The sequence below is a fragment of the Nicotiana tabacum genome, chromosome 19 (genome assembly GCF_000715075.1).
Source record: "Nicotiana tabacum cultivar K326 chromosome 19, ASM71507v2, whole genome shotgun sequence".
NCBI classification, from domain to species: Eukaryota; Viridiplantae; Streptophyta; class Magnoliopsida; order Solanales; family Solanaceae; genus Nicotiana; species Nicotiana tabacum.
This window is the reverse complement of record NC_134098.1, coordinates 111,415,045-111,477,014: the sequence shown is the minus strand read 5'-3', so window position 1 is coordinate 111,477,014 and position 61,970 is coordinate 111,415,045. Positions and strand designations below refer to the sequence as shown.

Genomic DNA, 61,970 nt, shown 5'->3' with positions numbered 1-61,970 from the left:
CCTCCAGGATTCAAGAGTCAGGGGGAGTCACAGCTAATGTGTAGGCTCATTAAATACTTATATGGCCTTAAGCAGGCTCCCATGCAGTGGAATGAGAATCTCACTAAAGCTTTATGCACATTTGGCTTCATTCAAAGTCAGTATAACTATTCTTTGTTTGTGAAGAGAACTGTAGAAGGTACAACAATGGTATTGGTATATGTAGATGAAATGTTAATTACTGGTTCTCATCTGAAGCTGATTAAAGATACTAAGACAACATTGCAAAGAGCTTTCAAAAATGAAGGACCTAGGGGAATTGAAGTATTTCTTGGGCATAGAGTTTGTAAGGTCTGAGAAAGACATCCTTATGCATCAGAGAAAATATACACTGGAACTTTATCTCTGAGCTTGGACTTGGTGCAGCCAAACCAGCTACCATGCCTTTGGATATAAACACTAAGCTGACTACCAAGGAATATGATGGTTACCTTGGAACTACAAGTAGTGGACTAGATGACCTGCTACCAGACTCAGGGGCTTATGAGAGGTTGATAGGGAAGTTACTCTATCTAACCATGACAAGACCTGACCTAGCATTTAGTGTACAAATACTGAGTCAATTCTTGCAACAGCCTAAGAACTCTCATATGGAAGCTGCTATAAGTATTGTTAGATATGTCAAGAATCATCCTGGACAAGGACTTCTATTGTCCAGCAACAACAAAGGAACTTTAAAAGCTTATTGTGATGCAGACTAGGCTTCATGCCAACATTCTAGGAAATCTGTGACAGGATATCTGATCAAGCTAGGTGACTCACTGGTATCATGGAAGTCAAAGAAGCAAACAACTGTCTCCAGAAGCTCTGCAGAAGCTGAATATAGAAGCTTAACAACTATTGTTGCTGAGCTTGTATGGCTAGTTGGCTAAATAGGTGTACATAGACCGGGTTGGTTCGGTTTTTATCAAAACCAAACCAACTATATCGGTTTGGTTTGGTTCGGTTTTGGCAGGTTTTTCGGGTTTTTTGTTACTTAAATATTATTTCAATATTACTTTGTTAAATTTTTTATAAGTAAATATATGTTTAGTAAAAATTTAAAAAATTGACAAACATATTATCTATTAAATATTCTTATGGGTGAATTTACTTAGTAACACATAATAGTTAGTTTTTTAGTCGTCTAACAATAATTTTTGTTGATATACACTTTCAAGGTTAACCGAATTTAGTAATTAAACATAAAAATCAATATGATACCTAAATAATAATAACCACTTCAAATTCAAAAAAGATATAAGAATTTAAAAGATCTTGACATATGAATATGGAAAAACAAAGAGATTGACGTCTTTCATAACACTTGATAAGAAAGTGATCATACTAGTCATTATTTAAGGTTAATAAATATGGAGCACTTCATATTTTATTAAATATTATATCCCCTAAGAGAATCCCAAATATTTCTAGACACTTTTTAAAGAAAATTCTATATAAAATCTTAAAAGTATATATAAAAATTATATATTTATATGTCGGTTTGGTTCAGGTTTTTTACTCAATGTCAAACCAAATCAAACCAAACCTAGTTGAATTTTTTAATCGGTTTGGTTTGACTTTTCGGTTTGGTACGATTTTTCGATTCGATTTGTATACGCTGATAAATACATACAGATTGAATACGGAAAAATTTCTCTCCATTGTTGCCTTCTTCTCTCTCCATGTTCTCTCTTCTCATTTCCCTTTCTCCTATCCACAAGTCTAGCAGCAAACTATAAATTTTGTTTTAACATGTAAATATAAGAACGCACCTTTGGCAGGGCAAAGTTTTGTGTTTTTACTTTTTAGTGGTATATCATCGAAAAACCCTTCAAAATCAAAGTTTATTTCATTTTGTGAGATGTCAATTGGAGTCCAGCAAATTTTTGCATTGTTACAAGCGTCATTGCTCAATTTGTCCAATATTATACTGGAATCACTCTAACTTGCTCAACCCCAATTGATAATACAATTTATAGAAGTCAACCTAATTATTTCTCTTTCAGGGAAGAACTTTACTTTCTAGCTTTGACTTCTTGTTTTAGAAACAAAATACCTATTGACAATAGATATTATGATATAAGATTTAAAGTCACTAGAAATTATCAAGAAAGAACTGCTGATAACATAAATGGATTATTCATATTCACTGGCTTATTTGTTGCCACTACAAGAAAAAGGCCCATTTTCAAACAGTTATCCCCTTCTTAATCCTTATATTTCATTGAAGTTAACTCCTGATAACTCAAAAGCTAACAATGCAGGATAAATCAAAATAGTTTTATTTCTAAAGGGCCGAATTCTCCATTTATTCTAAACTCGACTTTGTTATTTTAATTGATAAATCATCTAGTTTGTTGAGCTACTACTTTGAAGAGTATACTAATCACATTAAATATTTTGAATGTATCACAAATTGCAAGTTAGGCCTCAATGTTTCGCTATTCTTGTGACTGGCCATACGTGTTTCCTTATATATCAATTTTTGTCCTATATATTATCGACTACTACAAAAACGTAAAAATAGGCATATATGCTACACATGAAATCCTTTTAACTTCTAAGGTTAGAGTTGGAAATTACTGAAAGTAAGAAGAGAGAAGCAAAATGCAGTAATCATCCTGAATATCATCAAATCAAGTTTAATATTTTTTTTTTTAATTCATCTCCAAAAGAGTACATTGAGTTGAGGGAGTAGCAACATCTCCTCCCTAGTTCATCTTGAAAGATAGACACACCTATCTTTTTATATTTTGAGATGAGGTAAATGCATTTGAGTTGGGAAGGCAATAACATTGTGAAGTATGTATATATACTCCATTTTATACAAAAGTTACCTCTAGTACTAACTACCTTACTATTATATAAAAACATGATGATCATGGTAGTTGAAATAAAATGTTGCCTTTCTTCAATCTGATCCATTGAAAGGGAGGGAAAGACCATCTATCCATGTTCATCAGGCCTCTAACTTGAGGAGGGAGTTCAGCAAATTCATGAAATTTTTTAGAATGAGCGAGAGTATGGCTATAATTGGCAAGTTTATCAGCAACTTGATTGCTCTCTCTATAACAATGCTTAAGACTATAGCTTGACTGAATCTTGAGTCCTTTAAGCTCCTCAGCTTCTTTAGATATCCTCCAGGGAACTGTACATTGTCCATTCACACAAGCAATTTGGAATCACTCTCAGCATTGATGTTCTGCACTCCATTCAACATGCACCATTTTATGCCATAATGAAGAGCAGAAGCTTCTGCCCAATTGCTAGTACCCGTGCCTAGAGATAAGGAGTAGGCAAAAATTAGGCACCCATTTTTGTCCCTAATCATACCTCCACCACCACAATTCCCTTCTTTGCAACTACCATCAGAGTTCAATTTGAGAAAGGGAATGGTAGGCCTGATCCATTTAACCACCATGGATTTTTCAAAGAGAATTGAGCTCCTCGTTAGTTGACTGATATCATCCCAATGTGGACACAATTGAACATGTTGGAATTGACCGTTCACCAGTTGTGCAACAAAGAAAGCAATCAAAGTAAGAGATCTTCTCACATTAGCTCTAATAAAATATCATATTTGGCATTGCACCTAGCTCTCCAGATTTTCCAAGAAACAATGGTAGGTACACATTTAATAAAGAATGTTTGAACTGGATTATTTACCTTGCACCTCCACCAATTCACCACAAGTTGTATATATATTATTGTATGTAATTCCAGTTGGACCACATAATAATTTTCATATGTTCTTTGTGAATGAGCCAGTGCAGAAGAAATGATCAACATTTTCTACTCCTGGGGAATCAAAGCAACAACATATAGAGGATATAGAATTACCCAACTTAGAAACTCTCGTATCAGTTGGTATCTTATCCCTCAAAGCCCTCCATACAATGAAGTTCATCTTGAAGGGAATACCTTTTTGCCAATTCATAGCACTAACCCAAGCCCTTTGTTGTTTTTTTCTAAACAAATGCCAGGCTGAGGCCACTGAAAATATCCCACTGTTATTCGCACTCCATATTTCTTTATCAAGAGTAGATGATTTCAGTTGGATCCGGAGACTATTGACTTTAAGCACAATATACTGAGGAAGAAGTTGATCATAACCTTCCCAATTAATTTGATTGTTCAATAACATATCCAAGAGCTTCAAATTATTAGGTTTATAACCCGGAGGAAGGTAGTCATAAAGAGGACCAAGCTTAGACCAATTGTCAAGCCAGAAGGATACTTCTCCTCTTGCGACCTTCCACAGTATTTGTTTATCCACCACCTCTTTGATCTTGCACATGGCATTCCAAGATTGTGATTGACCCGAATACCATCGCTTCATAATAGGATGGACTCTCTGACAATATTTGGCCATAAGAAAATTCTTCCATAGGGACTGACCAGTCCTAAAGTTCCACCATTATTTTGCTGTGAAGGCATTGCAAATGTCTTGAAGTTTAACTACAACATAATTTATTTATAGCTGCAAAATATAACGTAGCTAATTATGAAAATTTCCGTGGCTAAACACTTTAGCTATAATATTTTTTTCCGTAGCATTCGTAGCAAAATGCAGCGTAGCTAAAAGTTAGTTACAAACTTTATATGGTCCGTGGCTAAGGATTAATACTTATTGCTACGAAATTTTTGTATTGTAATTGTATGTATTATACTTTTGCTACGACAAATACATTTATAGCAAATGATTTTATACTCTTGCCACGACAAATTAATCTATAGCTACCTTTATCTGGTAGCCACAATGTGTTATAGCATGGCAAAAGATTTAAATTTATTTGCCACGGAAATTTAGATATGTAATTGCTTTCATATAGTAGCCCATGGCAAAAATATTTTTGTTTAGCTACGGACTAAAAGTTCCATGGCTACAAATCATACAAAAAAGTCGTGGTTAGATTAATTTATTATATTTTAATTTTTTGACAAAATGGTTAATTTATTATATTGACAAAAGTTTCTCTCACGAATCCCTTGTTTCTTAGCTATTTGATTTTTTTCTAAATTTTTCCAATTATTTTGTGGTCGTGCATAATATATTAAAACTGATAACATATTAAACGTTATCCAGGGGTATAGTGGTGAGCTGCCTTTCTGAGTCGTTATGCAACTACTAGTGTATCTCCTTGTATTTTTCATTCTGTCTATTTTTATTTCAGACAGTATTTGAGGTTTTGTATAATCTACTAGTGTCATGACCTAAAATCTCACCCGTCGTGATGGCGCCTATCTCAATACTAGGCAAGCCAAAAATCTCAATAAACCATAATTTCTCTCAAGTTTGAAAATAAAATAATTAAATTCAGCGGAAGAAATCTTAAAATTTCAAATATATCACTCCCAAAATCCGGTGTCACTAAGTACATGAGCATCTAATGTGAATATAATATCTGGCTGATAAAAGCCACTGCATGAAAGTATAGAACAGTACAATAAATGAAGAAAAGAGAGACAAGGTCAGCGGACGCCAAGCAGCTACCTTGATAGTCTCCAACTGACAGTACTCTGAAATCTAACAATCTTTATGTCCGAAAGCACCTAGATCTGCACACAAGGTGAAGAGTATAGTATGAGTACAACTAACTCAAAAGTAACAAGACTAACCTCTGGGCTGAAAGAAATTATGAGCTCCGTAGGTACAGTCCAGTAAAAATAATGGTACAGAAATGTAGACATGCTTTCAAGTTCAATAGATAAACTCAGTACAAGTGAAATAGATCAATACTACATGATATAAGGAATATGACATCTCAGTAGCAAGACCTCATGTAGATACTGGTCACCAATTATTCGGTCACTCGGTACCGTTTATGGCCAGTCCAGCCCCGGGGTGTTCCAACCCGTATATATATACACATCGACAGACAGTCAGCTATTTAGTACCGTATAAGGCCAATCCAACCCTGGGGTAATTTATCTCAAATATAAATAATACGGACAAGATCCATATCCAGGTATATTCATTACAATATAAATAAGTAAGGCAAGTCCATGCCTTGGGAAAATCCATCCCAAACATATATATAAGCAGTAAGTAAGGCAAGTTCGTGCCCTGGGAAATCCATCCCGAATATATATAATCATCTACGCTCGCAAGGGGTGTACAGACTCTGGAGGGGCTCCTTCAGCCCAAGCGCTATAAGTCGACCGCGCTCACTAGGGGTGTGTGCAGACTCTCGGAGGGGCTCCTTCAGCCTAAGCGTGATATAAAGCCAATATGGCCTACTGCAGGCGGGCAGTCCCTATCCGTATAATAATAAAGCCAATGAGGCCAGCTGTAGGCGGGCATCCCCGATCCATAAAATAGTAAAGCCAATAAGGCTTGTTGTAGGCGGGCAGCCCCGATCCATAAAATAGTAAAGCCAATAAGGCCTCGTAAACAACGTGTACCCAGTAAGTATCAAGTCTAATCTCGAAGTGGTAGGGACGAGATGACCGACTTTGACACTCACTATGGGTCAATAATAATAACTGAAATACAACTAGAATATCTAAATCAACATGATTCATAGAATTTACAATATTTTATTTAACCAGCGGGAATAATCAAATTCCTTCAAATGCAACAATTCTCAATATATTAATTAAATTCCTTTAATTCAAATAATTTCCAATTTATCAATTAAATCTCATTTACAGGAATAACAATTAATTCTTTAACAAGCAGGAATAATAATTCATTAAATTCCAAGGATTTTCCAATTTATCAATTAGCTTTGCAAGCTGAAATACACTATTAAAAAATCGTGTAATTATTATTATTAAGCACGATTTCTGCCGAGGATGTACGGCCCGATCCAGAGTGTCGTGTACACTGCCGAGGGACGTGCGGGCACGATCCATAGATGCATTTATCCTGCCGAGGCGTTCGGCCCGCTCCACAAGAAAGGGGAACATTTTCTTGTGTACCTCCGGAAGGAGAGTATATTTATTATAAGATAAATTTGGGAGGAAGAATAATTTCTTTTAACAATTAATTAATTTAAACAGAAAATCAAGCATATGAGATTCTCATCCTTTAATATATTTATCTGACAATTCACAATATATTCATATATATCAATTAATATTAATTAAACAAAGAATACAATGTACACATGTAATTCATGCTTTGAGTCCTAAACTACCTGGACTTTAGCATTAATAGTAGCTACGCACGGACTCTCGTCACCTCGTGCGTACGTAGCCCCCACAATTAGCAATAATTATTCTATTTAATCCCTATGGGGTAATTTTCCCCTCACAAGATTAGACAAGAGACTTACCTCGTCTCAAAATCCACTTTTTGATTATCACGTCGCGTTGAATTCTTGATTCGACGCCGAAGATCCGAAACTATCCAAATATTATACACAATAATTAATATATGCTAAATGATTCAAAATTTATCTATTAAATAAATTATCTTATCCAAAATGGTAAAATTTCTAAAATTTATCCCGAACCCACGTGCTCGAATTCTGAAAATTTTTGGATGAAAACGTTACCCATAATCTCAAGAACTTAAATATATAATTTCTACCCAATTCCATAACTATTTTCGTGGTTAAAATCTCATTTTTATAAAAATCTAGATTTTTCATCTAAATATTTGATTTCTAAGATTTACTAGTTATAATCCACCTATAATCTATGTATTTAACTCAAGGGGTGTGGAATTAACTTACCTTTCAATTGCTAGTTGAAAACTCCTCACAAAGAGCTCTGAAATCGCCCAACAATAGATGAAAAATAGAAAGAAATGGACTGAGTTTTCATCCGTTTTAAGGTTCTGCCCAGACAGGTTTTTCTCACCTGTTGAAGGAGTAGCGCACATGCGGCTTTCGCACCTGCGGCAATTCCTCGCAGGTGCACATTTTTCTTCTTTTCCTGGTTCCGCACCTGCGGATGAAGTGCTCGCTTCTGCGCAAGCGCAGGTGCGCCCATCCCTTTGCACCTGCGTATTTTTCCGCTTCTGCGCACAAGGCCATCGCACCTACGCGTTCGCAGGTGCGCAAAATTATTCGCATCTACGATGGTTGGGCAGGCTTCTCTCATTCGCACCTGCGATTGGTGGCTCGCACCTGCGGCTGTCCAAGCGCAGGTGCGATTATGACAGTAGCTGGGAGCTTCAGTCCTTGTTCATTTTTCCAAAATTGGTTCGAACCTCGTCCGGTTAACACTCAAGACTCTCGGGGCCCCGCCCGAACATACCAACAGGTTTGAAATCATAAAACGGACTCGCTCGAACTCTCGGAACGCGTAAAACAATATCAAATCTAAGAATCATACCCTAAACCAAATTGATTCAAACTTAAAAATTTCAAGTTCTTCAATTTACTTCCAATGCGTCGAAATATACTTAAACTATTCGGAATGACACGAAAATTTGCGTGCAAGTCTTAAATCACTATACGGAACTATTCCCAAACTAGAAATTCCAAACGGACTTCAATTACTCAAAATCCTACTCCAAACCAAATTTAAAGAATTCTAAACCTTCAAATATTTGATTTTTACTATTAAGCGCAAAAACACTCTCGGGTTATCCAAAACCCGATTCGGACATACGCCCAAGTCCAAATTCATCATACGAACCTATTGGAACCGTCAAATCCCGATTCCGGGGTCGTTTTCTCAAAATGTTGACCGAAGTCAAACTTGTCAATTTAAAGCTAACTTAAGGAACCAAGTGTTCCGATTTCAACCCACACACTTTCAAATCCTGAACCAACCATCCCCGCGAGTCATAAATTAATAAAAGCATGTTAGCGGAGTTTTATTTTAGGGAACGGCTTTCTAAAAGTTAAAATGACCGGTTGGGTCATTACAAAGACCAATGATATCTTCTCTTTTTCGTAGACCCTCCCCAAAAGAATATGTTAAGCATTCTTTCTATTTGATTAAGTACACGTTTGGGTGGGTGTATAGTTGCCAAAAGATGTGTTGATAATACTAGAAGAACATGTCTAATCAGCACTACTCTGCCGCCAGAGGATAGAAATTTAGTGTGCCATCCTGAAATTTTGTTGATGACCTTGGTTATCATTTTTGAGAAAATAACTATATTTTTCCTCCCAACATATAGTGGACATCCCAGATATTTGATAGGTAAAACTTTGTGCTCCATCCCAGTGATGCTTTCCACCCTTGAAATTTCATCTGGTTGAGCATTTAGAGTTAGAATAATACAAGATTTTTGCTTGTTGACCTGAAACTCTTTCATAATCAGTAAGAGACTCCATTAGTAGTCCTAATGATTTCCTGCAACCACTAGAAAAGAGAATAATATCATCATCAAAGGCAAGATGATTAATATAATAGGGTCTTTCTTATTCATATGAAAGACTTTAAAAGCATCAACAGAAGCAATGTGATTTATAGCCTGTTTGGTCAAGCTTTTCAAGAAGGAAAAAGTACTTTTTTTCTCTAACTTGAGGTATTTGGCCAAACTTTTTTGGGAGAAAAAGTGCTTTTGGGAAGAAGCAGAAGCAGTTTCTGAGAAACAGAAAAAGTAGCTTCTTCTCAAAAGCAGAAGCAGAAGCAGTTTTGAGTTTTCTTCTTACCAAAAATACCCTTAACAAAATATAGTATATACCAAAATAACCGTTAAACCTAATACTTAGGATATTAATGTATAAATATTTCTTATTATTTATAAGATAGCTTTCTACTATATATTGACTTTAGGGGTGAATGTTTTTATATTTATTGAATGATTTTTAATATATTTAACTTATATTAAAAGAATTAAGTACTTTTATATTTTATTTTCATATTTTACTTAAATAAAATGAAAAGATTTAATTATTGCTTGTAATAACAAAATTTTAAGATTATTTATTTACTTATAATATTAACTATTAAGCAAATCTATTCACGTCCTTATTCGTAATTTGATACTTAAAAGTACTTTCTGAAAAAGCTTGGCCAAACACAAATTATTGCTCAAAAGTATTTTTCAGAGTGATTAGCCAAACACAAACTGCTTCTCTGCAAAAGTACTTTTTTCAAAAGCACTTTTGAAAAAAATACTTCTCAAAATAAGCTGATTTCTCCACCTTTGCCAAACAGGCTATTAATTTTCTAGAAAGAAATTCAACACAAATAACAAACAGAGGAGAGATAGGATTTTCTTGTCTTAGACATCTTTCAGATTTGAAAAAAGCTTGCCATTAACAACTAGAGAATAACAGTTAACATAAATATGTCGTAACATCATATATTGTGACGACACAGTTTTTCGTGTTGGATTTTGAAAACTAAACTAAAAAGATGTAACCTGGGATTTAAGAGGTACAAATTTGAAACAAAATTAAGTATACTCATCTTAATTAAAAAGAAAATTGACTTTTTTTTTGGAATTAACGTGTATAAGTACAATAGTCTAGAAAAAATGAATTTGATTCTTTTTATTTTCTTTTGCCATTGATAATCAACGACCTTAATTTGTCACGAAACTGAAGGAGCTCAACATATTGAAGGATGGGTTTAAAGCAGTGTTTTAAAAGGCGTGCACGTAAGGCGAGGCGTTTAACATACGCTTCAGCGAGGCGTAAGCCCCATATATATTTAATTTTTAATATTTTATAAAATAATATAATTACAATAAATATTTATAAACATATAAAATTGCATTAAAATAATATATACATATATATATATATATATATATATATATATATATATATATATATATATATATACACGCTACTTAGAAGCTCAAGTAACTTAGATGTGCTTCATTCCCACAAAAAACTAGTCAAAACAATTATTATACGCTACTTAGAAGTTCAAGTAACTTGAGTCGAAAATAATAAAGTTTTCTACATGGAAGAACAAAAAGGATGACTAACCTGTAATTTGGGCTTTGAACGTGTTGCTATGAAGGAGAATGGAGTTCTCTTTGTATTTGTAATTTTTTTTTTGAATATTTGTTACTTTTGGAAGATATTAGTAGACTAGCGGACAAGATAAAGAATTGAAAAAGACCATGAATTGGGGCTTCAATTAATAAAAAATGTCTTGAATTTTAAATTTAATACATTTCAGTTCCTTTTTAAAACTTTTGAGTAATTACCATGCTAAATTTTGAAAATTTGGATATTATATTAAGGACTTATTCAAATATTTTTGTTTTAACTTGAAAAAATCTCTAGGGCTTACGCCTCTCTAAAAAACGCGCTTCAAACGCCCGAGGCGTATGCCCCGAATTGCTGGGCGTACGCTTCTTGAGACTTTCGCCCCACATCATCGTCTCGGGGCGTTTTTGGTGTGCCTTGCCCCGGGGCTCGCCCCAAAAATACCTTTTAAAATATTGGTTTGAAGCAAATAGAGCACACCCAATTACGCAACGCAAAATTAGTTTGAAGCAGAGAGTGGACTACTAAATTGGCTAAGATGAAAGCCTTAAACACACTCACTAAAGTGAGCTCATTTTTAAGGAGAAAAACACAATATAATTGTTTACCCGAAAAATTGGATAGAGTTAAATTTATATATGATTCTAAGGATATGTGATATAACTTGGTACAAATAGCTGAGTGAAATAGAAATATATATATTCTTTGACAGATGGAATGAAATATAAGGCAGAGAAAAAGGAAATGTCGATGAACAAGGCAAAGTAAATGAGCCCAAAAGTGTTAATCTCTCTGAAGTTGTCTTTTTTACCATATGTCCTTTATGCTTACAAGGATTCTCCCCTTTTATAGTAGAGGGATCCTACTTTATCTATATAAAATATATATAGTGAAAAACCCATGATGAATTGTCTTTTTCTCGATTCCTGCCAAGATTCGCTCCCCTAGTGCGGTTGCAACGGCTTTTGTCTGTGAGCTCGATACCGGCTCGAGCTCGGTATTGGATCGAGCCCTCGGCCTTGGTTCGAGCTCGACTCTGACTTGGAGTCTCGATATTCGGGGTGAGTGTTGGTCGGTCTATGCATCTTCAATAATCTCCGCTTTGCCTCGTAGTTCAATTTGAATATGAGCTCAATAATGATACCGAGCTTGTCGTTGATCGGTCTTATAGCTCGAAGCTCGACGTCCTTACTTCGGACCTTGATCTGTTGTCACGTAGATACCCTTTGATCGAAGTATTATCACCTCGACCAGTCCGTATGACTGACTTAATCGGTTTTGACCGTACACAGATAGTCCCTCGTTTCTCGAAAAAGGATGTGGTGAGAAACGATATGATTTCCCAACAGCTCGATCAGATATATGCTGACGTCTGTATCGATCCCGACCATGACGTACGTGATAGCTGTCCCATCGATTTAAGTTTACCAAGGCATTTAATGTGTGTCAGACGGTGGTCGACCGCCGCTGATATTGAATCATCATTGCTTCAATCTATAAATAACCCTTCCCTTTACCATTCATCACTTTTGCGTCTTCAATCTTCCAAATTTTCTAAGTTCTCTTTCATTTTTTCTGAGTTTTCTATCTGCAAATCTGTGAGTTTTACTGCAAATTCTTTCTTAAAACATCAAATACTCCCGTTTTTTGTTCACGGAATTTTAAATGGCAAAAACGTCTAAAACTGTTCCGCAAAAAGAGACCGCTTCTTCATCTCGACCTACTGGTGGCGAGGATGTGGAAGAGCCCCGCCCTGAGGAATTCGTTCCGGTTAGGTGTTCGACTGTAGGCGATTTTAAAACTGAAAAGCCTTCTCCGATACCGGGTCGGTGTGAGCCGATGTCGAGGTATCAATGGTCAATCACCGAGAAAGTTCTCGATAAAGTCATACAAGAATGCAACTGGGATAATAAACTCGTAGTAATCCCATCGCATGATGAATCAATTACTACCCATATCGAAGGGTTCTTAAGTGTTTACACTTATCCTTTCACGTTGGGCTCTCTAGACCCTGTCATCGTTGCCTTCTGTAAGAGGTACGATGTGACCCTCGGCCAGATCCACCCTTCCTTTTAGAGGATAGTGATTCTTCTTCGATTTTTCTCGAGCAAGGTCGAGGGGCGTATCTTCACCCTCGATCATCTTATGTGCCTCTACAGTCCCCGACTTTATCGATGAGGTTGATCAAGCTTGCTCGTCGAGCAACCAAAGCGCCGTTCTCGAGCATAGACGAGACTCAGGATCAGGGTTGGATGAGCCATTTTGTTCGAATCAAAACCTCGGACCTGATCCATGCCGATGACTTACCATTTCCCGAGAAATGGAGTATGAGCCGTGATTTTTGCCCGTTTTGATTTTGTGATTGCCTTTCATTTTTTTGATCTATTTTTCTTTTCTTATCACAGCCATAGCTCGGATGCCGGAACCGATCCCGGATCTTAAATAATGGGTCGAAGGTCTGGTGTTGCAGGGACCGTACTTTGAGCGTGCTTGAGTCGAATTATCAAAGGGTTGATGGGAGGCTCGCAGTCTTGGTAAATCTTTTTATCGATTTGTCTCTTTATCGATTTGTATGGTAAATCTCCCTTTTCCCCTTTGTAGGACTCGAGAAAGATGTAGTCATGAGGCCTCCATCTGGTGGTGAAGAAGTTCCTGCCCTGAAGCAGGTAAAAGAAAGGAAAAGAAAAGACGTATCGGGCTCCCCGAGCTCAAAAAAAAAAGAAATCGGCTAAGAGATCTCGAAAGCCGAAGGGGGCTTTGGTGTTATGTCTTCGGAAGTGGCCCGCCATTTAAGGGACGAACCCGAAGAATGATCGGAGAATTTAGCCTGCGTACGGGCTAATGTTGTGATTCAATAGTCTTCCAATTTGGTAGAAGCAAATCATGGAACCCTGGCCGTAATCCCAGAACAAGAAGAAGCCGAGATTATCCTTTCTCGAGCTAAGATGATTGAAAGGGATACCGAGGGTGGGTCTTCTCGGGCAGTAGAAGATATTTCAAGGGATGAGTTTGGGGTAGTTGACATTAGCGGATCCCTTCAGATTTCGGGTGCCATGATTTGAGAAGCCAGCATGTTGGAGGATCGGTCCTATGAGGGTATTCAGGAGTCGGCCGATATCCACGGTTTTCTGGAGGGGCTTGAGTCAGGTGCCTCGGAGGAGGTTACCGATTTTGGTGGAATGCCGGTACCCAAAAAAGCATCGTGATCGGGTTCTACCGAGCCTTCATCGATTCACAAACTGGTGGACCGATTCCCAGCCCCGAGTATCGATCCCGACCAAAGGCGGAAGATAGTGCTCTCCGTACCTGATGATACCCGAATTTTTTCTCCCCCTGTGGGGATTTCCAGTTACCTTCGGTCCTTGGTGATCGAAGAATATCAATCAGTAATGAATGCAGTGGGGCCCGCTTGTCTCTTCAACGAGGCCCAACATGCTTTGAATCGGGTAACTCTGATGATATTTTTGCCACTTCTTTTATACTTAGAATTGTAGGTAATTCTAATGTTTCTCCTTCTGTTTATAGGCTTCAGTGTTGCATCACGAGGCCTTTCTTCGAATCTGGGAGGAGCATGATGCCGAGGTTCGGAGCCTCACTGAGAAGAGTGACTCGTACAAGCTCCTTAGTGAAAAACTTCGAGCAGATTTGACAGCGGCTCGAGAAGAGCATGAAAAGATGGTTGAAAAGGTATTCCGAATGTTCCATGATAGTGAAGATGAAAAAGATATAACCACTAATGATCTGATTCTGCAGGTTCGACAGAGGATCGAGCAGATTGGACGGCTTAACTCACAGGTAGATGTGCTACTGGCCGAGGCAGAAGAATTAAAAAAGTGTATGGAGATCCTTGCCTCGATAAAGGTATCCGTTCAAGCTCAGTTGGAGCTGTCTGATGCCCAACTTTGATCTGCAAAATAAAATGCTTTGGGGCTGATCGAAAAGATGAAAGAGCTTCAGCATCGGTTGGATTTGGCAACTTCAGAAAAAGCAGATTTGGCTAAAGAACTTGAAGTGGCCAGATCTGAGGTGATCGGGGCCAATAAAAGAGCTGATGCAAAATTGGCTTAGTTTAGGATCGATGTTGAGGTCAACCAAGACAAAGCTAAGAGCATGGTCGAACATGCAAAATGGCAAGCTCGGAAAGAAGGTCTCGAGGAGGTCAGAGCTCAAGGCTTCGATATTGGGGCCGAGATTGAAGTCGCCAGGGCGGAGGAGAACAAAGCTCGAAGGTTGGCCTTTCTTGAGGAGGACTTCGATGACTCAGGGGAGTCTGAAGATGAGGAAGATGCCGAGAACACGGCCTCTGATGAATATTGAATCATTTAGGGCCTTAGGTTGTTTGCTGCGTTCTTTTGATACCGCTTTTGGTTTTTGTATAAAGAGCTTCCTTTTGGCTGAGTTGCCGCCTTTGTACAAAAATTTGTAAATATAAATCTTTCTTCCTTTTGAAGCAAAATAGCCTTTTAAGCGAAATAAATAGTTTGAATTTTAATCTCTGCTGCCTTCGGGCCTTGTGGGTAGTCCCCTTTGTTTTATCGGGCTCGAACAACCTTCAGCCTTTAAATAGTCAAGTGTTCGTTTGAACTCGAAGTAATGAGTAATGTTACTCGAAGTAATATAGCCCGTAGGAATAATGGTCGAGTGAGTGCTTGCTCGAACTCGAAATAAAAGTAGCCCGTAAGCTTAGAAGTCGAGTGAATGATTCGAACTCGAAGTAATGTAGCCCGTAGGCGTAATGGTCGAGTGAGTGCTTGCTCGAACTCGAAATAAAAGTAGCCCGTAGGCTTAGTAGTCGAGTGAATGATTCGAACTCGAAGTAATATAGCCCGTAGGCGTAATGGTCGAGTGAGTGCTTGCTCGAGCTCGAAATAAAAGTAGCTCGTAGGCTTAGTAGTCGAGTGAATGATTCGAACTCGAAGTAATGTAGCCCGTAGGCATAATGGTCGAGTGAGTGCTTGCTCGAACTCGAAATAAAAGTAGCCCGTAAGCTTAGAAGTCGAGTGAATGATTCGAACTCGAAGTAATGTAGCCCGTAGGCGTAATGGTCGAGTGAGTGCTTGCTCGAACTCGAAATAAAAGTAGCCCGTAGGCTTAGTAGTCGAGTGAATGATTCGAACTTGAAGTAATGTAGCTCGTAGGCGTAGTGGTCGAGTGAGTGCTTGCTCGAACTCGAAATAAAAGTAGCCCGTAGGCTTAGTAGTCGAGTGAATGATTCGAACTCGAAGTAATGTATCCCATAGGCATAATGGTCGAGTGAGTGCTTGCTCGAGCTCGAAATAAAAGTATCCTGTAGGCTTAGTAGTCGAGTGAATGATTCGAACTTGAAGTAATATAGCCCGTAGGCGTAATGGTCGAGTGAGTGCTTACTCGAACTCGAAATAAAAGTAGACCGTAAGCTTAGTAGTCAAGTGAATGATTCGAACTCAAAGTAATATAGCCCGTAGGCATAATGGTCGAGTGAGTGCTTGCTCGAACTCGAAATAAAAGTAGCCCGTAGGCTTAGTAGTCAAGTGAATGATTCGAACTCGAAGTAATGTAGCCCGTAGGCATAATGGTCGAGTGAGTGCTTGCTCGAACTCGAAATAAAAGTAGCCCGTAGGCTTAGTAGTCGAGTGAATGATTCGAACTCGAAGTAATGTAGCCCGTAGGCATAATGGTCGAGTGAGTGCTTGCTTGAACTCGATCCTGTTTGCATAATAAATCTTGGATATAAGATATCGGTAAAGAAGAGAGTTTTCTTTGCAAGTCATTATACATGTGTTCATGTTTTGCGTCAGGGCTCAGGCCAATTACATGAGCATGGTTCGTTTTGACCATTTGGCTCTTACAATGTTTCCTGTCGAGACACTGTTTGTCATCAAATAATGAAGTAACTTCCTTTGCATCGTACTTGATAATTGTCGTTGATATGTTTGATGACGATGGTATGCTCCCAAGTATTCGAGGTTGATTGTAAGGAGGCCTCGAATACTGTTGAATTGTTCCGAGTTAGCACGATTAATGGTTGCCTCATTAAAAAACCTTACCGAAAAACCCATTTAGGACAAAACCGGTCTAAGGAAAAAAAGAGTGCAACGCGTGCTTTCAGACCTAAGGTTTCGTGTTGAATAATCCATCTTTGTTCCTGATCGAGTTCATTAATCCTCGTCCTTGGTCGAACACCTGCATTGGTTAGTTTTGAAATATAATTGAACGGGGAGGGGGGTCGTACCTTAGCAGTAGTATCATTTTAGCCGTTTATCACACCGAGCTCGTAGGATTTCCATTATAGGGTCGGTATCGATTTTTGATCGGTCTCTGTTCTCGGTTGGCAACCCTTTTAATAATGGACCCAAAACCCAACTGATTGTTTTTGATTCTTATTTTGGATTGATACCGATTATGCGTATCGGCCCAAGTAATAGCTGGGTATTCAATCAGGTTATGCTTCAGCCGTCGTGAAGCCGTCGAGCTTCGTTCGTTTAGTCCTTGAGTGAAAACTTGAACAACCCAATCGTCCGTGACTGGAGGTAGATCCATTTGTTCCATTTAGAAAAAAGATACGAATTCTCTTAGCATCTCGTTATCCTTTTGTCTTACCTTGAATAGGTCCGACTTTCTGGTCTCGACCTTTATGGCCCCAGCATGTACTTTTACGAAAGAATCTGCAAGCAAAGCAAAAAAAACTATAGAGTTAGACGGTAAATTATGATACCATATCATTGCTCCCTTTGCCAGGGTTTCACCGAATTTTTTCAATAATACAGATTCGATCTCATCGTTCTCTAGATCATTCCCTTTGATGGCACATGTGTAAGAGGTGACATATTCGTTGGGATCGGTTGTTCTATTATATTTAGGAATATCATTGATTGTTCCCTTTCACGAATTTGTTTGAATCCAATCCTTTTATCATTGGTGGAGATCCCGGGATCTGATCGACCCTGGAGTTATATATTTCTACTTTTTTATCGTTGACTTCGACTCGTTTTGTGAGTTCCTCGAGCAATTTAGCAATTTCGGGAGCAGTCCCCGATTCTTGCTCATTTGACTTCACTATGGCTGGCTCCGTTCTATGGGTGATTTCTAGAGATGGATTGGGCTCCGGCCTGCTTTGTAGTTAGGTTTGGCTCTACAACTGAGCTATTGCTGTCTGTTGAGCTTGCAACATTTCGAAAATCATACGCAAGCTGACGCTGTTTTCCTCGACGTTATGGGTATCTCGAGCTGCAGATCGAGTGCCTCCATGAATGCTATTTTCGGGTTCAGAATGTAGGTTCGCCTCAATGGCCACATGCGAATTGATATCTATTGGTGCTTCGATTCGGGCTCCAAGGGCGTCGACAAATGGTCTTTCGGTGCCGGGTGTCAAGTTATTGTTCTCATCTTGAAGATCAGTTTCTTGTCGATCGGCGTGGCCATTTGACTGGTAGTTAGTCGTTGCTATTCCGAAATCCAAGATATTTTTGGAAACAAGCGCAAAACACAACGGTGTATTTTTGCAGATTCGTATCAAATAACCACTGTTATCCTTAGCCCCACGGTGGGCGCCAAACTGTTTATCCGAAAAATTGGATAGAGTTAAATTTGTATATGGTTCTAAGGATACGTGATATAACTTGGTACAAATTATAGAGTGAAATAGAAATATATATATATTCTTTGACAGGTGGAATGAAATATAAGGCAGAGAAAAAGGAAATATCGATGAACAAGGCAAAGTAAATGAGCCCAAAAGTGTTAATCTTTCTGAAGTTATCTTTTTTACCATCTGTCCTTTATGCTTACAAGGATTCCCCTTTATAGTAGATAGATCCTACTTTATCGATATAAAAAATATATAGTGGAGAACCCATGATGAATTATCTTTTCCTCGATTCCTGCCAAGATTCTTTCCCCTAGTGCGGTTGCAACGGCTTTTGTCTGTGAGCTCGATACCGGCTCGAGCTCGGTATTGGATCGAGCCCTCGACCTTGGATCGAGCTCGACTCTGACTTGGAGTCTCGATATTCGGGGTGAGTGTTGGTCGGTCTATGCATCTTCGATAATCTCCGCTTTGCCTCGTAGTTCGATTTGGATATGAGCTCAATAATGATACCGAGCTTGTCGTTGATTGGTCTTAGAGCTCGAAGCTCGACGCCCTTACTTCGGACCTCGACCAGTTGTCACGCAGATACCCTTTGATCGAAGTATTATCACCTCGACCAGTCTGTACGACCGACTTAATCGATTTTGACCGTACACAATAATATTTTGAGAATATATATAATTAGACCACCTATGAGAAGGGAATATGTAGAAAAATAGATTAGTAATAATGAGTCAGAAAACAAACTAAAATTTGATATAATTTTAATAAGTTTTTACACATAAATTTATATTCCGCGACGAAAGTATTGAGTTTAGATGAACCGACGAGCATACTCTACATCTGCCTATGTGAGTAAGAGTTTAATAATTGGGATAATGAGTTCTGAATATATCAAATGTTAAAAAAAGAACTTGAAAGAAAGGGCAGAAGAGAAAACTACAATATTTGTAAGTTGCCATTGTTTCAATTTGTACACGCATTGATGTACGTACGGGTAGAAATGAAAAGACAATGGGGAAGGGAAGGTCCAGATATTAGCAAATTTCTAGCGGTTTGTCCAGACAGATAAGGCCGCAAAATAGGTGGACAATTTGGGGGTTGATAGAGAATCCGACCAAACTATCACATCATTTCTTACCAATTGACTAACATTTCTCGCTCCCAATCATCAAATGCCAAAACAAGCAACCAAGCCACCGTTCTTGACACTAAAAATCTCTACTGAACTACTAGTAAAAACAATCTTCCATTGAATTGGTTCTACCACAAGTCTTACAATTCAAATTTCTATAACTCCTCGGTATTTCAAGCAAGAATGATGCGATGCGGAAAGTTTTACTTTTTTTCCATCTATGCTGGTGTAATCGAGACACCTTCATTCCTGATTTCGATGCAAAACCTTTGATTTGGGCACTATGTATACCTTCTAGTTCTTTTATATAGTAACCATTTAGTCCATACTTCATTGAATAATCATGCAAAGGCTAAAAATTGAAACATATTAAACCCGCATTTTCAGAACTTTTCCTCTATGTGATAACGATGTAAAGGCGACAATAGAATAGGTGCAATGTATGAACTAGATATTTCGGGTGCAAGAAGTACTACTATTATTTTGGTATTTGGATCTACCAACGTCAAATTAGGGATGAAGACCAGCAGTTAACAAACGTTTATTATAATTTCATTTAAAAAATAATTCACATGAGATGTAAATAATGTTGCTTTACATTCAATTGGGATTCAAGAAATTGTTCTACAATAGTTGCAATTTTTTTTCCCTTTTCTGCATTTTAGATGCAGAATTCGTCACACCAATTAGTATTTAAAAAAAAATAAAAAAATTGTGTTGATTGGTGGACTGACAAGACTTAATAAGAAATAGAGAGGGGGGAAGTTTGAAAAGGACAAAATGAAAGAAAGTAAAATGTGGGCGGAAGATGGAGAATGGAGAAAGAAATAAGAGAGAGAGAGAATCAAGGGGGTTGTCTGTGTGGGCTTTTGATACAATCCCAGGTTAGGCGGATCTCCTGAGTCCTGCCCTTCCCATTCAGATTCTCATTCACTTCCCTTCCCTTCCCTTCCTTTCTTTCTTCTTTACACATAATAATAATAATAATTTCTGTTTGATTTCCTCTTCCGCTCTTTCATCCTCTGTGTAATCTGTTTCCGTTTCTCTACAAAATCTTCCTCAATCTGTATATAACTCAGCAATAGCACGCGCACACTCTATTTGTAAGACTTGGTACTCTCTCTCTCTCTCTCTTTCTGACTCTTGACTCTGACTACCCCTCTCATTTTCATTCTCTTTTTTTATCGTTTTCTCGCCGCAGATCCCTTCATCTTCTCTTTCTTTTGTCTTCTTTGTTCTTTTTCCCCTCTCTTCTCCCTCTGTAACGTCGACTTCCCTTTTCGATCTGGACCGTCCGATGCTTCGACCTTTCTCCCTTTGACTGACTTCAACTCTTCTAATTTTTGCTGGTGGGGACTTGGTGGCACTGAGCTTCTACCATGGGCCAGTGTTACGGCAAGACCATCCCCACCGTTCGGGACTCTGATGGAACAACCATCACCTCCGTCGCCGGCGACGCCGATCACCCGTTACCGGCCACTCCGGTCAACAACGTTCCCTCAGTCAAAAACACACCTGCTCGATCTTCTGCTAACAGTCCTTGGCCAAGCCCTTACCCTCACGGTGTAGTAGCAGGTGTGACTCCTTCTCCCGCCAGGTCCACGCCTAGAAGGTTCTTCAAACGACCTTTTCCTCCGCCGTCTCCGGCCAAGCACATTAAGGCATCGCTCGCCAGGCGATTTGGCCATGCGAAGCCCCCGACGGAGGGGCCAATTCCCGAGGATGGTACAGCTGAGCCTGATCAGTCGCTTGATAAGAATTTTGGATACAACAAGAACTTCGGCGCTAAGTATGAATTGGGGAAAGAAATCGGCCGGGGGCATTTTGGTCATACCTGTCACGCCAAGGGCAAGAAAGGAGACCTTAAGGACCTCCCTCTTGCTGTCAAAATCATCTCCAAAGCTAAGGTAGCTTCTCCTTTTTTTGTTTGTTTTTGTTTTTGTCTTTTTTTTCCTCTTGAAAGCATTGGACTTGTCAGTTATGTCCAAGGAGACTGCTCCATTGTTTTTCTAATCATTTAGCTGCGCTCGGCTATTTTGAGCATACAAGATAACAAATTTGCAATAGGCAAACTCTTAGCAGCAAATTATCTAATTGTTACCTTTTCCTTTTGGATTTCTGTGTTTAGAGGGTAAAGTTCGAATTTTTTAAAGATGGATGAAACATGTAAAGGCCTAAAAGATCCATCAAACCTGTTGAAATCTGCAAATGGCAAATCTTCCAAATGTCGTTCTATATTTGGTTTCTAGTTTCAGATATTCTAAAAGCATTTATACTCTTCCTTGTGGACTACTCCTAAATGTATGAGGTTACGTGTTATGAAGGAAGGTGTTACAGAGAAACAGATGTGGAAATGATGAAGAAGATGGAGCATGTTCAATACTGATTTCATGTGGGGTTTTCGTTTTCACTGAAAACAATTGCCATCATCCGTTTGAGGAAATGCACCCTTGTAAATTCTGTGATCCACTGCTAAGCTCATTCTTCGGCTAAAGACCAAAGAATTATACTGTGTATGATCTGTTTAATCCAACCAAATCAGAACTGAGATCACTCTTTGGTTAAAGAATTTTTCATTTTCACTGAAAATTGAAGAATCTTACTGTGTATGTTTTGTTAATCAAACCAAAACAAAATTATATGGTTGGTTGGAGTTTCCTCCGAATGGCATATACTTTGTATACTCAGGACAGGCGTAAACTGATTTTAGTATCCAGAATCAGCAAGGTTTTGTGGTACAACCTGGAAATTGGAAAACAAAAATAAACGTTTTTCGAGAAATTGAAACTGAAAAAAGGTTTTGCAGTATTCATTTGGCCCTGGGATTCATATTAACTTTAGCTTGCTTGTGAATAAGGTCTTGTTTTGGGGTTGATCAAAGGTTAACCTGTAATAGTTTTCATTTGAAATGGTATTTCAAGTGAATCTAAAGATTAGTTGTTCTTTTTCCATTTTGGAAGCTCATATATTGCTGCTTTTCTTCATATTCGGTAGCCTAACATGAACTTTCCATTTTGGGCATATAATACATGCGCAGGCTATACTGATTTGAGCTGAAATATGCTCATAGGTTTTCACATCCTTGAATTTGGTATGGATTATTGGAGTATTTCTGTATCATCTAACACATGGAATGCGCATTGCTTTGGTTTGTAAAGAAGAGCAGTGCATATGACAAGCTTCATTGAATCTTCTCTAAAATGAAATACTATCTCTGGGAGCTTAAGACCTGAAGGATATGCTTAAAATGTGTGAATTTCTCGCTAAAAGTCATCCCATCTTTCTAAGATTGTGTGCATCATGTTGAATTTCAAAGAAGGCAACTCCTTGTTAATGCTACTTCAAGTCGCGAGACCAGGGTCGCCCAAATGACATTATGCGTGTGAAGTTTGTGACATGTTTATGTCCTAAGAATATGTTGGTGGAAACAATGATGTCGGGGTGGTCAAAACTATACTTACACATACCTTAATCTTGCAATCAAAAATATGGTTGAATGATTAGATTATCATATAGGTTCGAAGGAGCTTCCCAATTTCAGCTGTCAAAAGACTTAACAATTATGGAATTTATACCTTAAATTTTTGATGAATGAACAAAAATCGTTATTCTCTTTGGAGCGGTGAGGAGGGTAAATGTTGACTTATCGTAGAGATTTATATTAGCTCAATGTCTCTTTGGTGATGGTGGTGTTCGGGCAAGCTTTGCACCTCAACTATTCCACCGGTACTTACTGCCTCCCACCAGCACAAGTACCGGGTAACTTTTCCTACTAAGTTTAGGCAGATGGAAAGAAATCATCTAGTGTTATTTGTCTTTACGCGGATTTGACCCCTGGTCTCCAAGGTTTTCACCCCCTTCATTAACCACTAGGCCACATTTATCTTAGCTCAATATTGGTCAACACATCTTACGATTATTGTGCTGATGGTATGCTAGTGATTTTGAATGCCAAGTGGTCTTTTTAATACTCCCTTCATTTCAAAAACTACGAATGGTCTTGGAGTACAAGGATCGAACCTTCTAATTTGTATTTCAATTCAGAATTCAGACTCCCTCACATAAAATTTAGATATTTGTAATGCCATTAAAAAGATACTGTAATTAGATCTTTTTGCAATTGAAACTTTTTTGAGATATATATGAAAAGTTGTAGTCAAAGAAAAAGTCATTTGACTTCCCAAATAGTAAGTGTCATAGAAAGTGGATCAGAAGGAGCAAGTGCTTTAGAACACTTGAAGCGATTGCTCAAATATTATGCTCTATGTTTTGCCAGCTATATGCTAGGGAAAGAATGCTGACAAGGCATCTAGATAGAACTCATTCGTTTCTTTTTGTATTTCAAGTAACTCAACTCTATTAGATATAACATGTCTAGCAACTTGTTTTCAAACTTATTATGACTTGCAATAACCATTTTAGTTGAAACGGGTTTGTTGTTGTCGATGTTGCTTGAGGGAATAACTATCAGTATTTCAAGAACCTTTTTATGCATAGATAAATTTAATCCAGTCTGCAGCTTTACATTTTGGCAATCCTATCGTTGATTCATGGTGAAGTAAACATCATGTTTAATTTTTTCTATTTTCTCCCTTTAAATGCTAGACTAGGTGCAGAGTTTTATTCGCTTCCTTAAATATTCGTCGCATTTATGAATAAGAAGGTTTAGATTGGGAAATTTTTACAGATGGAATGCATCTAACCGTTGTGTTGAAGACTATTATCACGGGTTAAATCATAAAGATCGCAAATTATAGGTCGTGGATTACTGTAATTTATTAATCTAGTGAGGATGTAAATTAATGTGTATGTACACAATTTATGATGTTAAATTCGTGTATTACATGCATGTACTATTTACCTTTTTGCTGCATTTTCTACCTAGATCTACTCCTGTATTCACTGAATTATGTATCAAGTTTTCTTATCTATCATTTTAACGCGGCTGGCCTTTTTTTTTTTCTTGAAAAAGTTTAACGCAGCTGGTCTTGTTCTCTTTTTTGTTGGTATGTACACTATAATGGAATATAAAGTAAAGTTCGAAGTGGAGCATTCAATTTTGTTTTTTTGAATGGGTATGATGTCATTATTTGGTAAAAGACCTTGACTGTATTATCTTACGTGAATCATAAATGAACAAGATTTTAAAAATCTGTAGCTTGACTGTATTAACTTACGTGAAACATAAATTAACAAGATTTTAAAAATCTGTATGTTTCTTTTATGGTCTGAGTCTATCAGTTCTGATTCTCTTACTTCAGGATTTTGAGGGAAAGAACTCTTTTGCTTAGTTTCATTAGAACTCTAGTGGTTGATACCCAGTCATCATCACAGAATGCTGCTTGTTACCCAATGTTTATTGATTTGCTGAATGATGTTCAAATTTTATGTCCAGATGACAACAGCAATATCCATCGAAGATGTGCGCAGAGAAGTGAAGATTTTAAAGGCTCTTTCATGCCATAAACATCTTGTCAAATTTCACGATGCTTGTGAGGACGCAAATAATGTGTACATAGTAATGGAGTATGTACTTCATCTTCCATTAATGTATTGTTTTTCTTTTAACTTCTCATACACAGATTTCAGTAACCAATGCCAAGTCTGGAATTTTTCAAGATCGTCAGTATTTTGATTTAGTAATGAGCAGATAGTATTCTCCTCCCACTAGGAGAGCTTTGTGCCTTATGGTCGTTTTAACTTTTGAGTATGCAGATTGTGTGAAGGAGGGGAATTACTTGACAGAATATTGTCAAGGTAAATGAAATGCTTTACGTAAACTAAGTAATCTTATTTGGGTGCTTGTAGTTTGTATTTCAATGTTCTATATTTCTATTGCAGAGGTGGTAAATATTCAGAGGATGATGCCAAACTTATTGTTGTCCAAATTCTAAGTGTAGTTGCATTTTGTCATCTCCAAGGTGTGGTCCATCGTGACTTGAAGCCTGAGGTTTGTAGGCATTCTATCTGTGCAGACTAGTTGCTTTCTGTTTCCTTGTGGTATTGTGGTTAACCATGCCTTTTCTATTGCTGGCATCACAGAATTTCCTTTTCACCTCCAGAAATGAAGATGCTGACATGAAGCTTATCGATTTTGGGCTTTCTGACTTTATTAGACCAGGTAACTTTCTTAGAATCTGTATAAGTTACTGTACCGCCAGTCCGGAGCAGTCAGCTAGTTTAACACACAGTCTGTCCGTTAGAAGAATTCTGTTCCGTGTGTCACTTTAGCAATGGATTGCTGTTAGATGTGACTTATGCATGAAATTTCAACGTGCTAGCAGGAGTGAGACTGGACCCATAGTTGCCTCCATGCCCTCTGTATCAATTAGGTTTCTGTATTCTGTGTGTCTGGTGATTTAAACTAGTCTACTAGTAAAGTATACCATTGAAGTCAGTAAGAACTTGAGTACTTAACCTTAAGAAGTACTAGACTTGCTCCACGATATGATTGTCAAGTACCCCCGGGCAATGTCTTTTATGCTTGCTTCTGGACCTAATTAGGCTTCTTTAGAGCCATCCCAAACTGTTCTTATGAGCAGGATTCTCTTACTTTTTAAATTAGTTTTTCCTTCTCACATGAATGTGAGCTGGAAGGTGTGACACCATGAAGATTGAAGGTGTTACAAGTGGAGGTACACTTGAATTCATTTGGATAGAAGTAGTTGCGACGGACCAACAATCTCTTGGAATCGGTGTGGATTTGGTGGAGAACTGAACACAATGGAATTAGAGAATCCCCATAGATGATACCAACTAGTTGGAGTTAAGCTTTAGTTGTTACTGATGCAATTAGATTTGGTCTGGGTTTGACAAACGCATTTTTAGTTTCGTTAGAGATTGTATGACAGCATAAGGGTAGTTGTGAGAACTAGAGAATTCGTAGTTTTAGGGGACTCATCATTTTTAGACAAATCGTTAAGTTGTAGATTGGAACAAGCTCCAAATTGCAGATGTATATAGGGGATTCAAACAGCCAACTGCAAGTAGTTTGGTATTGAGGCATATTTGTTGTAGTAGTTCTATACTTCTATCTCACATTAAGTTATTAGTGACGAGCTAGTAGTTCATTCTTTGGTATACATGGAGTAAAGCACCTTTAAGGTTTGTATTTGAATGTTTCATTGGCTTCATGATTCCTCGCAGTCACTTATTTCCATAACGACCGTTTGATTACCCACAAACTCTATGCTCCTACTATTGATATGTGGCCAATCTAGAAGTTTTGTTGGCGTGTATTATTTTCAAAGAACACTTAGATCAACTCAAGAGTTTATTTTTCTTTGACCTATTCCACATTTGCTGTTTCGCAGATGAAAGACTTAATGATATTGTGGGAAGTGCATATTATGTGGCACCAGAAGTCCTCCACAGATCTTACAGCTTGGAAGCAGATATCTGGAGTATTGGGGTGATTACCTACATTTTGTTATGTGGAAGCAGACCATTCTGGGCAAGGACAGAATCTGGAATTTTTCGTGCAGTATTGAGAGCTGACCCTAACTTTGAAGACTTGCCTTGGCCTTCTGTGTCCCCTGAGGCCAAGGACTTTGTAAAGAGGCTTTTAAATAAGGACTATCGTAAGAGGATGACTGCTGCTCAGGCTTTGAGTAAGTAATTAACCCCTTCCATAAATTCATTGGTCGATTCTCAGCCTGTTGTTTTTTCGTATGAGTTTCAAAAAATTAGTGATGGGTTAGCTTGACTGAACTGAATTGTTGGAGCACAGTACAATGTGTTTAGAGGCGACCATTGTCCATATAGGGGATTGGATGAGATATTCTTATTCTCATCACACTATGTTCCCAGTTTATGGGGTACTTTTTAATTTCAATTCATGGGATGGTCATGATATATGGTGAAAAACGTCTCGTCAGGTGTACTTGCTGTGTGCTTTAAGCTTTTTCAAATTGGAGGTGTGGGTGGGAGTGGTGTTATTGTTGCTAAACATTTGTTATTTTTAGCTGAACCATATTCTATATTAACTTTTATTGGGTGTTTGATATGTCCATGCACACAGTTGTTAAAATATATAAAGTAATACATATTTTTCCAATTTCAGCGCATCCATGGTTGCGCAGCGAAAGCCATCCTATTCCTTTGGATATATTGGTCTATAAGTTGGTGAAGTCATATTTGCATGCTACACCTCTCAAACGTGCAGCACTAAAGGTATGGTGTTTTCTTTTTCTTTGTTTTTCCTTTTCCTCAGTTGACAATTATAATAGGGGATGAAAAACATCTATATTGTGCAAGCACATCTTCTAACTGAACTATATTCTCGTACTTAGAATATTTTGGCATTCATCTGAATTACATCCAGAATTATTGTTGAAGACCCTATGGCATGCCAAATAGTTTATAGAAGGTAACTAGGGCAGTTGGGTTTCGGAGACTAATTTACTATAAGTACTAAAACTTTTGGTAGTCCAGAAGAGAGCAAACTGATGGCTGATTGTTCTCGGTATCAAGCAACTAGGAAGAGGTAAAAAGAAAATAATTGAGTTGGAGAAGCAAATGGAAACTGGAAAACAAATACGTATTTAAAAATTTCTTAAAACAAATATTGAGTATGTAAATATGATCAATGCAGTTGGCAGGATATGTCAAATTCTACACAATCAACTTTTGGCTCTCATTCTAACTTTGCTATCTTTCCACCTCCAAGTCTAGATTTGGAATGCTTACTGGCATATATTTCAACACCATTCTGCTTTAAGTATCAAACTTTCCTCCTTGTATAGGCTCCTGCATTGTACGCCTCAGCTGGATAGTGAGTGCAGAGTCCTCCTGTCACCATATAATATATTACTAACGAGCCATTTCCTTGCTTTTGCTTTGGAGCTTTTCTTATTAACAATAATTTAGAAAATGGAAGACTCCATTGTAGCAATGTGGAAAGTCGATTAATAGAGAGTTCTCTTAGCGCCTTGCCCCTGAGAAAATGGTTATCTGGCATTGATTGTTTATTGTTATATATATATCGGATAAAAATGTCATTTACTTCTCACCTTAAATTAGTCTCATGATTTACCCTGTTATATTGGTCATCTTTTTGGTGATTGATACGGAATGTCTTTTATTTCATGAAATTCTTTGTTATTGTGCTGTTTTCATGGATGGGTTGCTCTTCTGATATGCAAATTTAACTTGGATCAAAATATGATCAGAATCTAGTCACGTAACAATATGCAACAACAACAACAACCCAGTATAATTTCACTAGTAGGGTCTGGGGAGGGTAGTTTGTACGCACCTTACCTCTACCCTGGGGTAGAGAGACTGTTTCCGATAGACCTTCGGCTCCCTCCCTCCAAGAACTCCCCACCTTGCTCTTGGGGTGACTCGAACTCACAACCTCTTGGTTGGAAGTGGAGGGTGCTTACCACTAGAGCAACCCACTCTTGTCAAAACGTAACAATATGCTAAGTTTTAAATGTTTTTGTGGCTGTATGTGTTCAGGCTCTTTCTAAAGCTTTAACGGAAGATGAACTGGTTTACCTTAGAGCGCAATTCATGCTTATGGAACCTAGCAAAGATGGACGTGTTTCTCTTGAAAACTTCAAAATGGTTAGTATCTTGACAACTTCTCTCCCTGTCTTTCTTAAAATAAATTAATACTCAATGATTTATGAGACTGAACTGTTCAAACATAATAACAGAGATGTCAGATTTCTCTTTAGCTAACTCTCTGTCAGTTGTGAAATCAGAAGTTACAAGCAGAATGTTTTGAAACTGCAGGCTCTTATAGGAAATGCTACTGATGCTATGAAGGAGTCAAGGGTGCCAGATATTCTGAATGCGGTGAGATGCATTTGATCTTTATAATTAGTTTTTAAACAATTTTTCACTGGTAGATAGCTGGTTAAGTTTCAGTGGAGAAATATGTAGCCTGCTTCCATCTCCGAATAATTTAGCAAGTGTAGCCAGCTATTTTACCACTGAAGGCTAGCTTCCATGCATATATTTTCTTGGACATTTGGGAGATCTGCTTGTGGACGTACATGGAGATCTGTCTTCTGACCTATCCAAAATGATTTTCTTTTGAAAGGCTCAAATATGTAATTAGCATTTATGTCTTCAATCATTTTGATCATTGTGTGAAGCCTATTATCCTTTTACGTTTCAGATGGCAACACTGTCATATAGGAAGCTGGACTTTGAAGAATTTTGTGCTGCTGCAATCAGCACATATCAGTTGGAGGCCCTTGAGGGATGGGAGCAGATTGCATCAGTGGCATTTGAACATTTTGAGCGAGAGGGGAATCGGCCTATTTCAGTGGAGGAATTGGCTAGGGTATCTTTCTATTACTATAGCTGTTAAGTACTCTTCAATATTCAACAAATTCTTGTTTGAGGAAATTCTGAGTTTGTTTTCACAACGATGCAGGAGTTGAATGTAGGCCCAACTGCTCATTCCATTCTCAGAGATTGGATAAGAAGTGATGGAAAACTTAGTTTACTTGGATATACCAAATTTTTGCATGGTGTGACTCTTCGTAGTGCACATATGAGACATCATTAGCATGTGTTTTTCTCCATTTCTTAACCTACTCATTTGGTTAGTGTTTGACAAAATGATAGAGATCAACTATTGATTCCAAAGAAAAAAAAAAGGTGTTGATGATATGAAAGAGATTTTTTCCTTCTTTCTTTCTATTTTCCTTTACAAGTGGGATTTTGGTGGCAGGCGAGATTTATACATATACGAGTTTAATAGAGTAGAGTGGCAAATTACTTGGAAGTTCTTGAGTGGCAGGAATTTGTTCATTGAGTTGTGTGTAGGTCAGGGATTTCTTTTATTTGAATTCAGTTCTTACTTGCACAGAAAATTTTAGAAACTAAGTTTGTCGTTGAGGGTTGTACTTTCATCGAGGCGTAGAGACTTCCAAAGTGCAGTAGCATATTTAATAGTTGTGCAAATGAGAATGGGATTTTACACAAATGCCGACCATATTTATTGTTTACTTTTTCTAGCTATATATAGATGCATTGATTATATATAACCATACACATATAATACATAAATTATACATATATTATATCTCCACTGGTTATTTTTAGTTTAAGTAGTGGTATAGCCGGCTATTAGGGATAATTCTTCAGATGGGGATATTGATGTTGAGTTTCTGACTTCCTGTTTCCTGTAATTTACTCTTCTTTATTCTTTCTAGTGATTAGTACAAAATAGAAATACTGTAGTCTGGTCCAAAATGTGAAAAACCAACTGATGAAGCCCCATAGAGTTATAGTAAGCGTTTGGACATAAAAATTATAATTTTTATAAAAAAGTAATATTTGGAGTTAAATTAAAAAATGGTATTTGGAATTTAAAATTATGTTTTGATATGATTTCACTTGAAAAAATATTCAGTTGGAAAAAGTTTTTCTGAAGTTTTGAAAAAGTATTTTTTTGAAAAATTCATTTTTGATTTTTTTTTTTCAAAAATTTGAAAAATTTCATGGAGAAACTGGATCATAATCTCTCCAACATTTGGATTATATAATATTGTATACCAAGTGATTGTCAAATGCGGAGTCACCACCTAGATCATCTTGTACGTCGTCTGTACAATTAATGAACTTACGCGAGTCCGAATAAGAATTAGTTGGAACGCGAATTCCAAACAAAAAGGATAATTCTTTCTAATACTATCAACTATTGAAATAATATCTTTATATAGTTGTTATTTCTATTCTATAAAATATTTGGAGCTCTCTTTTCTACTATTCTTAGTATATGCCAATTTAGAATATATATGCTATAAGCCTGTAGGTACATATGTTCCGCTTTTACTTCTTCAAGTATGGCAAAAGAATTATTTCGAATCTTTTGTACATATGTTGTACATTTATATACTTCGCACTTTGTTCTTTGTTTTTGTTCATAATATTTGAGCTAAGTTAATTTCTATGTTATTTTTGCATTTTTGTGATTTAAGCTAATTTTAATAATTTATAAAATATAAAAAATTAAAGTTTCAATGTACCATTCTCTACCAATTCCGTCATTCTCATAACAAGTGTTACTTTACAATAAACTGTGGACATATCGTCCACATCTACAGCATAACAATCCCTAATATTCCACCACCCTTAATTAAATTTCAGTCTTGGGAATAGAAAAATCAAAATAAAGACTAAAACAATCAGAGTCGGTGCAAATATACGTTAATCAGAGTCGCACCAGGTTAAAAACTAAAACAATCCCTAAAGAAACCGGTATTATCATGATTATTAAGAATGTATATTCTACAAGCAACATTTAAATGATGATGTGGGCTGCAAATTTAACAGAAAGAGAACAAGAATACAGAAAATAAAACGATAACAAATTCAGTACCATTACTTTAAGCTAACCCAATGACAAAGCATTGGAAACAAACAGAAGCATTTTTAGTCATTATCATTAACCATCTCCTATCCCTATCCATTCCTGGCCTCGATCTCTACCATTCTAAGAATCTAAAAAAAAAACAAAAAAAAAACTGAGAATTATAGATTCTCAAGCCCTAAAGCAGGGAACATAAAGATGGTGATGTTGGTGGTGTTTATCAATTTCTCCCTGAACGCAGCGGAAGTGTTCAACATGGCACGGAATAGTAATATTTCCCTTGTGATCAAAACCATAAACTTCCTCTGCCTCTTTGAGTAACTGAATGAAAAGTGGATGATTGAAGTAGGAAACAGGGACTACAAATCTTTGTTGCTCTTCTTCTGCTTGCCCTACTTTTATAGCCAGATACCCTTTGGGCAGCACATCTTTTTTCCCCTGTTTTTTCCCTTGATGATGATGATGAATAAGGAGGTGAGAAAAGTGCAGATGTTTGTTAAGAAGACTCAGACTCCTCTCTCCACCACCCATTTATTAGTTAATCCTAGAAAAGAAACAAGAAAGAGGCTTTTAATTTTACTATTTAATGGAAGGAAGGAGGGCTAGAGATTAGAAAGGATGGACTGTTTGAAAAGGGTTAAAGAAGAATATCGGAGAGACCTTGGGAAGTTAGTCATGGCTGAATTTGGAACATATAGGAAGATAGAGAAGAACAGAAGAATAATGTGGAATAAAAAGGTTTGATAGAGATTCCTAGACCTATTGCAAAACTCATATACGGTTATACGGGCCCATCTGTTGAGGTGTATGTATTTGATTTGGTATAACACCTTTAATAAAACTAAAAGAAAATATAAAATTTTAAGTAATATTACGTAATATTTGCGTGCGCTTGAATCATAACGGGATCTTTAAGTTTACTTTTTTTTTTAATTATATACATAAATTATACATTGCTCATACATAATTATATACATATAATATATAAATTATGCATATATTATATTTTTGCCGGCTATTTTTAGTTTAAGTAATTGGGTGGGCTGCTATTTCGGTTAATTCTTCTTATTTTTTTTCTTAAACATTAAGGACCTGTTTGGTCATAGATTTTGACAACTTATTTTTTAAAAAAATTAAAAATTGTATATTTCATGGAATATGATCAATTTTTGAAAATAAATTTGAATTTGGTTTTTCAAGTTTCCAAAAACTGCCCTAAATCAGTTTTTGGGTGAAAATTTTCTTTCAGCTAACAAAATTTTAACTTTTTTTTCAAATAAAATGCATGTTCAAACACAACTTCAACTTTCAATAATTATTTTTCAACGCATCTTCAAAAACTTATCTTTTAAATTTCAAGTAAATCTATGTCCAAATGCCTAATTAAATATGTAACTCTATTGTCATTTTAGTTTTATTTAACCTTATTCTATACATAAAAAGACTTTTAATTTTTAATTTTCTAACTCTTAATGCTATATTTTCACAGCCGCATAGTATCACTATCACATATGTAGAATTCTAAATTTTAGTAGTCTATATTTCTCTTCTTAAAACTCTACACCGAATCAAGCATCACTACATAAGTCGAAAATGGAGTATATAAACTATAACTAAATATTCCCCAGATATTGATATTCTTCATTTGTTCCGTTAGAGCTACAATGCCGTCTGAGACTCGTGGAAGGACAACTTATTAGTGAAGTCAAAAGTCCTAAGAAAGATAGATACGTGGCAGAAGGTGAGACACGTGGGAAAACAAAGGTCTTCCCCCTCTCCTGAGATGAGATACTACCTATAATTTAGGTATCAAATTTCCACCATATATTGAGAATCTTATCAATTCTCTGGAATTTTATTGCTACCAATCAGAGGATTACACTTCCTAAATTGGAGCCCATGAATTTGAAAAAGACCTGACCATATTTGATTAGAAAATCTTGGTAATGAATGGTTATCACAATATATGAAGCAAGAAATTAAATAAGATCCCATGGTATATATAAATCGGACCTTATTTGGAAAAATCGCTTTTCTAATTAGGGATGCAATTCAGACTCATATTACCGGATGATACGCTGTATAGAGTGTTTACTGTATTTAGGGCCTGATTAATTGAACTTAAAAAAAATTCCTTATTTTAAGATGACTTTTTTTCATATGAAGTTTCAAAAGAAATGCTACTTCTTGAGTGTGTTTGTGTTATCGGAAAAATCGGATAACGTTATATTTGTGTATGGTTCTAAGGATATGCGATACAATTCGATATAAATCGCGTAGAGAAATGGAAATATGTGTATTGTTGACTGTAAGAATGAAAATAATAAGCAAAAAGAATGAATAAGTAAAACAAGTACACATGGGATAACTATAAATATAAGAAGTGATCTTTTTTTCCGGCCTCCCCTAACTTACAAGGATTCCCCCTTTTATAAAAGAGGGTCATTACAAAAAATAATAAAATAAAACATATAGTGGAAGGCCCATGATGACTAGTCTCTTTCTTGATTCCCGTCAAGATTCTCTCTCTTGGTGTGGTTGCAATGACTCTTGTCTGTGAGCTCGATACTAGCCCGAACTCGTTACTGGGTCGGGCCCTTCGGTCTTGGATCGAGTTCGACCTTCGAGATGGGCATCGCGCATTTCCGACCTCGAAGCAGTGCCTTGCGGATCGATTCGGTCACGGGCTCGATAGGATTATCGAGCCGCCTCCTCGAGCGACCTTCGGGCTCGAGGTTCGTTAGTACCGACCTCAGAGCTCACTCCCAAAATCTCATTCCGACTTCTTAACACTCGAACTCGATCGAACGTAGGCCGAAATCTATTTCGACAGTATACAGATAGTCCCCTCATTTCTCGGAAAAGGATGTGGCGAGAAACGATATGATTTCCCAGCAGCTCGATCAGATATACACTGGTGTTTTTATCGATCCCGACCATGACGTATGTAGTGCTCGATCATCTTATGCGTCTTTATAGTCCCCGACTTTATCGAGGATACACGAATTTTTTCTTCCCCTGTGGGAATTGCTAGTTACTTTCAGTCTTTGTTGACCGGAGAAGATCATCAGTGATGAATGCAGAGGGGTTTCCTGTCTTTTCAACGAGGCACAACATGCTTTGAATCGGGTAACTTCTGATGGCGTTTTCACCGCTTCTTTTACACAGAGTTGTAGGTAATTCTAATGTTTCACCTTTTGTTTGCAGGCTTCGATGTTGCATCACGAGGCTTTTCTCTGAATCAGGGAGGAACATGATGCCGAGGTTCGGAGCCTCACTGAGAAGAGTGACTCGTACAAGCTTCTTAGTGAAAAAAAATCTTCAAGTAGATTTGACAGCGGCTCGGGAAGAGCATGAGGAGATGGTTGAGCAGGTATTCCGAATGTTCCATGATAGTGAAGATGAAAAAGAGATAACCACTAACGATCCGATTCTACAGGTTCGGCAGAGGATCGAGCAGATTGGACGGCTTAATTCACAGGTAGATGCGCTGCTGGCCGAGGCAGAAGAATTTAAAAGGTGTATGGATAACCTTGCTTCGAAAAAAGGAAGCCGTCGAAGCTCAGTTGGAGCTCTCCGATGCCTAACTTCGATCTGCGAAAGAAAATGCTTTGGGTCTGATCGAAAAGATGAAAAAGCTTCAGCATTGGTTAGATTTGGCCACTTTAGATAAAGCAGATTTTGCCAAAGAACTCGAAGTGGCCAGATCTGAAGTGGTCGAGGCCAACAAAAGAGCCGATGCCAAAGTGGCTCAGTTCAGGATCGATGTCGAAGTTAATCAAGCCAAAGCAGCGGGCATGGTCGAACATACAAAGTGGCAGGCTCGGAGAGAGGCTCTCGAAGGGGTCAAAGCTCAGGGATTCGATATTAGGGCCGAGATTGAAGTTGCTAGGGCAGAGGAGAACAGAGCTCGGAGGTAGGCCTTTCCTGAGGAGGACTCCGATGACTCGGGGGAGTCTGAAGATGAGGACGATGCCGAGAATACAGCCTCCGATGAAGATTGAGTCATTTAGGGCCTTAGGTCGATCACTGTATTCTTGTGATACCGCTTTCGGTTTTTGTATAAAGAACTTCCTTTTGGAAGAGTAGCCGCCTCTGTACAAAAATTTTGTAAATACAAATCTTTCTTCTTTTTTGAAGAGAAATGGCCTTTCAAACTAAATAGACAGTTTGAATTTAAATCTCTGTTGCCTTCGGGCCTCGTGGGTAGTCCCCTTTGCTTTATCAGGCTCGAGCGTCCTTCAGCTTAAATAGTCAAGTGTTTGTTTTAATTCGAAGAAATGAGTAGTTTTGCTCGAAATAATGTAGCCCGTAGGCGTAATAGTCGAGCGAGTGATTGCTCGAACTCGAAATAAAGGTAGCCCGTAGGCTTAATGGTCGAGTGAATGATTCGAACTTGATGCAATATAGCCCGCAAGCGTAATAGTCAAAGTAGCCCGTAGGCTTATTAGTCGAGTGAGTGATTGCTCGAACTCGAAATAAAGGTAGCCCGTAGGCTTGGCAGTCGAGTGAATGATTCGAACTCGATGCAATGTAGCCCGTAGGCTTAATGGTCGAGTGAGTGATTGCTCGAACTCGAAATAAAGGTAGCCCGTAGGCTTGGTAGTCGAGCGAATGAGTAACAGTCAAAGTAGCCCGTAGGCTTAATGGTCGAGTGAGTGATTGCTCGAACTCGAAATAAAGGTAGCCTGTAGGCTTGGCAGTCGAGCGAATGATTCGAACTCGATGCAATGTAGCATGTAGGAGTAATAGTCAAAGTAGCCCGTAGGCTTAATGGTTGAGTGAGTGATTGCTCGAACTCGAAAATAAAGGTAGCCCGTAGGCTTGGCAGTCGAGCGAATGATTCGAACTCGATGCAATATAGCCCGTAGGCTTAATGGTCGAGTGAGTGATTGCTCGAACTCGAAATAAAGGTAGCCCGTAGGTTTGGCAGTCGAGAGAATGATTCGAACTCGATGCAATGTAGCCCGTAGGTTTAATGGTCAAGTGAGTGATTGCTCGAACTCGAAATAAAGGTAGCCCGTAGGCTTGGCAGTCGAGCGAATGATTCGAACTCGATGCAATGTAGCCCGTAGGCGTAATAGTCAAAGTAGCCCGTAGGCTTAATGGTCGAGTGAGTGATTGCTCGAACTTGAAATAAAGGTAGCCCGTAGGCTTGGCAGTCAAGCGAATGATTCGAACTCGATGTAATGTAGCCCGTAGGCTTAATGGTCGAGTGAGTGATTGCTCGAACTCGAAATAAAGGCAGCCCGTAGGCTTGGCAGTCGAGCGAATGATTCGAACTCGATGCAATGTAGCCCGTAGGCATAATGGTCGAGTGAGTGATTGCTCGAACTCGAAATAAAAGTATCCCGTAGGCTTGGCAGTCGAGCGAATGATTCGAACTCGATCTTGTTTGCATAATAAATCTTGAGCATAGAATATCGGTAAAGAAGAGAGCTTTCTTTGCATGTCATTATACATGGGTTCATGTTTTGCGTGAGGGCTCGGGCCAACTATATAAGCATGGTTCGTTTTGAGCGTTTGGCCCTTACAACGTTTCCCGTTGAGACACTGTTTGTCATGAAATAACGAAGTAACTTCCTTTGCACCGAACTTGATAATCATCACAGATGTGTTCAATGATAAAGCCCCCCTATGTACGAGGTTGATTTTAAAGAGGCCTCGGATACTCAGCAGTAGTATCGTTTCCGCTATATGGCTGGTATCGATCTCTGGTCGACTTTTGCTTTTTCGTAATGGACCTAGAAGTCAACTGGTCATCTTCGACTCTTATTTTGGATTGATATCGATTGTGCACATCGGTCCAAGTAATAGTTGGGTACTCGATCAGATTTTGCTTCAGCCGCCGCGAAGCCCTCGAGCTCCGCTCATTTAGACCTTGAGTGAAAGCTTGAACAACCCAATCGTCTGTGACTGGTGGCAGATCCATTCGTTCCATTTAAAAGCGAGCTACGAACTCCCTTAGCATCTCGTTATCCTTTTGTATTACCTTGAACAGGTCTGACTTTCTGGTTTCGACCTTTATGGCTCCGGCATGAGCTTTTACGAAGCAATCTGTAAGCATAACAAAAGAATCAATGGAGTTAGATGGTAAATTATGATACCAAATCATTGCCCCCTTTGACAGGGTTTCATCGATTTTTTTTTAATAATACAGATTCGATCTCATCATCTTCCAAATCATTTCCCTTGATGGCACACGTGTAAGAAGTGACGTGCTCGTTGGGGTCGGTCGTTCCATTATATTTGGGTATTTCGGGCATACGAAATTTTTTGGGGATTGGTTTTGGGGATGCACTCGAGGGAAAAGGCTTTTGAATGAATTTTTTCGGATCTAGCCCTTTTATCATTGGTGGAGCCCCCGGGATTTGGTCGACCCTGGAATTATATGTTTCTACTTTTTTATCGTTAGTTTTGACTCGTTTTGTGAGTTCCTCGAGCAATTTAGTAATTTCGAGATTAGTCCCTGATTCTTGCTCATTTGGCTTCTCTATGGCTGGTTCTGTTCTGTGGGTAACTTCTCGAAGCGGATTGGGCTCCGGCCTGCTTTGTACCTGAGTTTGGCTATGCAACTGAGCTATCGCTATTTGCTGGGCTTGTAACATCTCGAAGATCATCCGTAAGCTGACTCCGATCTCCTCCACGTTATGGGTGTCTCAAGCTACGGATCGAGTACCGCCCTGAATGCTTCTTTCCGGTTCGGAATGCTGATTCGCCTCTAGAGCTATTTGTGTATTGACATCCAATGATACTTCGGCTCGAATTTCGGGTGCTTCGATTCGAGCCTCAGCGCCTTCATCGAGTGGCCTTCCGGTCCCGAGTGCCAAGTTGTTGGTTTCATCTTGAAGGCCGGCTTCGTGGTCGATAGGTGAAGCCATTGCTGATTTGAAATTGCAAACTGGCATGTACTTTAGGTTTATATCAAACGATCACTGTTACCCTTAGCCCCACGGAGGCGTCAAACTGTTTACCGGAAAAATCGGATAACGTTAGATTTGTATATGGTTCTAAGGATATGCGATACAATTCGATATAAATCGCGTAGAGAAATGAAAATATGTGTATTGTTGACTGTAAGAATGAAAATAATAAGCAAAAAGAATGAATAAGTAAAACAGGCACAAGGGGATAACTATCAATATAAGAAGTGATCTTTTTTTCCGGCCTCCCCTAACTTACAAGGATTACCCCTTTTATAGAAGAGGGTCATTACAAAAAATAATAAAATAAAACATATAGTGGAAGGCCCATGATGACTTGTCTCTTCCTTGATTTCCGCCAAGATTCTCTCTCTTGGTGTGGTTGCAACGGCTCTTGTCTGTGAGCTCGATACTAGCCCGAACTCGTTACTGGGTCGGGCCCTTCGGTCTTGGATCAAGTTCGACCTTCGAGATGGGCGTCGCGCATTTTCGATCTCGAAGCAGTGCCTTGCGGATCGATTCGGTCACGGGCTCGATAGGATTATCGAGCCGTCTCCTCGAGCGACCTTCGGGCTCGAGGTTCGTTAGTACCGACCTCAGAGCTCACTCCCAAAATCTCATTCCGACTTCTTAACACTCGAACTCGATCGAACGTAGGCTGAAATCTATTTCGACCGTATACACATATTTGATTAGAAAATCTTGGTAATGAAGGTTATCACAATATATGAAGCAAGAAATTAAATAAGATCCCATGGTATATATAAATCGGACCTTATTTGGAAAAATCGCTTTTCTAATTAGGGATGCAATTCAGACTCATATTACCGGATGATACGCTGTATAGAGTGTTTACTGTATTTAGGGCCTGATTAATTGAACTTAAAAAAAAAATCCTTATTTTAAGATGACTTTTTTTCATATGAAGTTTCAAAAGAAATGCTACTTCTTGAGTGTGTTTAACCAAATTATTTGAGAATGTCTATTTCAGTATCAAGGGAACAGTTCGTATTTAGTCGATCTCTTTGCAAAGTGATTAATTTTGTGTGTCACATTAAGAAAAAGAACATGTAAAAATGCACTTTACAATTAGTATCATTTAAATTAATAAATAACTTTAAATATTTATTGTGAGAGATTTTAGTTATGTATCTAATTAGAGACGGGGTAAGAATTGAGAGATTTTGAAAGACATGTTTAAATTAAGGAGTAATAGTTTGGTTCAAAATTCTTTTTATAAGGTTGTCCCGAAAGAAATTATTGTCTTGTTTCCCTCAAAACAGCAGGAAAATTGTTTCAGCACACAGTCACTTCGTATTTTTTTTTTCCCCAACAACCTTGACCAAGCAGCTCAGTTTTTCTAAATAAGTACTTTTTCTTTGAAAGTATGAAGTTTTATTTTCTAAGAAAACTGATTAAACCGGCTATTAACGCTCTGGATCTAAGATACAGTCAAACCTCTCTATAACAGTATTATTTGTTTCGAATTTTTTTGGCTGTTATAGTGAAGTATTGTTATAAAGGATATATATTATAATATAATATAATATTCAATTTTGAGAATAACTCGACTTTTATAGTGAATGACTATTATAGAGAAATGCTCTTGTAGAGAGATCTGACTGTATATATGTAAATGCTATATAAACAGCTCTACAATCTTGGCCACTCACTACCCAAAGTATCAAGAATTCACCAATTATGAACATTACTACTATATAGAAGAGCCTTGGAAGCAGCTGGGGTCGTCATGCCAGCTTGCCGATCAAAGGATAATTTAGTCATTTTAGTTAAACTGTTTTATATATTTGCTTGTTCCGTGGGCTTTAATGCTTTATTGTGGACCACAAATGACGAAAGGCCCAAGCCTGGCACATCTGACAGCGCCACTTTTGGGAGATATTTATGCCGCTAAAGTTATCACTCTACTACTTTAAATGCCCTTGGCATTGTTGAAATTTACGTAAAAATTGAGAGGCTTTTAAATGTTCCAAATCAATGTCTGATGAGTTCTACATTGCGACTCTTTTGGCAGTCGTGCTACGCACCTATGTCTATTCAAAATATTGTTTGTTTATTTTGTCTCCATTTAGCTTTTTGCGCACACATCAAATATCTGTGTGCACATTTTTATAGTACTTCTAATTATTTTGCTAAAAAACAATTATTGGACGAACTTGTTGAAATAATTTTATTTTATTGTCGTCCAAAATGTATTACTCACGTAATGCAAAAGAATGTTTTTTGCTCAACAACTCGGGAATAAAAGTAAATTGAATTATGCACACAATAGTAATATAAAAAACTTCTGAAATGATCGACAAGCAAGCAAAGTTCAGTATTAAAAAATTAAGTATTACGAGATAAATGTTGTGCAAATTTACTGTAATATTTTGCAGGTATTAGATTTTTTACAATGATACATTATATTAGTAATATTAACATAATATTTTAAACTTGTAAAACAAAAAATACCTAATAATGTAAGAGAAGGAAATTTACATTATTTTAATAATTTTATAAAAATGGAGAAAAACTTAAAGATTTTTTTAGAGAAAATTAAGAGGAAAAGGGGTTTATTACTACTATATAGAAGAGCCTTGGAAGCAGCTGGGGGTCGTCATGCCAGCTTGCCGACCAAAGGATAATTTAGTCATTTTAGTTAAACTATTTCACATTATTTGCTTGTTCCGTGGGCTTTAATCTTTATTGTGGACCACAAATGTAACGACCCGGCCAGTCGTTACGAGTATTTTAACCCCGATCCCCTAAATTATATTTTCTCTATGTTATATTTGTGGTTATGTAACTTGTGTGGATGTTTGGTTTGGAGCCCCGAGGGCTCGGGTAAGTTTCAGATGGGTTTGGATTGTACCGCGCTCTTATTTGATGTTTCGGTGTCGTTTCTTTTGGCATAAAGGGTACCACATGCAGACATCTAATTTTGACCCTCCCCAAAACCTTATACCTTTTTAGTGCTTGGATATTTCTTTAGTTCTAATTTTGTTATTTAGTGTTAGTTTTATTCTAATTTAGATGTACACAATATAAGAAATTAGCACGTAGTATCTTGCCTTTCTCTGAAATTTAGTTTTTTACTATTTTAATATGTACATATTATTTACTTTTTCCTTTAACAAAATTTGTGACCTCATGTCATTTTCACAAAATAAAAAAAAATCAGAGAGTAGAGAGATAGAGGACGGAGAAAGAGAACACAAACCTTTCGGACATCTCTCTTCTTTCAATTTCACGCCTCATCTTCAATCCATAGTCCATCGTCCTAACTCAAATTCTTTCATCTTAATATCTAAACCCAACACTCAACTTGTAGCAAAACCATTGAAACAACATCACGTGATGACCTTGAGCCTCTATTTGTATCTCAAAATTTCCTCTGGTTCGAGGTTCTATTTGGTCAAGGTTTCGATCCAATCTCTGCTGTAAAGATCTATTTCTGGTCAAGCTATTCTTGGTCTTCTCATTAATTTGATATTGAAGTGTTGCTGTAAAATATTCGAGCCACTAGGAGTTGGATAATCGAGAAAAAGACGTAATAGTGGATTGAATTAACGCAAGTCGAGGTAAGTGACTTGTTTAATCTTGTGTGAGAAAAATTTCCCTTAGGATTGATATTGTTAAGATAATTGTGATGTATTGAAAGTCGTGCACGCGAGGTGACGAGTATGTACAAAGGCTAAATATAAAAATTTCTGACTTTAAATTATGTAGATCTCTGTCACATATTAATTAAATTATTCTATCATGTTATATTCATCATCGTTATTCTATTTTCATATGTCCTCTTGGCTCACCTTTTCCTACTAATTGCTTTACTTGTTTAGTTGAAGTTTTGTTCCCTTTTATTTTGTGCTCATTATTTGAAGGTTGAATTCCTTAATTGAGTTGTTAAATTATGGGAATATCGATTATTGAAATTGGAATAAAAATATAAAAGCCATAAATCATATTGAAATAAAAGTGTTAAATTATTAAATATTATTTTGTTGAGTTGTTCACTCTCGAATATTTTGTTCAGATTTTTGTATACATTGTGATTGAGCTGCGAGCTCCTTATTGTGAAAAATATTGTTATTGTTGATTTATTTGGCAAGTCGAAATATTTGGGCATCTGAGGTGCGAATTGTGATATTGATACGCATGTGGTGGTATAAGGTCTGGGTGTTGAAATGCATGCGGTGAGATAAGGTGGGTTTGATACGCATGGCTAGTAGGGGAACTACTAGAAGCCATGCAGTGTGATAAGGTGGGCTAAAACGAGGGATGCTATTTCAGAAAAAAATAATTTTTAAAACTAAATGTTAAGGCTCCCGCGATGATATAATAAAAGATTGTGAAATTATTTATGATCTGTGACTACGATGCGGTACCTCGGGAGTGACCCTGCTGATATTCCTCATTTGGGGTACTTGTCTTTGTTTGTTTTGTTTCCCTTAATATGTAAATTCATCTTCCACTAACAAAAGATTATATGTCACTCCTGCATCGCCAAATAAAAAAAAAGTGATTCCTTAAAATACAATTAGCAATATTCAAATGTGACCACAACGCCATTATACTATGTTATGGATGCTTTGCTTTACACAACTTTAAAATATTGAGATATGGAGTGATAAAAAGGGGAAAAGACAAGGAATAAGAAAAACAGGCATAAACGAACAACTTTTTCAACATTAGCAGCGCATAATGGGCAGTTTAATAAAAAACCAAATAACTGATCTTCTTAGTGGACATACTTTTAACTAAACATATAATTTTTCCACCTAAAAAAAAACTATCAACCACCACTCCAATAGCATAAGACAATTAGAGAATACAATACTCTTTCCTCTAACAAATACACACAAGCACATATATAGAACATATCAGTATGTGACCGCCAACTTTGGTACGGGCATAAACACACCGCCTCACTACCAAAATACCATTAGATACCTTTTATTATTATTATTATTATTCTCACTACCAAAACACCATTAGATACCTTTAATTATTATTATTATTATTATACATTGTTAAATCTTTTGCCATGTTCCTTATTACTCCCTCTGTTTCAATTTATGTGAACCCATTTGATTGGGCACGAAATTTAAGAAAAGAGAGAAGACTTTTGAACTTGTGGTGTAAAATAAGGCACATTCAGGTACTTCCTACCAGACCAGGTATCAGTGAGTTAGCAGTACGCGGAGACTTCAAGGTATAAATGCCAGCGTCCGCAGACCTCGGAGTCCCTCTCTATCTTTATTATGTTGTTTCCCTTATCTTCATTAGACTCTGATAATAGAGATATTCAGAATAAATTCTTAGAGCTTGTGACTTGTATTTTCGCCGGGTTTTGGGAAAATTCTATATGTACTAAGTTATTGAGTTTTAATAGTATTTATGATTATTATTATTATTTCGCATGTTGATAGGCTGACCTAGTCTTAAAGACTAGGTGCCTTCACGACATCCTACGGAAGAAAAATTTGGGTCGTGACAAGTTGGTATCAGAGCATTAGGTTCATAGGTGTTATGAGTCACAAGCATGTTTAGTAGAGTCTCGCGGATCGGTATGGAGACGTCTGTACTTATCTTCAGGAGGTTATGGAACTGTTAGGAAGCTTCATTTCTTTGGTCCCGTATCGTGCGAATTTATTGAACTCAAAATTCTAAATTTATGTCTTTCTATTCTCTCACAGATGGTGAGGACACTCATAACTGGATCAGATGATCAGACCCCCGCACCTTATGTTAGAGCCGCGAGAGGCCGGGGCCGGGGCAGAGGCCAAGGACGACCACGTGGTGCAGCCAGAACATCTACACGAGCTGCTGCAGAGGAGCCACCAGTAGCTCCAGTTGGAGAGCAGGCACCTGAGACGCCTATTACTACCCCTGCACTTCAGGAGACTCTTGCCCAGTTTTTGATCATGTTTGGCACTCTAACTCATGCAGGGTTGATTCCACTTGCTCCTGCCACATCTCAGGCCGGGGGAGGAGCACAGACTCCCGCCGCCCGTACCCCAGAGCCACGAATCCAGGTTGACCATGTTCCAGGGGTCATACCAGTGCAACCGGTTGTCCCGGTACAACCCGAGATTAGAGGAGTAGTTTCTGAGGGGGAACAGCTCAGGCTCGATAGGTACAAGAGGTACCACCCTCCTACTTTCAGCGGATTGGCATCAGAGGATGCCTAAGGTTTTCTTGAGGAGTGTCACTGTATCCTTCGTACCATGGGTATTGTGGAGTCTGGTAGGGTTTCTTTCACTGCGTTCCAGCTTAGGGGAGCGGCTTATTAGTGGTGGCGTGCATATGAGTTGGGTAGTCCGGATGAGGCAGCGTCACTCACTTGGACTCAGTTCTCGGATATGTTCTTGAGGAGGTATGTTCCCTAGAGTCTCAGAGATGCATGGCGCGCAAAGTTTGAGCAGTTGCGCCAAGGCTCTATCACAATATCAGAGTGTGCAGTCCGGTTCAGTGATTTATTCAGGCATGCACCAGCCTTAGTTGCTACTGTCAAAAAGTGTGTTCGTCGATTTATTGAGGGTCTCAACCCTAGTATCAAATTCAGCATGGCCCGAGATCTGGAGATTGAAATTGTATACCAACAGGTAGTGGAGATCGCTAGGATATTGGAGGGTATGCGGACCCGGGAGAGAGAAGAGAGGGAGGCTAAGAGGCCTCGAGATTCTGGCACATATAACAATTCTTGTGCCCCAACTGCAGCTCATCATGGTAGAGGCTATGTGAGCTGTCCTATTCACTTAGCAATTCCAGCTTCCAGCGGTATTTCGGATACTCCCAAACCTCGGGTTCCCTATTATGCACCGCCATTGTCTACTATACCTCCTGCACGGGGTTCTTTTAGCGGTCAGTCAATCCGATCAGGCCCGAACTAGTCTCAACAGCCACTTCTTCCGAGGGCTTATTTTGAGTGTGGTGACACTCATCATATAGTGAGGGATTTCCCTAGACTTAGGAGGGGTGCACCTCCACAGCTTACTCAGGCCCCACGTATTCCACAGGGCCCTCAGGCTTCTCAGGCCATGGTTACCGCACCAGTTGTCACTCCACTTGCACAGGCAGCTCGAGGTGGAGGTCGGGCAGGTAGAGGTCGCCCTAGAGGGGGAGGCCAGGCCAAATATTATGCTCTTCCAGCTAGGATTGAGGTAGTTGCATCTGATTCAGCTATCACAGGTATTATTTCAGTTTGTCATAGTGAGGCTTCAACTTTGTTTGATCCAGGTTCCACCTATTCCTATGTGTCATCTTGTTTTGCTCCATATTTAGGGGTATTCCGTGATTCTCTGAGTTCTCCCAGACATGTGTCTACACCCATGGGAGATTCCGTTATTGTTGGTCGTGTGTATCGGTCGTGTTTAATTGTTATTAATAGTTTTCAGACTAGAGCCGAACTCTTGCTGATTAGTATGGTAGATTTTGATATTATTTTGGGCATGAACTGGTTGTAGCCCTATCATGCTATTCTCGATTATCACGCTAAAAATGTGACGCTGGCTATGCCAGTATTACTACGGATATAGTGAAGGGGTGCTTTTAAATTATGTTCCTAGTAGGGTTATTTCTTTTTTAAAGGCTCAGCGTATGGTTGAAAAAGGGTGTGATTCTTATCTAGCCTTTGTGAGAGATGTTAGTGTTGATACTCCTACTGTTGACTCTATTCCGGTAGTGCGAGACTTTTCGGATGTATTTCCTGCACATCTGCCGGGTATGCCACCCGACAGGGATATTGACTTTGGCATTGATTTGTTACCGGGCGCTCAGCGCATTTTTATTCCACCATATCGTATGGCTCCAGCAGAATTGAAGGAATTAAAAGAGCAGTTACAGGATTTGCTTGATAAAGGTTTTGTTCGGCCTAGTGTATCGCCTTGAGGTGCTCCAGTCTTGTTTGTAAAGAAGAAATATGGTTCCATGCGCATGTGTATTGATTATCGGTAGTTAAACAAGGTTACAGTGAAAAACAGGTACCCATTGCCTCACATTGATGCCCTATTTGATCAACTACAGGGTGCCAGAGTATTCTCAAAAATTGATTTGCGGTCAGGATATCATCAGAAGATTCGGGAGCCAGATATTCCAAAGACAGCTTTCAGGACTCGGTATGGTCATTACGAGTTCTTTGTAATGTCATTTGGGCTGACCAACGATCCAACAATATTTATGTACTTGATGAACATTGTATTTCAGCCTTATCTTGACTCATTCATCATTGTATTTATTGACGACATTCTGGTGTACTCCCAGAGCTGGAAGGATCATGAGCATCACCTGAGGACTATACTTCATACTTTGAGGGAAAAGAGGTTGTATGCAAAATTTCCAAAGTGCGAATTCTGGCTTGATTCCGTGGGATTTTTGGGTCATGTAGTATCGAGTAAGGGGACCCAGGTAGATTCGAAGAAAATTAAAGTAGTGTAGAATTGGCCCAGACCGTCATTACCTACTGAGATCCGGAGTTTCCTTAGTTTGGCAGGTTACTATCGCCGATTTGATGAGGGTTTCTCGTCTATTGCTGCACCTATGACCAGATTGACTCAGAAGGGTACTCCATTTAGGTGGACCAAGGAATGTGAGAAGAGCTTTTAAAAGCTCAAGACAACTTTGACTACAACCCCAGTTTTGGTGTTGCCTACAGGTTCAGGGTCTTATACTGTGTACTGTGATGTGTCGCGTTTCGGTCGTGGCGCAGTGTTGATGCAAGACGGTAGGGTTATTGCCTATGCGTCTAGACAGTTAAAGGTATATGAGAAGAATTATCTGGTCCACGACCTCGAGTTAGCAGCTATTGTTCATGCCTTGAAGATTTGGCGGCATTATTTGTACGGTGTCCATTGTGAGGTCTTTACCGACCATCAGATCCTACAACATCTGTTCAAACAGAAAGATCTTAATTTGCGACAGCGGAGGTGGTTAGAGTTACTTAAGGATCATGATATCACCATCTTGTATCATCCAGGGAAGACCAATGTGGTGGCCGATGTCTTGAGTCGAAAGGCGGGGAGTTTGGGCAGTTTAGCATATCTACCGGTAGCAGAGAGGCCATTAACAATAGAGGTTCAGGCCTTAGCCAACCAGTTTGTTCGATTGGATGTCTCTGAGCCCAGTCGAGTTCTGGCATGTGTGGTTTTTCAGTCCTCTTTATATGATCGTATCAGAGAACGTCAGTATGACGACCCCCAATTGCTTGTCCTCAAAGACACAGTTCAGAACGGCGATGCCAAAGAGTTCTCTATTGTGGATGACGGTGTGTTGCGAATGTAGGACCGGTTATGTGTGCCCAATGTAGATGGTTTGCGTGAGTTGATTCTCCAAGAAGCCCACAGTTCATGGTATTCCATTCATCCAGGTGTGATGACCCAAAAATGTCATCTTTAATTTAAACATTCATTTCTGTGTTTATGAAGATGTTCGGAGATTACATGCTATGAGTTATGTATCACATGAATAGTTGATGTTAATGTCGTTCATTTTCTAGAAATATATTGCTTATGAGGCCATTGTTAGTATTGTTTTCATGTTATGTTACGTTGATTGAATTATGTATGTGTTGTTAGGATTGGTTTCTGGGATTCTCTGGCAGGTGGATAGGCCCAGTTACAAAGGAAACTCTAGTGAAATTTTTGGAAATTTTGGGAGTTAGTAAAAATTCGAGAAATTGAAATGAGGAAAAGAAGAGATAAGTTATGTTATGTGTTTGGGGGCGGACTCTACTTCTCATTCGAGGACTATTAACATGATGGACACCTACTGGATATAATAATAAGTGTACGAGGTATATTATAAGTGATATGGGGTCTAACGAAAATCCTAAGTCTAAGCCAAGTTGGAAAATTTGTTGGAACATAATAAGGAGTTTTCTAAATGTTAAGAATTTGTGTGGAACAAGTTGGATATATTAAGTGGAAAGGATGTCGCAATTAGCACAAGACCTGATTTCAAACGAATATAAATTCCTCAATATAATGACTTAATTTGTGATATACCTATCCAATTACATCCCTCTTAGTCTAGTTTCTAACTCTTCAAACTGTTCATCATTTGGACATTTCTACAAGAAGATATGACCAAATTACCAAAGGCTGGCAGAGGAGTGAACTGATGCGCGGCCGCGCATATTTGAGACTTTCTGCCTCAGGTGCGCGGCCACTTGCCCAGCTGCGCGGCTGCGCACGTAGGAGCTCATTTAATACTCCCAAGGCCGGGTAGGGAGAGGGGTTAGATCATTTTTGAGCTAAAACCTGATTGTTTTAGAGAGAAATGAGAGTGTTCTAGAGAGATGAAGAAGCTCAAGTGTCTTATTCATCAAATCTTGCTCAAGCCTTGAAATCCAACAAGAAATCTCTCCAGTTCTTCATCTAAGAGGTAAGGTTTCATACCCTAGTTTTTCAATTTCGGATTTGGAGAGAAGATGGTTGATTAGGAGTATAATTCTTGGGTGTAAGAGTATTATTTATATATACTTATACCAATAAGGTTTGTGGGAAGATTTTTGAGTTCAAATGGGTAAAGATTGGGTTGAAAATGGTAGAAATCTTCAAAGACTTTAATTTAAGATTTGAAGGTGCATTTGACATTGGAATTTGATAATTTTTGTATATTTGGACTCGTCTCGGAACGGGTGTTCGGATTTCGTAAGTTTTTCCGAAATTCGAGACGTGGGCCCCACTGATATTTTTTAGATGAATTTTGAATTTTAATCCGGAAAAATTAGTAAATTCATATGGAATTAATTCCTACAATTTGTATTGAGTATATTGAATTGTTTATGATTAGATTTGAGGATTTCGGACACGAATTCGCGAGGCAAGGGTTTATTGGATTCTTGAATTTGGTTGCAAAGCGAGGTAAGTGTCGTGGTTAACCTTGACTTGAGGGAATAGAACCCTTGAATTATTTGCTATGTGAATTTCATGTGTAGCGATGTATAGGCATGGTGACGAGTGCCTATACTTTGTCAAATTAATTATTTGCTTAATTATTTTAACATCTTAAATTGTTTAGGACACAAATTAATTGTTATAATAATTATTTCTCTCATATTCCTTGTCAAATATCAATTCTTGAATTCCTGCAATAATTGCTACATGCTTATTTGATTTATGTGACTTAATTGCTACTTGACATTTAGCATACTGAATATTAAATTGCGTATTTTCTCCCTGATTTTCATAATTAATTATTACTTGTCATCACTTATTTCTAAATAGATTATAATTAATGTATGCCTTGATGCTTAATAGTTTCTCATTGAACGTGGTATTTATTAGAGTATTTTTATTACATTTAAGAGTTGTTAAAATATAGTGGGGGAGCGGGTTGCACGCCGCAACTAATTTATTAAAAGTTAATATTGGGGGATAGGGTTGCACGCCGCAACGGAAATGAAAATAATTATATTGCGGGAGCGGGTTGCACGCCGCAATAGATTCATTAAAATTTTATATTGGGGGATCGAGTTGCACGCCGCAACGGATTTATTCTAAGTTTATATTGTTGGAGCGGGTTGCACGCCGCAATGGAAAAAAGTTGAGGGATTGTGACTGCTGCGTTGACTTCAATTATTGATATTATTTACCGGTCTTACTACTATTCCCGTTATTATTATTATTATTGTGTACAGGTTAATGTAAGCGACTTGCCTTAGCCTCGTCACTACTTCGTCGAGGTTAGGCTCGGCACTTACCAGTACATGGGATCGGTTGTATTGATACTACACTCTGCACTTCTTGTGCAGATTTCAAAGTTGGTCCTAGCGGTGTACCATAGCTTTGCTCGGATTTTAGCTACCTAGAGGAGACTTGAGGTATAACTGCACAGTGTCCGCAGTTCTGAAGTCCCTGTCTACTTTATTTTAGTTGTGTGTTTCCTTTCAGACAACTCTATTTTATTCAGACCCTTATTTGTATTAATCTAGAAGATCGTGCACTTGTGACTCCAGTTCTGGAATGGTATTTAGACACCGCTATTATTATGAATTATTCACTTGATTTCAGATTTTATTTTCGCATTTGTTTCTTTGTTATTAATTTAAAATAGTTTTGAAATGGCTAATATTATTCTAACGTTGGCTTGCCTAGCAAGTGAAATGTTAGGCGCCATCACGGTCCCGAAGGTGAGAATTTCGGGTCGTGACAAGTTGGTATCAGAACACTAGGTTACATAGGTCTCATGAGTCACAAGCAAGCTTAGTAGAGTCTGAAGGATCGGTTCAGAGACGTCTGTACTTATCTTCCAGAGGCTACAGAGTTTAGGAATAATTCTGCTTCTTTCATTAGTTATCATGCGGCATTGATTTAGCTTGAAATATATATCTCATATTCCTTTGTATCCACTCGTGTATGACATTGTGCACTCGGTATCAGTTGTGCGTTGACGGTTCGTGATGCCGCAGATAGACTACGAGGGAGCCAGAGATGCTCGAACATTGCCTCAACGTGTGGTTCCGACTGAAGATGCTGACGTATTGAGAGATCACCCAGTGAATCATGTGGGGGGCACAATGGACCTTGCCATCTGGTTGATTTATACGAGATGTGAAGGTTAATATTGTGGATCATCGGACGTTGTGACCTGTGACTTCGCGCCGAGTGAGGGAGTCCACTATCAGTGGATGGATTGCAGGGTCATGTGTTATATCAGTTTTGTCCTGAAATATATATATGTGGTACTGAAAGGTTCCTCAAAATTTACACATGTTTAAGGCCTGAGATTTTGTAGAGGATAAGGTTGGTACTTACGGTATGTCCGCCTCCTTAATAATCTTATACTTCAGTACCAAAGGAGTTAGAGAAACAACTTTAAATTTACAGAAGGTCTACTCAGCATGGACGTCACAGTTGCGGATTTTGGGGTGCTTCGGATGAAGTACAGTGATTGACGAGATTCTGGACTATGTGGTTTGTGCCAAGATTTGTCTGTATGGAGCTCTACTTTTGTAATCGTCGTGTATAAATAGGGGTAAGGGTTACCCCAAAGAAGCATCAAAGAGTATGTTAAGAAATGGGTCAGCTCAACAGTGTTGAGTCAGCATAACAAAAGAAGAAATTGGCCTTGGGAGAGATAATTCTCCACCGGTGTTCGTGGCAAGCCTATGAAGAGGGCAGACCAGCCAATGCAACACCGCCCACTTGGCTCAGTTCTCAAAAATGCTTTTGAAAGAGTTTGTTTCCCGGACTCTCCATGATACATGGCGCATAAGGTTTGAACGGTTGCGTCAGGTCACCATGACGGTGTCAGAATATGCCATCAGGTTCAATAAGTTAGCCCGACATACTCCTACTTTGCTTCCTACAGCCAGGGAGCGAGTCCACAGACTCATTCAAGGACTCAATTATGATCGTAAAATTTTGTACGACTAGGGAGCTACAGGCTGATACTTCATTTCCACTAGTGGTAGAAATTGCCAAGATATTAGAACGTGTTCGAGGTGAGGAAAAAGAAAACTAAGGAGACCAAGAGGTCTCGAAGTTCTGGAGGATTCAGTGGATTCTACTCTGCAAGTATAAATCATTATGGCGGAGGCTCGAGTAGTCGGCCAGCCCAGTCCGCACATCGGATTACTCGGGGTGCTCCTGTAAGTTCTTTTAATGCACCACTCACATAAGTTTTCTACAATGGTTATTCCAGTTATCTGGCACATACTCAGTATGAGCAGCCAAACTCGCAAAGGGGTTGTTATGAATGTGGTGATACTAGGCACATCATGAGAAAATTGTCCTAGACTTGGGAGAGACATATTTCATCAAAGCACTCAGGCTACGTGCCCATTGTAGTTACTACACTACTCATACGACCAGTTAGGGGTGGAGGACAGGCGGGTAGAAGGCGTCCTAGAGGTGGAGGCCCAGCCATTGATATATTTGTTTTATGATATGGCGGAGGTCGCTACATCAGATGGTGTTGTTACAGGTACGACCTCGATTTAATATAAAGGAATAATTTCCTTAACTTGATTCGGTTTTCAGTATCGAAACGAGTCCTCCTATTGTGCTCCACTTATGAGTGAGCTTCATAATTCTATAATATACTTATGTGTTTACTCCTGTTGGGAGATTCTATGGAGATAACTATGCCTATCATTCCATGTTAGTCACTAATAAGAGCTGTGAGGCTAAATGTGGATTTCTATTACTCATTTCGGTAAGTTTTGATGTAATTTCTGGATAATTAATTACAAATTGTGAATTATATTCCCTACCGGTGTGGGGTTCATTATGTGTTGTGATTTTGTGTAACCAAAATTATTTAAAAGGAGAAAATGAAAATTTTCGATTGGCACGGTGTGCACATTACTTGTGATTCAGAACTGAGGACGAGATCCTCGCATTTTAATATAAATTGATATGTTTAAACCGGGCTACGAGCTGCGGTGGAAGTTATATAAGGACGAGATCCTTGTGATAAAAAATTCTTATGTTTAAATTCTCCCTTGTGAAATTAAATTTGTACTATAGTACTAATAGGGAGTCATGCCTGTTAGGCTTATTTTAAAAAATTTGTATGAAATTCTCTGTGCATACTTGCCAAATTCGTGTTGTAATATTGAGTTTTAACCTACGAGGTAGGTGCCCGCCCGAGTGACGTTAAATGTGACTCACTAATTCGGGTAAATAATTATGAGATCTTCATGCCTCGCATCTCGTTATCAGTATTGTAAAGGTTTGAAACGATATTTTTGTTAACATGAAGTTAATTGACGATTATGTAATTGATTATGAACAACTATTAAGACTAGATTGACCCGGAAGGGTGCTCTGTTAAGGTGGACCGAAAAGTGTGAGGAGAGCTTTCAAAATCTCAGGACCGCTTTGACTACAACTCCAGTGTTGGTATTTCCCACAGGTTTAGGATCTTACACGGTGTATAGTGATGCATCTCGTATTGGACTTGGTGCAGTATTAATTAAGATGGCAGAGTGATTGCTTATGCATCGCGGCAGTTGAAAGTCCATGAGAAGAATTATCCGGTTCATGACTGAGAATTGGCTGCCATTGTTCATGCGCTGAAGATTTTGAGACACAACCTCTACGGCATGTCATGTGAAGTATTCACAGATCATCGTAGTCTATAGTATCTATTCAGACAAAAAGATCTTAATTTGAGGTAGAGAAGATGGTTAGAGCTATTGAAAGACTATGATATCACCATTTTGTATCACCCCGGAAAGGCCAATGTGGTAGCCGATGCTTTGAGTAGAAAGGCTATGAGTATGGGCAGCCTTGCGTATATTCCGGCTGGTGAGAGGCCGTTAGCTGCAGATGTTCAGACTTTGGCCAATCAATTCATGAGGTTAGATATTTCAGAACCCAGTCGGGTTCTAGCCTGCACAGTCGCTCGGTCTTCGTTATATGAGCATATGAGAGAGCGACAATATGATGATCCTCATTTGCTTGTACTCAAGGACATGGTGTGACACGGTGGTGCCAAACATGTTGATGTGGGAGATAATGGAGTTCTGCGGATGCATGGTCGTATTTGTGTTCCTAATGTGGATGGGCTTTGTGAATTAATTCTTGAAGAGGCCCACAGTCCCGGGAATTCTATTCATGTGGGTGTCTCTAAAATGTATCAAGATTTGCGGCAACATTATTGGTGGAGGAGAATGACAGAGGATATAGTTGCATATGTAGCTCGGTGTCTGAATTGTCAGCAAGTTAAGTACGAGCATTAGAGACCTGGTGGTTTGCGTCAGAAGTTAGAAATTTCTGAGTGGAAGTGGGAGTGTATCACTATGGATTTTTTTGTTGGACTCCCACGAACTCAGAGAAATTTTGATGCACTATGGGTCATCGTGGATAGGTTGACCAAGTCAGCACATTTCATTCCAGTAGCAGTTACCTAATCTTCAGAGTGGTTAGTGGAGATTTACATCCGCGAGATTGTCCGCCTTCACAGTGTGCCCGTGTCTATTATTTTAGATTGAGGTACACAGTTCACCTCACACTTTTGTAGGGTTATACAGCGTGAGTTAGGCACGCGGGTTGAATTAAGTATAGCATTTCATCCACAGACAGACAGACAGTCAGAGTGCACTATTCAGATATTTGAATATATGCTTCGCGCTTGTGTTATAAACTTTAGAGGTTCTTGGGATCAGTTCTTGCCACTTGCGGAGTTTGCCTTTAATAACAGCTACCAATCGAGCATTCGGATGGCTCCATATGAAGCATTATATGAGAGGCAATATCGTTCGCCAGTTGGCTGGTTTGAACCGGGAGAGGCTCGGTTGTTGGGTACTAATTTGGTACAGGATGCCTTGGATAAGGTCAAGATTATTCAGGATCGACTTTGCACAGCTCGGTGTAGGCAAAAGAGTTATGCCGACCGTAAAGTTCGTGGCGTTGCATTCATGGCAGGAGAAAGAGCATTGCTCCGGGTTTCACCTATGAAAGGTGTAGTGAGATTCGGAAAGAAGAGCAAGTTGAGCCCTAGATATATCGGACCCTTTGAAATTCTTGAAAGGGTGGGTGAAGTAGCCTACATGCTTGCGCTACCACCTAGTTTATCAGCAGTTCATCCAGCGTTTCATGTATCCATGCTTCGGAAATATCATGATGATCCGTCTCATGTGTTAGACTATAGCTCAGTTCAATTAGACAAAGATTTGACTTATGAGGAGGAGCCGGTAGTTATTCTAGCTCGAAAGGTCCGTCAATTGAGGTCTAAGAGTTATCCTTTAGTTCGTGTATAATGGAGAGGTCAACCGATTGAGGCAGCTACCTGGGAGTCCGAGTCGGACATACGGAGCAAATATCCACATTTTTTCACCAGCTCAGGTACTTCTCTAATTCCGTTCGAGGACGAACGTTGTTTTAGAGGTGGAGAATATGATGACCCAAAAATGTCATCTTTAATAAAAACATTCATTTCTGTGTTTATGAAGATGTTGGGAGCTTACCTGCTATGAGTTATGTATCACATGAATAGTTGATGTTAATGTAGTTCATTTTCTAGAAATATATTGCTTATGAGGCCAATGTTAGTATTGTTTTCATGTTATGTTACGTTGTTTGGATTATGTATGTGTTGTTAGGATTGGTTTCTGGGATTCTCTGGTAGGTGGATAGGCCCAGTTACAACGGAAACTCTAGCGAAATTTTTGGAAATTTTGGAAGTTAGTAAAAATTCGAGAAATTGAAATGGGGGAAAGAGGAGATAAGTTATGTTATGTGTTTGGGGGCGGACTCTATTTCTCATTCGAGGACTATTAACATGATGGATACCTATTGGATATGATAATAAGTGTACGAGGCATATTATAAGTGATATGGGGTCTAAGGAAAATCCTAAGTCTAAGCCAAGTTGGAAAATTTACTAAAGTTCCAAATGAGTACGCACAAGACCAAATTTTGGACGAGTATATCTATATACATATATTGAGTTATGTGATGGACAGCCTATCAAATGAAATATCTTCGAGTCTAGTTTCTAACTCTTCAAACTGTTCGTCATTTGGATATGTATACAGAATGTTATGGCCATTTTACTGGACATGTGTCATATGCGCGCCCAGATGCGCGGCCGCGCATATTTGAGACTTTCTGCCTCAGTTGCGCGGCCGCACACATAGGAGCTCATTTAATACCCCCAAGGCTGGGTAGGGAGATAGGTTAAGTCATTTTTGAGATAAAACTTGATATTTTTAGAGAGAAGTGAGAGTGTTCTAGAGAGAGGAAGAAGCTCAAGTGTCTTGTTCATCAAATCTTGCTCAAGCCTTGAAATCCAACAAGAAATCTCTCAAGTTCTTTATCTAAGAGGTAAGGTTTCATGCCCTAGTTTTTCAATTTCGGATTTGGAGTGAATATAGTTGATTAGGAGTATGATTCTTGAGTATAAGAGTATTATTTATATATGCTTATACCAATAAGGTTTGTGGGAAGATTTTTGAGTTCAAATGGGTAAAGATTGGGTTGAAAATGGTAGAAATCTTCAAAGACTTTAATTTAAGATTTGAAGATTAATTTGACATCGGAATTTGATAATTTTTATATGTTTGGACTCGTCTCGAAACGGGTGTTCGGATTTCGTAAGTTTTTTTTAAGATTCGAGATGTGGGCCCCACTGAAGATTTTTTATATGAATTTTGAATTGTAATCCGAAAAATTAGTAAATTCATATGGAATTAATTCCTACGATTTGTATTGAGTATATTGAATTGTTTATGACTAGATTTGAGGATTCCAGACACGAATTCGCGAGGCAAGGGTTTATTGGATTCTTGAATTTGGTTGCAAAGCGAGGTAAGTATCGTGGTTAATCTTGACTTGAGGGAATATAACCCTTGAATTATTTGCTATGTGAATTTCATGTGTAACGATGTATAGGCAAGGTGACGAGTGCCTATACTTTGTCAAATTAATTGTTTGCTTAATTATTTTAACATCTTAAATTGTTTAGGACACAAATTAATTGTTATAATAATTATTTCTCTCATATTTATCAAATATCAATTCTTGAATTTCTGCAATAATTGCTACATGCTTATTTGATTTATGTGACTTAATTTCTACTTGACATTTAGCATACTGAATATTAAATTGCCTATTTCTCCCTGATTTCCATAATTAATTGTTACTTGTCATCACTTATTTCTAAATATATTATAATTAATATATGCCTTGATGCTTAATAGTTTCTCATTGAACGTCGTATTTATTAGAGTATTTTTATTAAATTTAAGAGTTGTTAAAATATATTGGGGGAGCGGGTTGCACGCCGCAACAGATTTATTAAAAATTTATATTGGGGGATCAGGTTGCACGCCGCAACGAAAATGAAAATAATTATATTGGGGGAGCGGGTTGTACGCCGCAACAGATTTATTAAAAATTTATATTGGGGGACCAGGTTGCACGCCGCAACAGATTTATTCTAAGTTTATATTGTTGGAGCGGGTTGCACATCGCAATGGAAAAAAGTTGAGGGATTGTGACTGTTGAGTTGGCTTCAATTATTGATATTATTTACCGGTCTTACTACTATTCCCGTTATTATTATTATTATTATTATTATTATTATTATTATTATTATTATTATTATTATTATTATTATTATTATTATTATTATTATGATTGTGTACATGTTAATTTAAGCAACATGCCTTAGCCTCGTCACTACTTTGTCGAGATTAGGCTCGGCACTTACCAGTACATGGGGTCAATTGTACTGATATTACACTTTGCACTTCTTGTGCAGATTTCGGAGTTGGTCCCAGCGGCGTACCGTTAATTTGCTCGGATTTCAGCTACCCAGAGAAGACTTGACGTATAACTGCACAGCGTCCGCAGTTCCGAAGTCCCCGTCTACTTTATTTTAGGTGTGTGTTTCCTTTCAGACAACTCCATTTTATTTAGACCCTTATTTGTATTATTCTAGATGCTCATGCACTTGTGGCTCCAGTTTGGGGATGGTATTTAGACACCGCTATTATTATGGATTATTCATTTGATTTCATATTTTATTTCCGTATTTGTTTCTTTATTATTAATTAATTTAAAATAGTTTTAAAATAGCTAATATTATCCTAACATTGGCTTGCCTAGCAAGTGAAATGTTAGGCGCCATCACGGTCCCGAAGGTGGGAATTTTGGGTCGTGACACCAGGCACCGCGAAGATGTATTAGGACTTGAAGCATCAATACTAGTGGAGGAGAATAAAGAAGGACATAGTGGAGTGTGTAGCTCAGTGCCTATATTGTCAACAGGTGAAATATGAGCACCAATGTCTAGGTAGATTGCTTCAGAAGTTAGAGATTTCAGAGTGTAAATGGGAGCAGATTACTATGGATTTTGTTGTTGGGCTTCCCCGGACGCAGAAAAAGTTCGATGCAGTTTGGGTAACTGTTGATAGGTTGACCAAGTCTGCTCATTTCATTCCAGTGATCACTACTTATTCTTTTGAGCAGTTGGCTCGAGTTTATATCCGCGAGATTGTCAGGCTTCATAGCGTGCCGGTATCTATCATCTCTGACCGGGGTACGCAATTTACATCACGGTTTTGGAGGACTATACAACATGAGTTAGGCATACGGGTTGAGATAAGTACAACATTTCACCCTCAGAAGGACGAACAGTCTGAGCGCACTATTCAAATATTGGAGGATATGCTTCGTGCTTGTGTTATGGATTTCAGAGGTTCTTGGGATCAGCTTCTGCTGCTAGCAGAGTTTGCCTATAACAACAACTACCAATCAAGCATTCAGATGACTCCGTATGAGAGTTTGTATGAGAGACAGTGTCGGTCTCCGGTAGGTTAGTTTGAGTCGGGATAGGCTAGGATATTGGGTACTGACTTAGTTCAGGATGCTTTGGAAAAGGTTAAATTGATTCAGGATCGACTTCGTACAGCCCAATCAAGACAGAAGAGTTACGCGAATCGGAAGGTTCGTGATGTGGTATTCATGGTTTGGGAGCGGGTCTTACTCTGGGTTTCGCCCATAAAGGGTGTTATGAGGTTCAGGAAGAAGGGCAAGTTAAGCCCTATGTATATCGAACCTTTTGAGATACTTGAAAGGATTGGTGAGGTAGCTTACAAGCTTGCATTGCCACCTAGCCTAGCTGCAGTTCATCCGGTATTCCATGTTTCTATGCTCCGGAAGTATCACGGTGATCCGTCTCATGTGTTAGATTTTAGATCAGTCCAGTTGGACAAGGATTTATCTTAGGTTGAGGAGCCGGTAGCAATTTTGGACAGGCAGGTTCGAAAGCTGAGATCAAAGAAGAATGCTTCAGTAAAGGTCTGATGGAGGGGTCAACCGGTCGAGGAGGCGACTTGGGAGACCAAGCATGATATGCACAGTCATTATTCACATCTTTTCACCACTTCAGATATGTCTCTATGCTCGTTCGAGGACGAACGTTTGTTTAAGAGGGGGAGAATGTAACGACCCGGCCAGTCGTTATGAGTATTTTAACCCTGATCCCCTAAATTATGTTTTCTCTATGCTATATTGTGGTTATGTAACTTGTGTGGATGTTTGGTTTGGAGCCCCGAGGGCTCGAGTAAGTTTTGGATGGGTTTTGATTGTACCAAGCTCATATTTGATGTTTCAGCATCGTTTTTTTTGGCATAAAGGGTACCACATGTAGACATCTAATTTTGACTATCCCCGAAACCTTATACCTTTGTGGTGCTTGGATATTTCTTTAGTTCTAATATTGTTATTTAGTGTTAGTTTTATTCTAATTTAGATGTACACAGTATAAGCAATTAGCACGTAGTATCTTGCTTTTCTCTGAAATTTAGTCTTTTACTATTTTAATATGTACATATTATTTACTTTTTCCTTTAACAAAATTTGTGACCTCACGTCATTTTCACAAAATAAAAAAAATCATAGACTAGAGAGATAGAGGACGGAGGAAGAGAACGCAAACCTTTCGGTCTCTTCTTTCAATTTCACGCCTCATCTTCAATCCACAATCCATCGTCTTAACTCAAATTTTGTCAACTTAATATCTAAACCCAACACTCATCCTGTAGCAAAACCACCGAAACAACATCACGTGATAACCTTGAGCCTCTATTTGTATCTTAAAATTTCCTCTGGTTCGAGGTTCTATTTGGTCAAGGTTTCGATCCAATCTCTGCTGTAAAGATCTATTTCTGGTCAAGCTGTTCTTGGTCTTCTCATTGATCTGATATTGAAGTGTTGCTGCAAAATATTCGAGCCACTAGGAGTTGGATAATCGAGTAAAAGGCGTAATAGTGGATTGAATTAACACAAGTCGAGGTAAGTGACTTATCTAACCTTGTGTGGGAGAAATTCCCCTTAGGATTGGTATTGTTATGATAATTGTGATGTATTGAAAGCCGTGTACGTGAGGTGACGAGTGTGTACAAGGGCTAAATGTGAAAAATTCTGACTTTAAATTGTGTAGATCTCTGTCACATATTAATTAAATTATTCTATCATGTTATATTCATCATTTTTATTCTATTTTCATATGTCCTACTAGGCTCACCTTTTCCTGCTAATTGCTTTACTTGTTTAGTTGAAGTTTTGTTCCCTTTTATTTTGTGCTCATTATTTGAATGTTGAATTCCTTGATTGAGTTGTTAAATTATGGGAATATCGATTATTGAAATTGGTATTAAAATATAAAATTCGTAAATCATATTGAAATAAAAGTGTTAATTTATTAAATATTATTCTGTTGAGTTGTTCACTCTCGAATATTTTGTTGAGATTTTCGTATACATTGTGATTGAGCTGTGAGCTCCTTATTGCGAAAAATATTGTTATTGTTGATTTATTTGGCAAGTCGAAATATTTGGGCAATTGAAATGCGAATTGTGATATTGATACGCATGCAGTGGTATAAGGCCTGGGTGTTGAAACGCATGCGGTAAGATAAGGTGGGTTTGATATGCGTGTCTAGTAGGGTAACTATTAGAAGCCATGCGGTGTGATAAGGTGAGCTAAAACGTGGGATGCTATTTCGGAAAAAAATTGTCACTACCCAAAATCCATTAAAGGTCGTGATGGCGCCGGACACCGCTGTCAGGCAAGCTAAAAATAAATACTTAATTTGGTTCTCATTTTAATATTTTTGAAATCATATTTCCTTCAATTAAATAGTAAAAGATGGAATTTACAGAGTAAATAATAATATTTTTAATAATTTCAATACAGGACAACCCATAATCACCCCAAAACCCGATGTCACAAGTACATGAGCCTCAACTAGGAATGTAAAATAAAATACAACATTTGTCCGGAATACAAATTTGGACAGGAGAAATATAAATACTCTGAAGGAGACTCTGTTAGTTGTGGATGGTAGTATAGAATGCAGCTCACCTAAATCCTAGCCATAACCGCGCCTTTGCGCCCACAAGGTCACTAGACATATATGCACCTGCACAAAAATGTGCAGAAAGTATAGTATGAGTACGTAAATCAACGCGTACCCAGTAAGTATCCCGCCTAACCTCGAAAAAGTAGTGACGATGGGTCGACTCTGACACTTACTAAGGGCTAACAATAAAATACTGATATTATAATTAAGCGTGGATTGTATAGAACGACCTTAAACTCAATAACATGAAGTAAGTAAACAATTCTTTTGTTAATAGGAACTTTCCAAATTTATTTTCGTCATTTAAAAT

At 38.3% G+C, this 61,970-nt stretch overlaps 3 protein-coding genes across 3 annotated transcripts; 1 reads left to right on the top strand and 2 right to left on the bottom strand.

Moving 5' to 3' along the window:
* Nucleotides 1–3,763: 3,763 nt before the first annotated feature.
* Nucleotides 3,764–4,360, bottom strand: LOC142173658 (uncharacterized). Its single transcript, XM_075239274.1, has one exon. The coding sequence runs from the start codon at nt 4,358–4,360 to the stop codon at nt 3,764–3,766; it is 597 nt and encodes a 198-aa protein (XP_075095375.1).
* Nucleotides 4,361–20,347: 15,987 nt separating this feature from the next.
* LOC107775516 (CDPK-related kinase 3) lies at nt 20,348–30,411 on the top strand. The gene is made up of 11 exons (XM_016595254.2): nt 20,348–21,486; nt 24,975–25,105; nt 25,295–25,336; nt 25,421–25,529; nt 25,622–25,700; nt 26,893–27,189; nt 27,642–27,751; nt 29,042–29,149; nt 29,321–29,383; nt 29,709–29,876; nt 29,970–30,411. Exons 1-11 carry the CDS (start codon nt 20,959–20,961, stop codon nt 30,102–30,104), a joined length of 1,770 nt encoding a protein of 589 aa, XP_016450740.1. The 5' UTR covers nt 20,348–20,958; the 3' UTR covers nt 30,105–30,411.
* A 1,673-nt stretch (nt 30,412–32,084) lies between these two features.
* On the bottom strand, nt 32,085–32,444 carry LOC107775518 (auxin-responsive protein SAUR32-like). Its single transcript, XM_016595258.2, has one exon. It carries the CDS (start codon nt 32,442–32,444, stop codon nt 32,085–32,087), a length of 360 nt encoding a protein of 119 aa, XP_016450744.1.
* Between the last annotated feature and the right edge of the window lie 29,526 nt (nt 32,445–61,970).

Bases quoted from the DNA above. Each gene is read 5' to 3' on its own strand.
- LOC107775516 (XM_016595254.2), top strand. From the start codon at position 20,959: ATGGGCCAGTGTTACGGCAAGACCATCCCCACCGTTCGGGACTCTGAT. The intron at 29,150-29,320 runs GTTAGTATCTTG...TTGAAACTGCAG, and splicing joins CTCTTGAAAACTTCAAAATG to GCTCTTATAGGAAATGCTAC. The intron at 29,877-29,969 runs GTATCTTTCTAT...ACAACGATGCAG, and splicing joins CAGTGGAGGAATTGGCTAGG to GAGTTGAATGTAGGCCCAAC.
- LOC142173658 (XM_075239274.1), bottom strand. From the start codon at position 4,360: ATGAAGCGATGGTATTCGGGTCAATCACAATCTTGGAATGCCATGTGC.
- LOC107775518 (XM_016595258.2), bottom strand. From the start codon at position 32,444: ATGGGTGGTGGAGAGAGGAGTCTGAGTCTTCTTAACAAACATCTGCAC.